The 69488-nt window shown below is 55.4% G+C and overlaps 2 protein-coding genes across 4 annotated transcripts in view; one reads left to right on the top strand and one right to left on the bottom strand.

Annotated features, from left to right (window-relative positions):
* NSF (N-ethylmaleimide sensitive factor, vesicle fusing ATPase) overlaps positions 1-6113 on the top strand; it is a 143546-nt gene extending 137433 nt beyond the window's left edge. Inside the window, exons 19-22 of one of the 2 annotated variants that reach the window (XM_060645793.2) lie at positions 430-543; positions 3956-4011; positions 4172-4271; positions 4470-6113. In XM_060645793.2, the coding sequence (XP_060501776.2) occupies positions 430-543; positions 3956-4011; positions 4172-4271; positions 4470-4472 (273 nt within the window). In that variant the 3' untranslated portion in view covers positions 4473-6113. The remainder of the gene's footprint in view (positions 1-429; positions 544-3955; positions 4012-4171; positions 4272-4469) is intronic. The other variant, XM_060645794.2, reaches the window with a different exon arrangement.
* Positions 6114-11942: 5829 nt separating this feature from the next.
* WNT3 (Wnt family member 3) lies at positions 11943-57592 on the bottom strand. 2 transcript variants are annotated; one of them, XM_060645796.2, is made up of 5 exons: positions 57389-57591; positions 20776-21017; positions 16923-17188; positions 15724-16211; positions 11943-12044 (listed from the first exon to the last, which is right to left on the bottom strand). In XM_060645796.2, the coding sequence occupies exons 1-4, from the start codon at positions 57466-57468 to the stop codon at positions 15732-15734; spliced, it is 1068 nt and encodes a 355-aa protein (XP_060501779.1). In that variant the 5' UTR covers positions 57469-57591; the 3' UTR covers positions 11943-12044; positions 15724-15731. The 2 variants fall into 2 exon arrangements, with proteins under 2 accessions (XP_060501779.1, XP_060501780.1); XM_060645797.2 differs by having other exon boundaries at positions 11955-12039; positions 57389-57592.
* Between the last annotated feature and the right edge of the window lie 11896 nt (positions 57593-69488).

Genomic DNA, 69488 nt, shown 5'->3' with positions numbered 1-69488 from the left:
ACCAGCTTTCACTTTCATAATTTTACCTAATGGGTTAGGAAGGTCAGTTTGGAGTTTAAAATATGATAAAATCCGGGGCGCCTGGGTGGCTCAGTCAGTTAAGTGTCTGACTTTGGCTCAGGTCATGATCTCACCATTCTGAGTTTGAGCCCCATGTCAGGCTCTGTGCTGACAGCTCAGAGCCTGGAGCCTGTTTCAGATTCTGTGTCTCCTTCTCTCTGTGTCCCTCCCCGCTCATGCTCTGTCTCACTCAAAAATAAATAAACATTTTAAAAAATAAATAAAATAAAATATGATAAAATCCTGTCAACTTAAACCAGTCAGGTAGCTCTTACCACTCTTCTTTTAGGGATAAATGTGACTGTTAACTAATGTTGTTATAATTAACTTACTCTCAAAGTGCTTTCGTTATTTTTATTGCTTTTGTAGCTTTTGGGCAACTTCAAAGATAAGGAACGTACCACAATTTCACAGCAAGTCAAAGGGAAGAAGGTTTGGATAGGAATCAAGAAGTTACTAATGTTGATCGAGATGTCGCTACAGGTAAGATGCTTCATTCTCTGTGTGATTCAGACACAGCTTCATGATATACCAAAAGGTTTTATATTTCCTTTACTAAGGTTTTAATTGTTTTAATGTTTATTTATTTTTGAGAGAGAGAAAGAGAGAGACAGAGCATGAGTGGGGGAGGGACAGAGAGCGAGGAAGACACAGAATCTGAAGCAGCCTCCAGGCTCTGGACTGTCTGCACAGAGCCCGATGTGGGGCTGGAACTCACAATCTGTGAGATGATGACCTGAGCTGAAGTCAGACGCTTAACTGACTGAGCCACCCAGGCACCCCACCTTTACAGGGTTTTGAATAATGTGTCATAATTCTCTTCTTTCTGAACTCAAGTTGCTATTAGTAGCCTGCTTCTGAGACCAGCAATAACTTATTGGTACTTTTCTTTCTTCTTAAAATTCAGAAATAGAAGAAAAGATTATGAAGTTACTTTCAATTTTAACTTAGGGAGTCATTAGATCTTAGAACTAGAAAGGGCTTTGAAGGGCAATTGCTTTGCTGTTCCTCCCCACCCCCCACCCCCCGTTTTAAAGATGAGGGTACTGAGTGTCCCACAGGTGGTGAGGAGTTATCCAAGATCACACAGCCGATTACTGATGGAAGGAAGATGGTGTTGTTCATCAGAGGTCCAGAAGCTACTGTGCATTACACCAAAAGGGGCCTGGGAGACTGTTTTAAGGGACATGTTAATTGAATTGTACAGAATCGACTTAGGCTCTATATATTTCCCCCTGGCTGGGCTCCTAGAAATTTCATGCAAACTACTGTAGAGTTAAAGCATCCAGGATCACATAGAAAACTGAGCCCTAGGCTAGTACCCGGACAAAGACAGATGAAATTTCTCTGGGACTTTCGCACATCTACTTTTGGGGACTCCACCCTGCATGTGCCCGTCCTGTGTCTTCTGTCCTTATCTGCCATACTGGTTAGATAATAAATGTACTTCTACAAGTTCTGTGAGTTCAGGGATCTTGGCGATCACTCACTATTTGAATCCACAGTGCCTAGAACAGAGCCGGACACACAGTAGGGCGCTCATCAAACTGTCATCAGATGGGTCCATCCCAGGTTATCGGTGGACACACCGGCTGCACTGTTGGCGTGGTTTGCCGCTGCTCAGTCCTGCCGTTCACTCGATGGGAGCAGTGGGTGGCGGGGGGGAGGTCTGAGTTTCACGGCGACACCTGAAATAGGCTCTTGGACCAATAACAAATTGAGAACATGAAGCGAAGCCTTTTTAATCTTTGCTGGCCCATCTATTTGAAAACAAAATTGTGGCTCTGAGAAACCTAAAGTTTAATCTATTGAACTTTCAGCCAGACTGAAATGTATTTATTTTCCATGGTGAGCGGTAAATTAAAGTTACAGGCTAATCACTTTGCTCAGGCTTCTTCTTGGTAAAGGTGCATATACAGATGTATTAGCTCTTTCCTTGGGTAAAGATAAATCTGTCAAGATAGTCAGCTCTACTCTTCTTCTTCTTCTTTTTTTTTTTTTTTGGTTTCAGCATAATTTTTTTCAATAATTGCAGAGAAGAAACTATGTGGGTTTTTCTCTCCAGTCCCTACCCCTTCTTCCTTTGATGCCTGCAGGTCAGTGATCACCTTAATGCCTCTATGTATGTGGGGCAGAAAGTGAGAGTGGGGCACTCGGGCCTAATCTTCAGCGACTGACACTTCAGAGGCCTCTGAGTTTGAACCCCTTCATGTCAAATGGATTTCGTGCAGCTGAGTGAATTCTCTTTAGATCTGCCTTAGAGAGACTGAGCCTAAGTGAAGAGGCATGTAGTTGAGCAGAATATAAGTCATGTTACCTCTCTGTTCACTCCACACGATTCTGTTAAAACTTGCACAGTGCTGAGTATCTGCTCTGACTGGATGTCACCTGAGGGAATAAAGTCATTTATCTAGATTACTTTTTTCCTCCCTTTCTCTTGACTTTTAATTCCATAGCTACAGGCAAGTCAGTAAGTCGTTGCTCACACATATTAAATATATTTAATGGGCAAAGACCTGCAAGTACGGACTACAGCTGAGCTCCAGCCAGTTCCATTTTTTTAAAGAACTTGACAATTGATTCATATGTAATTCTATTCCCAAAGAGGGAAAATGTTTCTTTTGTTAGTTCTTCGTTCTTTTTCTTAGTCCTTTGTAGTCTGACCTCTTAACTTTGATACATTTGAAACTTCTGTTGGATGTTTTTCTGGGGATAGAAGAGAAGACATCTTAAAAAAAGAAAAAACAAAACTGTGGTTGGAGGGATCCAATTGTACCTTTCTGCACAGCCGCACCGCCGTTTGAAAGCTACTCCTGGAGGGCAGGGAGTTCCCTCTGGGGAAACAGACGCCTGCCCGGGAGCATTTTTTAAAAGTTAGGCATGTTTCTCACAATAAAAATTCATCTTAAGGAATTAAAGATGTTTTTAATCATCATTTTTTTAGATAACATCTCTGGCTGACCACTGGGAACAAAATATATTTAAACAAATGAGTAAATATGAATATAAAAGGAAAATGAATAGAGAGCAATAGTAATAACCTAAATCTAGCCCCCGAACCAAAACTTCTGTATCTTCACCTGGACTCATGATGCCTTTTTTTTTTTTTTTTTTTTTTTTTTTTTTTTTTTTAAAGATACTATTTTTAAGTAATCTCTGCACCCAGTGCAGGGCTTGAACCCACAACCCAGAGATCAAGAGTTGTATGCTCCATTGACTGAGCCAGCCAGGCGCCCCATGCGTGGTGCTTTTCTGTCAGGGGAGACCCAGATTATCCAGGCGTCGCGTTAGAGGAGTCAGCCCCATTCTTCCTTTTTTTACTTTCAGCACAATTTTTTTTAATTAATAGCAAAGAAGAAACTGTGTGAGGGAGACCAAGGCTAAGAAAAGCTAACGTGTCAATCGTGAATAGATGGTAGGCTACTTTTTAGTCACCCTCAATTGGTTTTAAGTTTGGTCTCACCTTTTTTTTTTTTTTTTTTTTTTAATTTAATTTTGGTTTTTTTGGTCTCAGTTTTATATACCTTGCATAATAAGTTCTATGACTTGGATGCCCTTTGACCCCCAAGAGTGGCCACTGTCTGCTCTCACACGTGTCCTCTTACACAGTGCCAGCTAACGGGACACTCAGCTGAGGTGCCTGGGAATGACCAGCTGGGTCATTTGGAACCCCATGCCCAGCAATTGTCTGCTTGGAAATCCCGCTCACTCCTCTGGAATGAGGTCATCGGCTTCGCTGTGTGTCAGAATGCTGGTCAGGGAGCAGGTTAACACATTTCTGTGACTCAGCAGAGCGCTGGAGGAAGTATGAAACCACGCATTTCCTTGGCGTGAAGTGCATAGTTATTAGAAGGTACCATTAACCCATCTTCTTTATTTCTTCTGTTGTGTTTAGATGGATCCCGAATACCGTGTGAGAAAATTCTTGGCCCTCTTAAGAGAAGAAGGAGCGTAAGTACATGCAACACTTAAGACCGTCAGCCAGACTTACCACTCTGTTAAATTCCACTGCCTGTTCTAAGACTTGCTCTACAGTGCGTATAAATTTGAATTCTCAACCTTTCTTGGACAACTTTGTTTCCATTTATTAGAGTTCTTCACTGTGTTGTAGGCCTGAGAGACCAAGCAAGGAAATTGGTTGTTCTGTTGGTTTGTTCTCCTTGTCCTGCTTCGCAAAACTTCCTTGTCACAATGCAGGAAAAAACTCAATGGTACATATTTATTGGAGCCTGCTTTTAAATGCATGGGGCTATGACCGTTTTCTTTTGTGAAATGCTTATCTAATAGCAAATGCATAGTGAAAAACGTAGAAAAACCATTAAGAAGCTTTTAGTGATTTTGTGACGCATGGTTTTTTGTAGACCCTCATCTGGTTTTTTGTTTGTTTCTTTTGGGTATTTCTTTCTCAGTAGCCCCCTTGACTTTGAAAACGGACTCTTTGCACACACACAGTGACCAAAGGAAGTGACCAAGGTGAAGATGGCCTGGGATCTTCACTCAACTCAAGATCCTGGACAAAGTGAAACAGTCCCTACCTTCAACACGTGCTCACTCTGCATGATTAGTGCAATAAAACTCCCTCCCTTGTGCTTACTCAGATATTCTGCTGTTTTGTGGAAGGTACAAATTCGCTTTAGAATGCTGTGCTTACCTTTCTGTGCAAGCTAAGATGATTTCTTCTTCCTCGGTCTTTAAGTGCGGGCGATGTACTACACTTGTGAACACTACACGTTTTAAGCTCCCCACCGCCATCGCCACCCAACCCTCTCAGTAAACGTAACAATGTTCCAAGACAACACTTGGCTTCTTAGAAGGAAGACTTTCTAGATGTAAACCAGGAAGAGTGACTGGAAGTGTGGGTTCAAAGGGATTATCTTACAACTCCCCTGTGCTAACACTAAAGGTACTTGGGTATTTGGTTTAGGTTCTCCCAGAAAACTGGTGGTTATCTTTGCCTGAAGGAACAGGGCTTTGAATTTCGAAATGCTGTTCTCAATCATTTTCAGAGATGTTTCCAAGTTGCAGTCAAAAGATCTTTCTTAATAGGAAGTCTGATTATTACCGTGTTGGCCGTGGCATATCCTCAATGTTACTGACTTGCTCTGTGGTTAAGAGATCTGCTAACCGTTACCGCTGGGTAGCTTGTTGTTCAAGACTTGTTAAAGACCCATGTGGAAAAAGCGTACACCCCTAAATAGAAAGGAGTCGTTACAATAAAATCATTTATAAACTTTCAGCACGTTACTAGTGTCCAATTCTAAATGGGACAGTTCTTTGTAATATTAAAGGCTTATTAGTATCCTTAGCTTAACAACTTAGAATTTATCCTTCCTTTATTTTAAACCATCTGTACTCTCTAGCATCTGTTAAATAAAACCCTTTTCTCCAGAAGACACTGTTTTCTAGCCCTTTGCCCTCTGAGTCTTTTAACATCCATTCCAGTACATTTACCACATTTCCTTTACCCTCTACACTCTTCTTCCAAAGGGAAGGAGAGCCCGTGGTTTGTCTTATAACGGAGTCAAAAGGAATTAATTAGGTCATCATATTTGTGATGAGACTTACAGAGCAGGCCACTCTCTCCCCACTGCTGCTTAAAACGCAGGGACAGGCAATCAGAAGCCATCTGAAGGGGCTTTGTGCCGCCCAGGGACTTGTTGCCACAGTGGCACTTGGGTGTAGCTCTGTCATTTGTCCCCGTGGTAGAAGGCAAATTGTCTCCAGATCTTGCCATGTATGTATTTTTGGTTGACTTCAGTGTCATATCTATCTTGTTTTGGGTTTTCATCCCTAGCTTATTTTGTGGCTTTTTAAAAAGTGGATTGTATTGTGAAATTCTGTGATTCCCGGTGGCCAGTATCTTGGATTCCCTTATCTGTTTTACAGCTTGCCTCTTTTCTCTTCCTGTGAAAGCAGCACACATTGTATTAACTTATGTCTCTTGTTAAATGAGGTTGATTTCTTGGTGTTTTGTCCAAAACTATATTGAAAAATATAAATATATTGTTTAATGCAAATGAAGGAATGCAATAAAGAATATCTATACTTGAAAACATTCTGTAGACCAGTATTTTGTATGAAACAGTGTGTATGACTGATAGGAATGTGTGAAGAAGAGGGGGCTCAGAAGAGCCCCTCCTTGCTTTGTTACAACTAGTCTAAGGAGATGGATTGTTTTTATTTAAACATCTCTGGTTTGGGGCACCTGGGTGGGCTCAGTTGGTTAAGCGTCCGACTTCAGCTCAGGTCATGATCTCACGGTTTGTGAGTTCGAGCCCTGCCTTGGGCTCTGTCCTGACAGCTCAGAGCCTGGAGCTGCTTCCGATTCTGTGTCTCCCTCTCTCTCCGCCCTTCCCCTGCTTGCTCTCTCTCTCTCTCTCTCTCTCTTAAAAATAAACATTTAAAAAAAACTGATTTTCACTATTTAGGGAAGTATAGTCATTTAAAAAGAAAAATAGATCACTAGCATATTTTCAGATGTTAATGCGCAACAAGAACCTCCATACTTATTTTACTTATTTGCACCTTATTAAAAAACAAGTTATACCAAAGCTATAAATGGGTTAGGAATGCTCCAGAAAAGAAAATTGTTTCGCAGAATTACTCCTGCCTGTGAAATGCACAAACCAAGGGATTCAGACACTCTCAGTGGGATTTCTTCACCCGTTTCATTTTGGAATCCTGCATCCTTTTTCATTTTTCTGAGCTATAGGATCTCTTAGTCTAAAAGCCCAATCTTCAGAGGTGGACCAGGCTAGGATGAAAGGCAGCTCAGAGAATCAGCAAGGCTCAGTGGGAAGAGGTCAGTTTCAGAGCCTCTCTGACAGCAGGATCAGCTCGCCAGGAGTTGTCTATACCTCCTAGGAGGACCCTAGGCCACCCTGGTCCCTGTGTAGCCTCGAGAAGGTGGGGTCTTGAAGTTATCCCAGAACTGTGCTGGGCAGAGCAAGAGAGCGTCTGAGGTCACAGGCTTAGTGACAAAGCAAAGGAGACTGCAGCCAGCTGCTGCCTTGGGTTTCTTCACATATGGATCCACTGTGAACAGGCTAGTTTTTGTCAGAAAATGTAATTAAAACTTCAAAAAAAGGCTATCTCCTCCTTTCTGTTATTTGTACATCTTCACTCAAATACCTTTAAAAATATATAACAGAAAAACCATAATGGTGGCTGAAATCTGAAACATGGTTTGCCTTAAGGCTGTCTTTTCATGTCCCAAAACCTGCAGTGAACAGCCTCCGCTTTAAGTTTCCACAGCAAGGCATGGAGTAGATTCGAGTGTGTAAATCACGAAGTCCTGGTTAACAGACTTGTTGAAGCACTGAGTCAGCGATCAACAATCAGCCCAGCCCAAGCACAAAAGGTGAAAGCAAGATTTCATGTTCCTCGCCCGGCCGCTTGATTCAGAAGCCTCGTCAAAGGCTGGGGAAGGTGTGGATGAAAGTTCAAAAACGCATGTAAATTTCAGAAGTTGCTGCAAAATGATCTAAGTTTCTCCTCCACTGGCAAGCGGTGCTGAGACTGGGCCCTGGAGCTGCGCCCACAGAGGCCGTGTGCTGTGCGGACAATGTGGCCTTACAATGCAGCACAGAGCACCTGTGAGGGGCAAGAATCCCGAGCCGTGAAGACAGAATTTGCAAGGAGGACTCATGTTTGAAATTTTCCCAGCATACGGTCTCTCCACACAACTGACTTTGTCCCACTATTTGGGGAATTTAAGATTAATGGTAAGGTAACTCTTTGCCTCCTAGAAAGTTCTCTGTTAAGCTAAGAGAAATGATGACAGCGGAGTAACCATAAATTTTGCTGCATTAACTTCACCTGTGTGTATGTAGATCACCTACAGCTTACGTGTCCGTCCACATACCCAGGGTGGCCTGGATCTACCACTGGACCATTGGATACCATCACTGGATGCACCTAGAATAGCCTCACCACCATCTCTCCCCTGCTTTTCTCTGCCTTTCCTTTGCCTTTATTTGTTCTTCTTCCCCTCAGCCTTGAATGCGCACATTTTCTTCCCTTTTTTTGTAAAAACTGCTTTGAAAGGAATCTCATTATATTGTCTCTTTCAGATCTTTTTTTTTAAAGGTTAAAATTTTTTTTAATATTTATTTTTGAGAGAGAGAGAGAGCGAGAGAGAGAGAGCGCAAGCAGGGGAGGGGCAGAGAGAGAGAGAAATGGAGACACAAAATCTAAAGCAGGCTCCAGGCTCTGAGCTGTCAGCACAGAGCCCAACATGGGGCTTAAACCCACAAGCCGTGAGATCATGATCTGAGCTGAAGTCGGACACTCAGCTGACTGAGCCACCCAGGTGGCCCAAAGATTTTTTTTAAAGTTTATTTATTTTGAGAGAGAGCGCACGAGTGGGGGGAGGGGCAGAAAGAGAGGGCGCGAGAGAGAACCCCAAGCAGGCTCTGCACTGTCTCACAGAGCTGTGAGATCATGACCTGAGCCGAAATCAAGAGTCGGACGCTTAGCCGACTGAGCCACCCAGGCGCCCCTTGGATCTTTATTTTTTTAAAACTTCCTCTTGTTTTTAGATGTTTATTAGTATTTATACTTATGGGGAAACTGAACGTTCAAGCACTGCAATAAACTGTGTTCTCTTTAATCATAGTATATGATTAATCATAGAAAGGATTACAAATGGCCTTGGTAAGTATGAATAGGGACCATTTAAATATTTGGCAATCTTCTAGGTTAAAAAAAAAAAAAAACAACTACCCAGAATGCTGGGGTAGATGAGTATTGGCTTTCTGTCAAAGTTAAAGTACAAGATGAGCAGGGCTGTAAGATACAGAGATTTCCGTATACTTTGCACGTCCGATTTCTTGTGCCGCCGATACCACCATTTTTGTGGTTTAAGCTTTTCAGGGACTAAATAAAGACACGTAACGGGCACAGTAAAATTCATGAACTTGTAGTAGCCATTCCTAATCAAAGGTTAGAGGTCTGAATTGTAGCACGAGATAGCCCATCGCCACCACACAGGGCAGACCGCTTTATTTTTATGTTTTTCTATGCAGTGAGATGAGTAAGATTTGCTTCTAATAAAGGTAAATCAGGAGAAAGAAAAAGCAAAAGCGTTTTAGCCGTGCTGCATAAACCGAAGGTGACATTTTATGGGTAGGTCTGAAGACCAAAGGATCGTCTGTTGTCATAAAACCGAGTTATAGCCTCTCACTGTTGAGAAAGCATTGCTTGGGAGTCTCAGGTGAGTCCTTTTGAAGCAGCGTTTTGAGGAGAGAATGCCCTTCCCAGAGCGTGCCCACTGGGGAGTCCTTTCTGCCCCATCGCAAGCTGCAAATGACACCTGTTCCAGGCCACCCAGAGGCTAGGGCACACCACTTCATCTTCCTGACCCACCTACCCCTTCTGTAGATTAGCTAGCAGCGGGGGGAGCCATTTCCAGTCAAGTTTCATTTTCAATAGAGCAAATCCTATTTTCCCAATAAATGGAGTTGAAAACATGGGTGAGGAAAGGATTAACCAACCCCGTGGTCTGCTGGCCTCGAGCCACATCTCTGAGTGTCTGTGACATTAATTTGTGCAGTGGAGGTGCCTGAGTCTATGAAAAGCATTAGCGCCCAACTGCTTACTTGCAAAACTGGGAATTATCTGTTGGATGTTGACTTAGAGCAAAGTAAGCCTGTAAGAAAGCCCTGCAGTGGATCAGACCTACTGTCCCTGATGTCTCCGATGATCCCGCTTTAGAGAACAGAGGGAATGGCTTTGATTTGGGGCACTAACTTAAGGGTGCAGGTGGAGGCCAGCACATCCAGAATCGGATACTCTCGACCTCCTGAGCATTAATCTGGAAACTCCACACACGGTACAATGTATCCGTTTTAAGTTTGTTTACCTTCTCTTTAATGACTTAACAGAAAAAAACTGCATGATGAAATATATTTTCTCCAAATATATATATATTTATATAATATATAATTTTAGTTAACTCAAAGGTATATACATTGTATAATAAATAATATTTATAAAAAGAGACTTTTTGAATATAAAATCAAAAAGATCAACAACTTCTACAACTTTTTACAAAACTTTGGATACAGCAGGTTGGTAGGAAATTTCTGTTGGATACTATTACCTGACTACGGCAAGAATAATTACAATGCACTCAATGTACTATTATTAAATAATTACTTGTCAGCTACTTGAATACGCCCCAGAAACATGACTTTATCACTTTTAATATAGAATACATAGATATGAAAAGACTGTTTTTGAAAATTTGTATCCATTCTGCTGAAATAATTCTCACATAAAGCAAGCATCATCTGGTTGACATGATTTAAAACTTCAGTCTAAGGTGAGGTGGGGAGGGGCATTTCAGACTCTCTGGAGAGGGGATGGGGTGTGGATCTTTATCAGGGCTCGTTGCCAGCGGATTCAAGAGGGTGGGCATGGCTTCTAGATGGTGGCGGCAAGCCTGCCTGGGCAAGCGGGAAGACCCCGGAACCTTAGGTCAGCGTGAGGCAGACCAGAGAGAGAAGGGAGAAAAGGAAGAAACAACTTTGTTCTGGACTATTCTTCCCGATTCTCCTTAAGACACAGCTGCATCGATTCATACTGTCCGATCCGCCTGCCTCCATTCTGCTAGCCTCCTTCAGGACGCGCCAGAGGACCAGCATAGAGCGAGGGGAACTCGGCCGTGAGAGGCTTTACCCGAGGGACCGAGTGACCACTTGCCCCGCTTCGGACACCCAACCCTGATCCTTGGTAACTGCGCGGATGGGTGCGGTGTCCGCGTGCAGGCGAGGCCGGAGGGTGCGTGTTAAAGAACTCGGCGCTTCTGTTTACCCACACAGGCCAAAGAGAGAAAAGGAGGCCAGAAGACGTGTCTGCTTCAGAGAGGAGACGAAGGAGCGACTTTTAACACCCCCCCCGGCCCCCCCCCCACCTACGAGTCACCAAATTGGAACTTCGGGACCAGATCGCCACTCCCTGACCCTTTGTCTAACTTCTACCAAGGTGGCCTAGACTCCCAGCCACTCTACCTGGGCTTGTTTTTGTGGAGAATCTGTCAGTGAGCCGGGCTGGGAGGGATTGAACGGCCCCGTCTAAAGGTACCACTTGTTGCTTTAGGAAGCTACTGGAGCTGCAGAAGGCCGGCCCCCTTGAAACATAACCTATTTACATCATCCTCTGAAAACCAACAGAAACAAAACAAGCAAAACAACCCCACCGTGCCGCGTGACTGGTGGAAGCCGCAGAATGGGCAACAAGAGGGGGAGCGGCTCTGACTGCAGGTCCTAAGAGCCTCTTGTGCAGAACCGGGTTACAGAGAAAACGAGACAGAACACACAGTTGCTTTTCAAACAGCTTACCAGGCCACCCAGCGCTCCTGGTTCTTCAAAACTCAAAATCCTACTCCCACAATCGCCTTGGGCCTCCCTACCACTTTATCCTAGCTAAACCTATGGCTTTTGTCAGAATGTGGAAGGACATCAGATTTGCACAGGAGGAGACGGAGAAAAGGAGACTGCAGGGGTCTGTCCTACTTCGTAACTCCCACCTCACGGGCGTCTTGGCGCATCACCAGAAGGAGCGGTCTGGAAACAGAATCTTGCCCGTGCTGAAGTCTTCACCACCGGGCAGAGAGCTCACGGTAGCCCAGCCTGTTCTGTCGGAGTAGAATTTTTTTTTTTTTTTCCATTTTTTATTTTCTTTAACATGTGCAAAGAGAAGCCTGGGGTCCGTTCCTATCAGACCCTAGAGAACTAAAGAGAAAGCCCCTTCTTTAAAAACCACACACCATCCAGAGCAGGGTGAGAGACTTAAGAGAGAGCGCGAGGGGGGCCTCCCCGTCAGCGGGCGGCTCGGGTCCAGGTAATTTACCGCACGGGCGTCTGGCAACAGTCCGGGTTCCTTGCTGTCTGGTGCTGAGGGCTGAGCCCGGCTCCAGGTCCTGCTTCCCATGGGACTTTGGTGAATCTGCCCAGCCACACACTTCACCCGTTCCCACTGCCCTTTGGAAAACAAAGAGGAAGAATTAAGAGACGCAATGCCTTTCTCAGAGAAACCACCCGTTGGGGGGCTGAGATCCGAGGCTGATGACGGGCGATCTCGACGCTTCTCGACACTTCTCGTGTGCCCGGGGGCTAACGGGGGCACTTAAGTGGCTTTTCCATACCCCCTGCCCTCCTCTGCTTTTGGGGCCTGCCGCTGAGGAAGGGTGCGAGATTTAAACAGGAACGGTAGGGCTTTAGCCACCACCGATGTGGATCCAAATCCTACCTGCCCCACCTTCTAGCTGGGAGCTCAGGCAGCAGGGAGCCCGGGCGTGGGCAGCTGTCCTCTTGCAAGAATCTGCCCTGTGTAGACACCGGGGGAACCCTGCCAGTCTAGCCCCCCCGCCCCATTCCCACCGAGAGTGGACCCGTGCCCTGCGCTTCCCTGTCGCACCGATAGTTTGATGATGAGCCGTCCACACAGGAGCACGTCTATTTAATTAACTGTGAATAATTCCTTCTCAGGAGAACAGCAAAGTGCACATCTTACTCATTTGTGTACTTCCATCTCATAAAGGATTTGAGCCCCAAAGCACTTTCGTGGGCATCCCCGATCAACCCTCCACTCCTCAGGGAGCTGACAAGACCAAGGGAAGATTATTTTCCGGGGGCAGAAACCGAGGCTCAGCCAGATTAAAGGGACGTGTCCAAGGTTTTGCAGCAAGTTAGTGACGGATCCAGCACTTGGGGCCAGCCAGGCCACCTGACTCTTGTCCAGAGACCTGTCCAGCTTACTGGGCTCACAACATCTGAATAACAAGGAATAAACCCGGTACTTGCCAAGGGAGGAAATGAGTGGTAAAGCATGAGACCCACAAGCTACAAGCAATGGAGAAGATGTTTTCCCCACCCAGGGGGGCCCGGGAATCTCTGGCCTTCCTATGGTAGAAAGCCATTTGACTGGGGCTCGCTCCCCACCCAGTGGGTGGAGGGCACATGTCCGTGCCGGCCTGTCTTGAAAGTTCCCATCTTGCCCATGGCGTCAGTGTGGATGAAAAGACGGGCGAGATAACCAGGTCTCGGCCAATCTTGGGCCTGTGGCTTCTGATCAAGCAGCAGGCTTGGGGGAAGTCGCTCTCGGAGGTCGGCTCTGCTTAGCCTGGGAATCTTTGCCACCTCCTCGGACCATGTGCCAGGCCCTGTGTATACAGCCATACGACAACCCTGTGAGGGACTGGCTCTTGTCCCCGGTTCACAAATGAGGGAGCCAGGGCACAGAGAAGCTCAACAGCTCGTCCCAAATCACTCAACAAGTAGAGTATTTGTTCAAAGGGCACCACATTGGGAGAGAGTCCTCCACTCGTCCCAGAGCAAGGGCTCCAGAGTGACCGGAGAGGAGGGGCCTGGGGACCCGATCTACCTAGATGTGGCATCTTGAAAACGTGTCTACGTAGCACTTTTATAAGGCTGGAGAAAACACCATTCTACTTCAGAAATGGGAGAAAAGAGGGCCGAAGATGTACTGATACCTCTTAGGGTCAGTACTAACCCCAGGGGCGGAAGGCAGGGGATTTTCTGGAGCCTGAGGGTCAAGACACCTCCTTCTCTGCTTGGCAGATGGCTCTTCTTGGCTGCCCACCTGGAGGAGGGGACGTGCTGGGACGCAGCTGCGGGTCTGAACCAACGACCCCCTAGAGCCCCCTAGAGCCACTGATGGGACCTGGGCTGCTGCTGCTATGGCCTCTGCAGTTGCCACACACGAAGCTTCCTGGAGGCAGAGACCTGGGCTCAGTGTTCCGACCCCGGCAATGGGTAAGCCAGACGGATGTCCAGTGTGAGTGTTCTGAAATTCTGACTTCCCCAAAGCTCCCTGTCAGAATGGCCAGCGCCACGTCCTGCTTGATGGTGGGGACACCATGTTGCCTCTGGCCATAGTGGCCATGCTACAATGGGCCTGTGAGCTCTTTCACGGTCGCTAACTCTTCTATCATGAGAAGCAAGAAATGAAACTTGGCCAGGTGATGACACCATCTCACCGCATGAAGACACCCTCATGTCACGGCTCTCTGACGGCCTCTGTCCCTCTCTGTTAGTAGGAGATTCAGACAAACATACACCCCTGGTGGCTCATTTGAGCCTCACGACACTTATGTTAGGCTCCAACCATCACTGTACAGATGGGGACACTGGGCTTTGGGGTTCCACGGCTGGTACGTGATGGGGCTGGAGCCACCTCTGTCCTCTTTCCACTGGCCACACTGCACTTACTCAGACACCAAGAAAGTACCACCAAGTTCCAAGTGCCTCCCGCTGCCTTTCCGGGCTCCATCCCGGCCAGGTCGTAACCTGAGCTACACGGAGGGGCCTCGCAGATGGGGTGAGTGAGTCCCCTTCACCCAGAGCTCTCCCCATGACCATGACCTGGGTTCCCCCAAGCCTCAGGGAGGCCCGGCCCCGCCCCCAGGCCCACACAGCCTAGACGTGCGCCACCAGCTCTGAAGTGCCCTCTGGGGTGAATTGCATCACCTGGTGGGGTGCTCTTTCCTGCCCTGCCCCCGGGAGGGGGGTGAGGGGATGATCCAGGCAGGCAAGTTCTTTGCAGTGAACCAAGCACTGTCCCCAGTGTCCTTTCATTGGTCCCCCACAGCACATCCGGGGAGGATGGCAGATAAGGAGGCAGCTCTGTAAAAACGCTCTTGTCTTGGTCCCCCCGGCCGGCAAGCGGTGGCAGCTGGACCAGGGCTCATGACTCTATAGACTAGGCTCCCTCTCAGGGCAGAGAAGAGGGAGAAGGGGCATAGTGGCCTCAGCCCTTCCACCTCCAAGACTCTAGGACCACCCTCCATCGGTTCTGAACTATGCTGGGGACCTATGGACACAGGGGCCTGGCACCTGCGTGTCTCCCACGCAGGCCACCTCTGGGAAGCTTGGGAACATAATCCACCAGCCTTTGATCCCTTGATTACTCACCACCATCACTCTGAACTTGAATCCCTCCTCCTCCCCATCCCCTTCCATAAACTCGCTCAGAGTGCCCCCGCCCCACCCAAGCTTTAGATCTGTCAGGATATGGGCTTACATACACCGCTTCCCCCCCACCCACCTCCTCCAGGCCGGTAGGATTTATGCTTATGCAAAAACTTGCCCTCTCCGTTCAAGGTGGATGCAAAAATGACTCTGCCCCGGGGGTAAAAGAGGATCTTTGGCCTGCTATTTCAAGTATTTTAACCCCCTTGTTTTACGGTAAGGAAACGGAGACCCACGAAAGCGGAAGAACAGGAAATTAGGGAGTTCCTGGAACAGGGCAACACTGGGACCAGAAGTCAGGTGTCCTGGCTTCCAACCCCAGTGTCCCTCCTCTGGCACCACAGATGCTCAGCAATGACAGCCAGTGGCCACGCAAAAGTCTGACCTGGCTCATAAGTGACTAACTTGTATACAAATGTTAATCAATTGCTTGCCGCCTTGTGTGCACTCTCTCGCTGTTATCTGTGCTTTGGGCAATCGGCGCAGGAAAGCGGTCCAAGGATCATTGCCACCGAAGCTTGGGAAATCCTGGCTTCCTAATTTGTCCCTGGAAGCTTGTGTGCCTTGGGTGACTCAGGAATAGAAGCAGGCTGCTGGAGAAGAGGCGATGGGCAAATCCAGTTCCCTGCCCCCTGCCCTCCCTGCCCCCCTCCCCACCCCGCCACCCTACCTGGCTCCCTACTTGCAGGTGTGTACATCGTAGATGCGGATGCACTCCTGACAGCTCACGTAGCAGCACCAGTGGAAGATGCAGTGACATTTCTCCTTCCGCTTCTCCGTCCTCGTGTTGTGGCCGCGGCCACAGCAGAGCAGGTCGCAGCCATCGATGCCATGGGAGGTGACATTGCAAGTCCGGTCCCTGGTGCCAAAGGAGCCCGTCTCGGGGTTGGGCTCGCAGAAGTTGGGGGAGTTCTCGTAGTAGACCAGGTCCCTCTCGGTGGGCGGCTTGAAGAGCGCGTACTTGGCACGGAGGGTCTCCACCCAGCCGCGGGATTCGCGGTGCTTCTCCACCACCATCTCGGAGGCGCTGTCGTACTTGTCCTTGAGGAAGTCGCCGATGGCGCGGAAGTCGGGCTGGGCCCACCAGCAGGTCTTGACCTCGCAGCTGCCTGACAGCCCGTGGCACTTGCACTTGAGGTGCATGTGGTCCAGGATGGTCTGGGGAAGAGGAGTGGCAGCTGGCCCCCGGAAGGACCCCACCTGGGAGTACACCTAGGCCCTCCCACTCTGCCCCCGCCCACCCCCATCCCTGGAGCCTTCTCCCTGCCTACTGGGTGCCGGGAAGACAACGGATTGGGGACCGAGGTGCGGACCTAAAAACGATGACCATCGTCTCCCTCCCCTTCACAGCCCAAGCATTGGCAGAAATCGCAGCCATTTTTCAAAGCTGCAGGAAATAGGGATTGCGATCCCCGTTTAACAGATGGGGAAACCGAGGCTGGGAGCGTAAGTGACTCGCCCTAGGTCAAACCACCAGAGGAAGGGGTGGAGGTTGAACTCAAAGCCAAGCCCACCGGTCTTCACAGCCCTGCACAGGCTGCCCACGTGCACTGGATGGGCTGGCGGGTACCTGCGCCACGGGGCCGCCACACTCCCGAGTTGACGCACCCCTGAGGAAGGCGGGCGGGCGGGCGCGCAGGGGAACAGCCCAAGGAGAACGGAGGGTGAACAGAAGGGGTGATTGTGGGGCGTGGTGGGGGGGGGGGGTGACAGGCTCCACCAGGGGGAAAGAGGAGAGCAGGGAGCCCGCATGTACAAGAACCACCAGAAGGGTAGGGTGGGGCAGGGGTGGGGCCAGCCGGGAGGGGCAGGCACAGGGTCCGAAAAGGGGTACCGGGCAGGGTCGGGGCGAGGGCGGCCGCAGCTCACCGTGCGGCCCGCCTCGTTGTTGTGCTTGTTCATGGCCGAGCGCGCGTCCGGCCTGTTCTCGCGCGCGTCCGCGAACTCCCGGGACACGAGCACCCCGAAGTCGGCGTCCTCGCTGCAGCCGCCCCACTTCCAGCCCTCGCCTGGCGGCCCCTTGTGATGCGAGTCGCAGCCGCAGATGGTGGAGGTGCCCTCGGCACAGGAGCGCGTGACGGCGAAGGCCACGCCGGCAGAGGCGATGGCGTGCACGAAGGCCGACTCGCGGGTGGCTGCGGGGAGGGCATTGCTCAGGCCGGGTCCCGGGGGGGGGGGGGGGGGCAGCCTCTCTGCCTCGACCTCCCCAGTCGGGAAGAAGGCCCCGAGGACAGAGGGAGGAACCTAGGTGCCCTTCCGACCCCCTTTGGCCCAGTCTCTGAGGTACCCCCACTTTACAGATGAGCAAACTGAGGCTCAGGGCTGTAACTGATCAACTCGGGGCCTCAACGCCTGCTACAGGGTAAAAACAGCAGTGGGAACTATAGCTCTGGCAGGTTGCTGAAGAGATAAAGTAGTCCTGCTCTGGCCTAGCCCCAGGCCCCCTGCCTTCCATCTGCCCAAATTCCAGAGACCACAGCACACGCCTGAGCCCCCCCACTCCTGAGAGAGCCTGAGGTCTGCGGGCGGGCAGCCTGGGAACCTACCACCGAAACGTAGTCAGGATGCCCTTGGGCAGACCCTTTCCTTTTCTGAGCCTCAGTTACCCTCTCTGTAAAACGGGTATAAGTTCCCTCTGTCACCAGACTTCCTGACCAGGACGGCAGTGACCTGCATCCCGAGCCCTCTGCCCGCCACCACCAGGAGGATCAGAAAACAAGGCAGTTCCCTTGGTTCCGCCCCAGGGTCCCCTGAAGGGAAAGGAGAAATTCTTAGGGGTGTCCCCCTAGCCTCCTTATCGTGATAACCACCTTTGAGCTCTCAGTATGCACCAGATTCTGCCCTTCGTGGGCGTTAGCTCATTTAATCCTCTTAACCACGAGGCAGAAAGTCTTAACATAGGCCTGTTTTACAGATGCAGACATTGACGACCACGGGGCGAAGGCCTGGGAGACGACAGTCCAACTATCTCTCTCCCTGCGGGCGAGGCACCCAGAACCGGAGGTGACCTGCCCAAGGCCACGCGGGCGGGCTTAGGAGCCAGGCTCGCGTCCTGAGTGCGGAGGGAGATCGCGCCCGCCCCCCACCCCCCGCACACAAGCGGGGAGCCTGGTGGCCTCATGGGCCACCTGCAGAGGAGCCGCCCGTCCCGCTTCCACGGACCGCCTCGCCGGCGCAGCGAGCCCGCGCAGCCCAGGCGGACCGCGGCCGCGAGCCACCAAGGCCGGGGGCCCGAGCCCCACCGCCCCGCTCTCCGCGCCCCCCGTTCCAGCCCCCGCCCTCCCCCGCCCGGGCGGCCCGGGGACGGCGGCGCCGAGGACCCAGCGCCTCGCTTCCGGCCGGGCCCGCGGCCTCTCGCGGCGGCGGCGGCGGCGCCCGGGCCCCGGGCCGCGCTCGGTTCCCAGCCCCGGGGACGCGGGGGCGGCGGGGGCGGGGCGGGGATTAGCCTGGGAGCGGCGCTGACAGCCCCGCTGTGCCGGTCCCCGTCCGGCGGGGCCCGCTGGGCCGCTCAATCCGCCTTTGTTCGCGCGGTGTCACACCGCATTACCCGCATAATGCGGCCGCCGGGCCCGGGCCGCCGGGCCGGCCGCCACCGCGTAGCAACGGGCGGCTCCCGCGGCCGGGCCGCGCCCCCGGCCCCGGCGCCGGCCCGCGAAATCCCCATTGAAGCGGCGCCCCCCGCCCCCGCGCCGCGCCGAATGGCCAGAGGGCGTGTGAATGGCGCGGCGGCCGCAGCGGGCGCGGGGCCGGGCCGCGCGGTGGGGGGCGGCGCTCGGGCCCCTTTCAAGCCGCCTAAGCCCCTCCGGGCCGCCCGCGCCGCCCCGCCCGCGGAACGCGATCCCCGGCTTGCCAGCGCCCCGCCGTCGCGGCCCCGTCGCCTTCCGGCCGCCGACCCCCGCGGCCTCCGCCCCACGGGCGCGCGGTGCGAGTCCCCGGGCCGGCCAACCGTGGGGAGTGGGCCTCGGCCTCCGCGGAAGAGGCGCGCCCCGGGGAACCGGGCCCTGCCACCCTGGCTCTCCAAGCGGGAAGGTGGTAGAAATTAACTCTTGGCGGCCCACACGGCTTGGGGGCTGGCCAAGGGCCGCGCGCCAGCGTGGAGCCCAGGGCAGGGTTCGAACCCGGTTCACGGCCCGGGCTCTGGGCGCCAGCGCGTGCGTGGGCCCTTTTCCCAGACCCTCCTCGGCTTCATCAAATTCCTAGAGTTTCGGGCAACTTACCCAGCTCCCAGCCCCGGCCCAACACAAAACTGCCCTCTTGCAATTTAGGATGATGAAGGGGCAGGTACCGGAACCCACAACGGCGATTTAAAACGTTAAACACGGACGTGAATGGGGAATAAGCTCAAAGGGCCCGATTTTCATTGCCAAATGTCCCAAGAGGGTCAAAGCAACCAGAAGGCGAGTCTTGCTTTTGGGGAGCGCGTCTAGACGCCAGGCTGTTTGATTAAGCGCTCCCTGGCCCGAGGTGGGGCACCGGAAGGCGGTGAGACCGACACACCGGCAAGATCAGGTTTGAAATGCAAACCGCCGCCACTTGGCCCCAATTAGAGGCCAAACCTTTTATGTAAACAAGGAATAATTAGCTTTGGTAATAGAAGCGTAAACAGAACCATCATCCATTGATTCCCTAATTGCCCTTCTGTCCCTTGACAATGGCCTGTAGGTCAGACCGACTCAGCACACTTGAGACACAGGTAAAGGGGGCACGACACACTCAATGTAGGGGCCCGTCCCCCCACTTGCCACCCACTCTCTGTCAGATCCACCTGGCTCTCAGATCCCTTTTCCTTCTGGCTATGAATACAGTTTTGTAGAAGGAGGGAGGGCCAGGCTCACCAATTTGGGTGGCAAAGCCCTGGTGGTGGTCCAGAGGGTTCAAGTTGCTGCGGGGGGGGGGGGGAAGCGGTGGCTCCTTGGAGGCGAGCTGGGGTCACTACATTCCTGGACACTGCCCTTCCTCAGAGTTGCCCATCTTCAGCCCAGAACTCACAGCCCCAAAGTCCCCTTCTTGGGAGCAGTTGCCCCCCTACCGCTCGCTCTCTTTTGGTCATGTTTGAAGTCAAGTTGGGTGAACCCCATTCATTTCAGGTACAGCGGGTTAGACTCCTGGGTGGCAGGAGGGCTGGAAAGTTACCGGGACACCAGCACGCCCAGTAGCCCCTCCACAGTCCTTGGGCACGTCCAGCTTGCAGGGCACATGGCGACCAGCGGGATCTTCTCCCTGAAACCTTGGGGGCAATGCAATGCCACCAGCTCCAGGCAGTTTCCTCAACTCCAGAATTTTCTAGAAGGGAGGGACCTAGAGGTGGTGATGCCCTCATCCCACCCAAAAGCTAGATTTGCATAGCACTTAACACAGTGTTGGGAAAATGTCGCAACTGTCTGCATCAAGGCCTGCCCCCTCCACTGTGCAGCCGGGAGCGGGGAGGAAGGCCATGGCCACCTCTCCTGCCCTAGGATCTCGGGATACAGAGCATCTCCAGGCTGCTCAACCTCCAGTGGCACCTGGGAAGGTGTGGCAGCCAAGGTGACCCAACTGGATCCGTCCAGAGAGGGAGCCCGCCCACTCCTGTGGAGGCTGTGGGCCGTGACCGGCTTTATGGCCCTCTCCTGGGGACCCTGGGCTGGGAACTGAGGCCTGCTGAGGTGGAAGGCTCACGTGTCCTCATGCCCTCCCCCAATCTAGCCCCTCACCCACCTCCTACTCAGCCCAGAGACAGTACCTTTGTCTAGGACGGGCCCGAAGATGGCCAGGCTGTCGTCTATGGTGGTGCAGTTCCAGCGGCGGCCCCGGAACTGGTGCTGGCACTCCTGGATGCCCAGCTTCACGCCCTCGGCCACGCTGGGCATGATCTCGATGTAATTGCGGCAGAAGCGCAACTGCTTGGGGACCAGGCCTGGGATGGAGCCGCAGAGCAGGGGCTGCGAGCCCAGCGAGGTGTACTGCTGGCCCAGGGCCAGGGACCTGCAGGCAGACAGAGGGCAGTGGCATTGCCGGCACAGGGCACACGGAACGTCATGGGCATTGCGTCTTCCTCGTGAGCCCTCTGGGGCAGGTGGAGCGATGGAGGGCCCGTCAGCCCGAACCCATGGCCTTGAGAAACGTAGTACCTGAATGCACTGTCTTGACCTCAAGAATACACCATCCCTTGAAGGGCAGAGCTCTGACCCAGGCCAAGTCAGCCCTCTGATGTGGGCATATCTGACATGAGCACAGTGACCAGTAGGAACCTCTCGTGGGGGCCCTTGGGGGCAATGCAATACCATGAAAAGAACCCTGGACTGGAAAGATCCTATTGAGAGCCCAGGTTAAGTCCCTCCTAGGCTCTGGGCCAGTTGCCCTGACGGGCATTGAAGCAGTTGGGCTGGACAAGCTTCTAGGGAGTCTAAGTTTCTAAAGCCACATAGAGACTCCAATGACCCATGGGAAATAACCCAAACCCAAGTCAAGGAAGCTGGCAGGAGCTGGCCTGACCCCAGTCCCAACTCAGCTAAAGCAGAGAAGCCCCAGTCCCAGTGGGGAACTTGTACATGCATGTGTGTCTGAGGTTTGCGCGCGCACACACACACACACACACACACACACTGCCCATGGCAGTGCCCCTCCCCAGGATACTGCCTGCCCAGCCCAAAGCTCCCAGTGTCTCCCCAGGGAACTGATGGCTTCTACTAGGTCCTCTGTCCTTTGTCCACCAGGGCCTCCAGGACCATCTTGGCAGCTTCCTAGAAGTTTCTAGAGTGCCATCTTCCCTCTCACCAGCGATTGGAACTTGGCTTTGTTGCACGACAAGTTTAGCTCAGTGTCAGGAGGGAGAAGATGTCAGAGCATACACTCACGACCTTACTCAAGTCACCTCACCTTTTAACCTTCATTTCTCAAGCCATATCCGGTCAGACCCTCAGATTTTATTAAGAGTCAACAGAAGGAAAGGTCTTGGGGGGAGCCGGGGAAGGAGAAACAAGAGTTTAAAAAAACTAGAAAAATCAAGGTGCTGCTCGTCCACTCTCTCCCCCAGCACAGGGAGAGCAGGGATGACATTTTGTGGGAAAGACTGAGAAAATGATCTGTGGGTCTCAGTGGACCTCAAGGCCAGTCGCAATCAGCCCTGTGGTCAGGACAGTGTGAGCTGGAAGAAGGGTTGCATGGGGGCCCTTTACATCCAGCACCGACCCAAGCAAGGCTCCAGTCTGGCAGTGACCTTGGTCAAGTCTCCCACACAAAGTGATGACAGAAACCTTGGGAAGAGGGTCCAGAAGACCCCAGATTCAGATCAGGAAAAGCAAAACAAAACAAAACAAAACATGCAAAAGCTTCCTGGACTAGACACAGGGCTGAACCAAATGTCTGCCATTCATCAGCTCTTACTATGTGCTTCACTTCTGATCAGTTCTCCAGGGTGGCGACGAAGAAGCGGAGGTTTAGGAAGGATGTCAGCTTGCTCAAGGCTTTTTGGTGCCAGGTCTGCGACAGAGCAGGGCATGCTCCCCGAGCTGAGTCTTCCCCTTGGGTTTGCTTCACTGAATCCTCAGAGCAGCTATGTGACACAGAAGGGGGCATTACAGCAGCCCTGTTTCCAGATGGTGTAGACTGGTGTACTGAGTAACCAGCCCAGCCGGCAGAGCTGCTAAGAAGTTGCTCATCGGACCCCAAGACATCTGGCTCCAGAGCCTGTGGGGCAAACCACTGTGCCACCTGTCTTCTTGGCTATGCCTGCTTGGGTCCTGAAGGAGACAGGACTGGCCCATCTGTGGCCTGAGCCACACCACCGGTCCCACACCCGAGTGAGATAGAGCGGGTCAGCCCAGAGCCCCCGGATGGGCACATGGCACCCGGCACCCAATGGAGCCCTGTTCTGCCCCTGCCCTGCTTCCAGTTATAAACAGGTTATCATGATAACCGTGATATTCAAATATCCGTCACTGATTATATGCTGGGCCAGTTCTAAGCGCTCGTGTCTCTTACCTTACGTAATCCTCATAGCAAGTCTGTGAGATAGGAACTTCATTATCATCGTTATTGTCCCATTTCCTAGATGAGGAAAACTGAGGCCCGGAAGCCAAGTAACCTGTCCAAGTCTGCAGGACGGCCAAGTGTCAGCGTTGAGCCTCCCTCCCAGTTCGGGCTGCCTCCCCACCCGCTTTTAGCCGGGACCTCCAGCCCAGCCCCGCCAGCCGCCCGGACAGCACTGCCCTCACTGGAGTGGGAACCCGAGCCCGGGGCTGGGGGTAGATAGCACGGCGCCATCCTGAGAGGACGGCACGGGAGTGAGGCTCCCCTGGGAAGAAGCCCAGGCCTTTCCCACTCCCTCCTTGGACATTTAGGACCCGAAACCCCATATGAGGAGGCCAGTCGGAGACAAGAGCTGAGCCCCGTGGGGAACCTGCCACCCCACCTGGGTTTGGTCCTGAGTGTGGTGCCATGAAAACCCCTCTCCAAGGGTGTGTTGCTAAGTCCTTGCCCCCCCCCCCCCCCCACGCCTGTCCCAGTGCGGCACGGGAAGACCTGGGCCCACTTCCCAGCCTCAGCGTCCTTCCCCTTTGGCCAGGGCCAGTCTCCCCGGGGTCCCCACCACGGGCCCCCGTCCACGCCTGTGTCTGGAGGTGTGGACCGCCCCTGCAGTGGCCGTGCTTGCGGTCAGCTCGGCCTCCTGCCCCCACGGCACACACTCTTCTCACGGCCGGTCTGTCCCACAGTCACTTCTGGCACCCGGGACCCTGTCCCATGGCACCTCCCCCACTTATTGGTCTGCTCACCAGCCAAGGCCCCAAGGCCCCCAAGGCTTCAGCCTCTTTTTGCCCAGCGATGAAAGTTGGGCCGAGCCCGAATTCAACCCTGGGTTTGTCTGGCTCCAAGCGTGACACCCTCTGAAAACAACTCCCTGACTCAGAGATGAGACCTTTCCCCTTTCCCGCCAAACCCTGGCCCCTCCCTGCTGCCCGGGGGCCAACCATCTATTCACCCCAGTGCTGTTTCCTAACTACGGGTGTCAATTTCCTTAACCTTGCCGTGCCTCAGTTTCTCCACCTGTAACATAGACGTAAGAGGAGTAAATGATGGTCGTGCGGTTACCGTGGCGGGGGGTGTCCCAAGCACTCTGTCCCTGCCCTGTCAGCACCCTCAGCCTCCTGCCCTCCATCTCTGACTTGATAGAACACATCAGAATTTTCAGAACCCCTTCCCATCCATCGCTGGGAAGGATGCCTGGGCTCAGAGCAGCTCAGTGCTAACCAGGGTGGCTGGACAGACACCTGGGATCTGGCTGAGTGTTAAAGGCACCCAAAGGGCAAGGGCACAGAGACGTTTCCAGGGTGCTCCTTGCCAGGGTTCCAGCTCAGATCTGGATATCCCGCTGGCAGTGAGCAAGGCCCTCTGGGGATGAGGGCGACAGGCCAGCAATGGGGCTGACGAGGCCTCGGCCGTGGAACTGACTTCTGCGGGATGGCTGCCGTCCCCCAGACACGGCCGGGCACCCCTCCCCCCCGCTCCCCCTACCGAGCATCCTACCCGCACAGGGCTCAGGTCTGAACCTCTGCCGCCACGGATGCGTCAATTCAACTCACAGCTCCTCGTCCCCCATTAGGAGGTACACATTCCCCTGGAGGGGGTCGGTGGGGGGGGGGGCACACAGCAAGCCTCATTCTCCCTAGTTCTTCCTACCCGAGTGCAAGCGGCTCCGGGTGCTTTGCCGGGCAGCCCCCCACATCGCGCCTCTGCTGGGGCTGAGCCCTCCGCCCGGAGTGCCCGTCCCCCGCCAAGCTGCTGTCGAGCACCTTACCCATCCTTCAACACATGCGTCTTGGGTCACCTCCTTTCTAAAGACTTTCGGGGGCTCCCAGGTGAAGGTAACCTCTCCCGCCTCTGTGTCTTTGCTGTACCTTATTCCTATCTTATTACAAAGCCCTGGACTCATTTGTTTCCAGTTTGATCTGCTGTGGGAGTAAGAGTTCCCTAGGGAGAGAGGCTGTGTCTTCTCCCATCTCTCCAACACCTCGGCCTGTGACACACACACACACACACACACACACACACACACACGAGCACACTTGGTCTACTGAAAGTCCAGGCCACACGATGGGTAGTTGCTAATTCTCAAGGGAAGGATTGAAGGAGCCGCTCCTTCCCCCAAAGGCCAGTCTGGTGTCCTTGCAGTGTTTTGGCCTTACTCCCCAGGAATCCAGGCATCCGGAGGTCTCGCCTCCACACAGGACAAGACTCCTCGGTTCCGCTGAGGAAGTTCCTATGGTTAGGACCTGCGGACAACAGCCAGGCTCCCAAGGGAGGTAGGGACCCGCCTGGCATTGGCAGCTGGTGAGGGGGAGGGCGGAGGGCACTGCCGGGCCTTCCCAGCTGGGCGGGGGCTATTTATACCCAGCTCCCGGCCTTGCCCTGCCCGAGGGCCCTGCCACCCTCCCCTGAGGACAGCTCGTCCTCCACCCCAACCACCCACTGCCCAGCTGGGCTGAGGACAGACACGGGCAGCCGGGCAGACGGGCCCATAGCAGGTGCCAGCATGCAACAGGCTGCTCGTGGGGCCCTCGACGTTGACCTCTCGGGGGGAAATGCCCTGTCCGAATAGGCTGGCCTTGAATATGTGCACTGCCTTATCCGACTGCCACGGCACCCTGGTTCTCTCCTCTCCCCGACGACACTTCCCGTCTCCCGAGGCCCGAAGGCGGGCCTGTGGGGCGGGCTAGGGCAGAGATAAAACTTGTAACCGAAGAACGCAGGTTGGCCTGGATGCTGACTTGACTTACGCGCCACGGTGACACTCACAAGTGCTCTGCACAGGGAGCGTGTCCCGTCTGGTGTTGCTGGCATTGTCGGCCCCCAGATTCTACCATCCACCCATCATGGGCACCCCCCCCCCCCTGCTTCGGGCTGTCTGCGGCAGGGGGGTACAGGATGTGGATGTGCCGTCCCTGCTCTGCTTTCCTTTTAAGGCTCCGTTAGGGCTGGAGCCCTGCACCCAACCTCCGCTGCACCCAAACTTGTTTATAGTTTTTACCTTGCCCCCCCTCCGCCGCCACCACCAACATAATAGGGTTTTAGAGACGGGAGGGGCCTCAGGAGTCACAGTCTCAGTGTTTCGTATTTGTTAGCTGTTTTTTTTCCCGAGTGGAATCACAGACAGCCTTCCCCCCTACTCCGCTCTACATAAAACAGATCAAAAAGAGGGGCCCGTCCTTCGAAAAGCGAAACGTAGAATCACCACGCAATCCAGAAATGCCACTCCTAGCTACGTGCCCAAGAGAATTGAAGGCAAGAACACGGGCACGTGTATATCAGCCTCACGGCAGCGCGACAGGTAGATACCCCAAGTGTCGGTCAGATGAACGGACAACGAAATGTGGCGTGTCCACAAGGTGGAATATTGTTCAGCCACAAAAAGGAATGAAGTTCCGGCACCTGCTACAACATGGATGAAGCTGCTCAACATGATGCCAAGTGAAAAGAGCGAGTCACCAAAGGACAAATGTTGTACGCGAGGAACCTAGAGTAGGCAAATTCCTAGTGACAGAAAGGAGAGTAGAGGTTACCAGAGGCCGGCAAGCGGGAGGGAAGTTATTGCTTAATGAGTATAGTTTCTGCCCCCACCAACAGCCCCTCTGCAGGATGAAACCTGAGAACCACTGGTCTAGTCCAATCCCTTCCTTCTCTAGTTGGGAAGATGGAGGCCCAGAGAAGGTCTGTCATTTTCCCAAGTCACACAGTCACCTATGGGTGGGGCTATGGAAGATGGGGAGGGGCACAGCCCAAGGAACGTCTCCCCTTCTGCTCCCCCCTGTCTCAGGGCGAGCTCCATGGGGCCGCCTGCCGCCTGCCCTAGTCGTGTCTTTCTTGGAGTCCTCAAGCCTAACTATCTCTGCCAGCCCCAGGCAGGGCACCTGACATGGGTGCTGAGAGGGAAGGAAGGAGACAGAAAGGGGACGGAGTCAGAAGCCACTTGCTCTGCGGTCACCTGTCTCTCTCTCTCTCTCTCTCCTCCAGAGTGACCACCAGGTTTCAGGAAATCCTACAATAACCCAGTGCTTGGTGCTCCGCCTGCTGGCCCCTGGGCAGTAAAGGACAGGTGCCCTCTCCGCTCCTGGGTCCAGTGGGGCCCCACCCTGGCCTGGGACAAGACGAAAACTTCCAGAAGGAGAAGGAAAGGTTTGAAAATGGGCAGGGAGTAAAGAGCCGAGTGTTGGTTTGGGAACTCAAGGCTACTACCTTTCCATTTAGGTCAGGAGGCCCTTCGGGGCTGGCAGACGGCACGAGGGGAGCCTGACAAGTTCAGTGGCATGTAGCAGGTGGGGCAGGGCAGGGGCAGCGCCTGGGGAGCCCTGATGCACCTGACTCCTGCAACCACACGGCAAGGTAACCACTGTTCCTGATGTTGAGAGGCCTCCGGTGACTCACCGGGCGACTTAGCAGGGAGCTCGTGACAGAGCAAGAGAGACCTACCTCAAGATTCACGAGGCTCGTCTCTCCTTGCCCAGCCACGGGTCCTCCCTGGAGCACGTGCGGGCCCCGTGGGTGCTGAGCACTAACTCAACCCTGCACCCATCTCAGTGCGGGCCAAGGATAGGGAGTCGCTTCTGAGTCCCAAGGGGCTCCCGTGCTCCCATGATCCACAGAGCAGGCCTAGAGACACCCCGGTGAGGCCTTTGCTCAAAGCTGGGAGATCTCCCTGGACCTCAGGTCATTACTCAGGAGGCAAGGGTGGGCCGTATGGGTCTCACGAGTCTCCAGCAGGCTAAGTAGCACCCTTGTTTGGATGCAGGAAGGGAAGGGATGGGGAGGGTGGAAAGGGTCCACGCACTGAGCTGGGACCCAGAGGCCAGAGAGGAACCAGTGAAGGAGCAACTGTCAGAGCTTCTGAGCCCATGGGGGGCGGGGGGGGGGGGGGGGCGGTGCCAAGCCTCCGGCCGGGCTTCCCATCTTGATTTAGTCCCAGCCATCCAGACGAGGGCCCCACGAGGGCAGCAAACCTGCGGAGTGAATGGAGGTGCCTGCCCTTGGGAGAGCAGGTGAAAAGCCTTCCTTTGGTAAACAAACTCATCCCCCACCTATTCACTCCACACACATTTGAGTCATGACTTGGAATCGGGCGGAGTGCCAGGTACTGGGGGCGTGAAGCTGCGTTACACCACACCCACGGAGCACCCAGACCAGGAGGCGTATGTCAGTTACGAAGAAGCCACAGCATTCTTCCAGCAACTACTAAGTCTAGGTGCCACGGGTGCCACGAACAAGGGACAGAGGGTCCCGGGGCCCTTGTAGCTTACAACCCAAGGAACCACCGGGCCAGAGAGCCCTCGGTAGGTAGGAGCCGAGGCATCCAGGAAGGCAGAGGCGAGAGGGTCCTAGCCAGTGGCGATCACGAAGGCATGGCCGGGGCTCCCCCCGGGAGGAGCTGGGGGAGACAGGAAAGAGCCCCGGGCACGGGGTGGGAGAGGGAACCGCAGCTGTCCCACCCCAGCTGGAGCCCAGAAACCATCCAAAGGAGCAGGAGGGGAAAGGGGCCTTGGGTACCAAGCTTAACCCAGGCAACCTGGGCCGCACTGGAGGCTCCCGAACGAGGCTTTGGAATATTAATCTAGAAGACAAAGTCTAACTGCAAAATGGGCCCCGGAGGGTGGGGTCTAGTGACCCAGGGCTGGGAAAGGGAGGCTGGGGTGACATTTGTGCTAAAGAGAGTCTCAGACTTGGCCGCACGTTACGACCTCTGAGGGGCAAGATTTCCCTGGCCCGGGTGAACCCACTGTGCGGCTGGGCATCACCCATCCTTGTTAGCGGGGCCTGTGGCAGTGGGGCTCAGGACGGAGGCATTAGGAGCGGAGAGGAAGGAGCGGCCATGGAAACCAGAGGAAGGAAGAGAGCACGACCAAAGTTCTGAGCCAGGATGATCAGGGAGACGGAGATGATGTCAACGGAGAAAGGGAACTTAAGAGGTGGAGCAGGTTTGGGAACAAAGATAAATCGTCTGGGGGGCCGAGGAGACCTCCAGGGACCCGTGTCCAGACAGGGCTGGAAAAAGAGCCTGGAAATTCAGATTTGGGAATCTGTGCTGGGGCTAGGACAGCTGGATGACACCTGAGGCCTTGTCCCCCGCCCAGGAGGCACACGGTAAAGGGTGAGATGAGCAGGGAGCCACGCGGTGTGGGTGCTGGATGCCGCGGGCCAAGGCAGGAGCCCCAGGGGTGCCTCGAGGCACGCAGGGCCGTCCGGGAGGGGGGCCGGGACCTCACAGCAGACGGACTCACGCTGCAGGCTGCGAAATGGGGCGGGCTCGCCCAAACCCCCACAGGAGCCGGGTTGGCTGGGCCTCGCTCAGCCAACGCTGGCACCAAGTGCCCACATCTGGCTTCTGTTTCCCGGTCTTTCTGATGAGGTCCCCGTGGAGGCACGGCCAGCATACTTGGGCAGAGCGAGTCACCACACCCTGCCTTTGCTCTGGTCCTCATCCTCCTCCCTGGGTGAGAGCTCTGAACACGCACTAGGCCAGCAGCCCACAGCCTCATCCTCCTGCGGGGCCCCTCTCTGTGCAGGTGGGAGGCACCTCCCTGCCCGACCCTTCTCCTCCCTGGGAGGAGCCCTTCCCTCTCACCCTGGGACACAGGTTTTCGGCCTTTCCCTCGGGTTGGCTTGGTTGAAATCTGTGCCTCTGGACTTTGGGCAGCCTTTTCTGGACCTATCACCCTATACTGCGTGCCCAAAGTCACCATGAGTGTGGCACGAACGGGAAGATGGGAGGCTGGGGGTGCATGTGAGGGAGAGGAGGTATTCCGGGCCAACTGTCCACACCGCCATGGATGATAAACTCACACATCCCCCCCAACCAAAGCAAAAAGCCATTCTCTCCCATTGGGCAGCCATGGGGACTCACCACGGGAGCCTGAAAAGAACTTCCATATCTTCCTTCCTCTCCCTAAACTCTCCCACGCGACTTGCTGGCCTTAGTGGCCAAGTGGTCACTTCTACATTCTGTGAGTGACTTTGACAGCTTCCCTCTGCCTGTCACCTGCTAGAGGTCCCCTTGTAGGGCCAAGTGGGGCCCTCTGAGGAGGTGAACTCAGACCACCTGAGAGCCCAGAGGGGCCACAGCTCTGGGCAACTGTGGGAGGAAGAGAAGGGGGGCGGTGGACACACTGAGTCCCAGTCAGAGGGAGGGGCGGAGGGGCTGGCCCTGCACTCCATCCGCTCAGTCCTGTCCCAGTCCCAGGAGCCCTGTAGGGTGTTTCTCTGGGGAGAAGGAGGGAGGGGTAGGGAGGGCGGGCCAGCCTCAGCTGGAATGTTACAGCTTCTGTTCTCCAAAGCAGCTCCCAGAGCGCCTGGCCTGCGGCTCCCGGCTGATCTGATAAGATGTGACAAGGCGGCCTGAAAAATGTTGAAACCTGTAAAATGTTTAAACCTGTTTTTTGTTGTGTTGTGAGCGTGAGGGTTGTTTTTTTTTTTTTGTTTTTGTTTTTTTTTTTCCTCTCAATTTCATAGGAAAGTGGAGTTGATCAGAGTGGAGACGAAAGAAAGAGGAGGAGGGTGGGGGGACAGGGGTTGTCCCCTTCAGCCAAATTGGGAGGCAGGGCTCAGAGCGGGATGGTCAGACCTGGGGAGAAGGAAAGGAGGGTGAGGACTGGGAAGAAGTTGGGGGGGGGCGGTGGGGGAGAGGCCTGACAGAGGCTGGGGGGTAGAGCGGGGAGAAGGTGAGGAGAATGGAGGGAGGGAGTTTCTGCAGCTCTGACCTGTCGTGGGTCTCCTCAGGGCTGTGTCCTTCCTCGGCACCCTGAGAGGACAGTGAGCTGGGGGTACCCTCCTTCAGGCACGTATGGGCCCAGGAGGACTCACTGGGGGGCACGGAAGTGCCTGAGCCCAGGTGGGTGTCCAGGCCCAGGGCCTCGCCCCTCAGACTCTCCAAGGGTCTCCCAAGAGGCACTAAGACCACAGGTGGACAAATGCTTACAGGTGACCACAGAGGGGGACGCCGCTCCCAGGGCCACTTGCTTTGCCGAGCAGTTCAGGACTCACGGCTGAGCCCACACCATCTCGTACTTGTTCGACAGAGTCCTGCCTTCACAGGCAGAAGCTGCGGCCCAGCCTCTGCCCTGGGACACACAAAGGGTTTTACGCTCTCTCCAGATGAGGCGACTGAGGCCCAAAGACACGAAATGGCTAGCTTGGGGTCGCCACACTCCTGCCTCTCAGTTTGGGGCGACTCTTTGACAGCTCCCTCCCAGTGGGTCCAGTCTCTCCAAACCGAAAGAGGCAAAGCATTCTAGAAGCCGTGGTGGGACCAGGGGTCTCTGGGCGCTCACCGGTACAAGGTAGGTGTCTCATAAAAACCTGCTGAATAAAAGTGTCTGCCCGAGGAGATTCGCTGCTCGTCTCTTGTCAGTTGGAGGAGGCCCAAGTTGCCCTAGAAAGGCTTTAGAAGCATTCTGTGAACAGCCACACGTGTTAATTATTCCATCCCAGTACCAGGCCGTCGAACGTCGAAGCTGGATGGGGTCTTGGGCACCATTAGTCCACTTCCTCGGGGGAAACTGAGGCCCAGAGGGGCAGTGTGACTTGCCCGGATTTCCTCCACTGGTTGGAGGCAGCACAGGGAGTCAGCTCAGGCCTCGGGACCCTAGCCGGAACTCTGTCTCTCTTACACTGTGCGGTCCCTTCTCGAAGCCTCGGGTCCCCGGGCTGGATCCCCATTCAGTACACGCGTACCGGGCGCCCGGCGCATATAAGATGCAGCCACCGCCTTTCTCGGAGGCCCCCACCCTGGTACAGGGCAGACATCCCTGCAGGTGACCACGGTAGCAGCGGAGTGTGACAAATCTCATTCAGGCTGGAAGCCACAGGGGTGGGAAGGCTGAGGGAAAGGGGCTGTGAGCGGGGAATCCATCTTCAAAGGGGTTACCTTGGAGCTGGGCCTTGCAGATGAGTTCAGCTGGGACAACTTTGACTCCTGGATCCCGGCCACCTGTGTCTTCCGTCTCCCCCCTCCACCAATCCGATTTCCGAGGTAAACTCTTCCTAAACCACGTGGGCATCTTTAGCTCATTTCAGTCTGAGAACATTCTCCCCTTCCAGCTCCTCCAGCCCCTAAGTTATTATAGAAGACAGAAGATGGGGAAGGAGGCCCCCACAGGGCCGGGCTGCTCGTTCTGAGAAGTCGAGTCCGCTGGTTCCCAGGCCAGGATGTTGCTGGGTTCGCATATACTACCCGGCCCTCCTGTTGGCGTTGGACTCTTTTTCATCCATCGGGGTTCGTTTTTAAGACCCCCTCTTCACGGTGCAGTTTGAACTGCTCCCTCTGGGTATTTCCCAGTTCTTCTACCCACCCCGGGGGGGGAAGCTGAAACACATTCCACTGAACTGGCCACTGACTCCCTGTTTCGCCACTGAAACGAGTTTGTCAAGAGGATGAACGACGTCACTCGTTTGTGCGCGGTGGGCAGTGTGTCCACCTCACCAGAGGCCCGGCGCCCCTGCTCCTGCGGCCACACCGAGCGCTCCCCCTGACTCGCCTGGCCCTTCTCACCTCCTCAGGTCCCGCAGGCCGCCGTCAGGACGAGCTGAGGGCAGGGGACGGCCCTACCGGTTCTCTGGGCCTTCTTAGCTGCTGGCCCTACCGTCCAGAAATCCTTTGTTTGAATCTTAGGAAGAAGCCCGGGAGGGAACACGGAAAACAGAATCGCTCGGCTGAGATTCCCTCTCACGGCATCTCCCCGGGGCTCCCCTGTCAGCTTGGTGGGTGTCTTCTCTCAACGAACGCGTATGCTAGGTCAAGCCCAGTGCTGGGCGCTGGGGGCACAGACAAGTGTGGGGGGCGCCCCTCGTCTTGCCAGAACTCCCAGCGGAGCCTGGGGGCTGCCCCCAGATACCCCACGCTCCTCCGCTACGGGGACCCAGAGGCCCAGCCACCCCGCTTCACACCCAGACAGCACTGATCGCACACACTGGGGAAGGCTGGGCTCTCGAGGACTTCACCTACGTCAACCATCCCACCTCTGCTCCCTCGCCCCGCCTTTCAGAGGCCCCGAGGACGAGCATTTACCAGCTGGCTGCCGCCAGCCAGGGATACAGGCCACAGGACTGTGGCGCAGAGATCGCTCGGGGTGGTTTTGAAAAACACAGACACGTGGGATCCAAAGCCAGCCCCGCTGAATCAGACTTTCTGGGGAGGCGTCCAGAAAACTGGATCATTAAAAACCTCCCCCAGAGTGTGACAATAGCATGGTAAGAGATGACGCAAGGTGTGGTAGCCGGGCCCCCTGCAGGACGTTCTCTGTTCAAGGACGGACGTTTGACCTGAATCTCCCCAGGCTTTGAGAAGTAACTGTCACACAGTCAGGAAACAGGAAGGATAGAGGAACAAACCAAACGACACGATAGAGAAGCAGCCAGACAAATCGAGAATGTGGGGCGGCACACAGGACTAAGGCCTGAACTTTCCAGAAGTCCATGTCATTTTTGAAAAGTGTGTGTGTATGTGTGTGTGTGTGTGTGCACGCACACGTGTGTTGGGGGCACTGGGGTGGACGCTTTAGGTTAAAATAAACTTCAGAGACATAACAGTCAAATAATTGGAACCTAGTGTGAAAATCCTCACAAGGAAGGCATTTTGAGGATTACTGGGGAAATCTGAATCCTTGGGAATCATGATAAATTTTGTTAAGTGTGATATGGTATATGGCCACAGGGGTTTATCCTTACATTTTGGAAATACAGGGGTGAAGAGTCATCATGACTGTATTACTTTGAAATGGTTCAGCAAAAAAAAAAAAAAAAAACCACGCCAAACTTGGGGCAGGGGTCATTTGGGGGGGTGATGGGTGGGGCAACGGTGGCAAAACGTAAAACAGTTGAACTAGAAGGTGTGCATATGTGTGTTCCTTGTAGTATTTTTTTGTTTTCTGGATGAACAGTTTTCATCATAAAACTTTGAAGGAACGATAACAATAAAAATTCCTCCCACTGGGGACTTCTGGCCACAGCCGCATCGGGCTCGGATCCGAACCCCTAGACCTCAGGGAGCTGGGACCCACGGGGCAGGTGCGCGTGACAGGGCATGGGCGGTGGGGGCTCGCCCGAGACTCCACGAGGTCACCGAGGCTCCTGGGCTCTCTGGGCGCCGCTCACTGCCTGGCTTTCAAAGTGGGTATTTCCACCACATTCCCAGGAGCGTGTCCCCCCACGGCGCCGAGCCCGTGCAGGTGAAACAGCCCTGAGCGGCCCCTGGACTTCCCCACTCTGCTTAGGGAGGGAGGCTCCACGCAAGTTCAAAGCGGTGGCTGCCCCTCCCCCTCACCCCTTTCCCCATCTGCAGACTAAGCAGCCCGAGCGAGCCTCAACATCTTCCCCTGCGCCCCCCTCTTCCCCCTCCCCAATTCACCAGTCCTGAGTCCTGCAGCCAATTCCTCTGCGGGGGTCCTTGCGTTCATTCCCTCTGCCCTTTCTTCTCAAGGGGCTCATTGCCACGGGCGCCTCGACTGGGGTTTGCAAACATCTACTGAGCACCTGTTAGGAGCTGTGTCCCGGGTCCACCGCAGACCTCTGCAGGACCTCGTGACATGTTCCAGCACTCCGAGGGGTGGATCACTGCTTCTCAAGCCTGGCTGAGCATCAGATGGCCCCGGGGGAGCTTCCAGCTGCGGAGGCCCAGCCCCACCCCCAGAGAAACAGATGGAACAGGCCTGGGTGCCCCCTCCTCTCAGCTCGTCCTCCACCTTAAGGGGAGGAGACTGGGTGGAGGCTATCCTGGCATCCTGGGTCACAGACAAGGCTCAGACCCCGCCCAGGGTGGTGGTGGTAGGGGTGAGGGTGGGGGCCTGACTCCCTATCATCCACCTTCAGGGGCCCCACCTCTCTTGCTCCCAGGAATAGTCCATTCTTTCCAGCCACAGGTGTTTCCACCTTCCTCCCCTAAAGGAGCCCTCCCTCGACATCCCTTCTCCTGGGCTCTCGACAAATCTCCTCTTCACAGCGAGGGAGGAAGCAAAACTTTTTGACCGACCCAGCAGCAGCACACCATAAAAAGTGTTTGGGCGTGCCCTTCCAGACGTGCGCGCGCGCGCACACACACACACACACACACACCTTGGGTCTACAGCACTGGCCAGCCAGCCACCATGCTCGTATTTTGTGTGCCTTACAAAACACGCGCTAACATTCGCTGGGAAAAGACGAGATAAAAAGTCTATTTCAAGAGAGATCACTTCCCCCTGTGGCCTGACGCTTTTTCTGGTGACCCTCTTCCGAGCTTTCAGTCCTGCTGCCCTTGGATTTTTTCTGCCTTTATTTCCCCTTCTTCCTGAATCTCAGCTTGTTCTTAGCCTTGCGGCAGTGTGAATGTTGTGAGCCTGCGGAAACTCTCTTGCAGAGATGTACCACACCAACTCTCTCGGGGTTCAAGGTACCAAAGGCACCCAGGCCTTCTCCCGCTGGGGGTCCACATCTTCCTCGATTCTTGCCCACAGCTACCCCTTTGGGGTGTTTTGGCTGTTGTTGTGTTTTGTTTTTTTGTCTAGGACTTCGAGCGCCCCAGTTATCTCTCGCTGGAATGCCTTCTCTCCACAAGTCCATGGTAGAATCCCACTCACCTCCTCTGGGTCTGTCCTCACGTCCTGCCGTGTCACCTCAGCTCACTGCCTGCACCCACCCTGTCCAGGCCCACACCAGTGCTGGGGCCACGGGGCATTTCTATATTTTTAGTTCTGTGTGCTAGTCATATTCATGACAAAAAGTAGGAAGAAATTTCTTCCAGGAAGAAACACACGTGAGACAGAAGAGATAAAATCACACAACACACACACACACACACACACACACACACACACACACACAAGTAGCACACATTTAAAGCAAAACAAAGAAACATTTTCTCTACAAATAGGATGTGTGTTCAACACGAGGGCAAAATGTCAAAGCATATTAGCTCCCATCAAGGGTCCCTCGGGAGTCACCCTGGCATGAGAGGAGGCCCGAGTCACCACAGGCAAGAGGAGGTGCCCACATAGCACAGGGGAGATGAGCTAATGGGGACACTCAGAGCTATAAATGAAATAAAGAGGAATGCCTGTCCAGGTATATGCCCAATGGTGGAAAAGAGAATGTAGGGTGTATTTACTTGGGTAAAGATGTCTCATAAGGTCAGGAGGAAATAAATTACTGAATTCTGTAAGTAAGGTAGTGAGCGGACCAAGTTACTGGGGTGCTCAGACTGGTTATTATTGTGAATAATAATAGCTCACATTTATGGAGCCCTGGCTGGTGCCAGGAGCCATGTAAAGCACGTTACGTAGAATATATCGTTTAATTTGCCAAAGAACCCACTGAGGTTATAATTACCCCCATCTGACAGGGAACAACATGGGTTCAGAGAGGCTGAGCAGACTTCTCTGCGGTCACGCAGCTAGGACATGGTGGCACCGAGTGGCTCACAAAGCAACGAGGGGACACGTTTCTCAGGACAGAGTCTGTACGGAGCATGTCGATGGAGGGCTGGGAGACGAGGAGAAGGAATTTGTACTCAAGTCTGTCCTGCCACTCAGGCTGTAAACCCAACACTGGGGTCCCTGCCTATTGGTCTGCGTTCTTTTCCATGTTGTAATGGACCTTCCATTCTTGAAGTCGATTTGTCTGGATCTCACAAAGGGCCAGACCCACGCTCAAGGCATCCCCGGGTGGGAAGGAAACCTCTGTCTGAGGGCTGGAGGGATTTGTGGGTAAGACAGGACATGTGAATTCAGGATCTCTCCCAGGAGGCGTCCCAGAGGGGTCCGGGGAGATGACAAACGTTCCAGCACCTTCCACTGGGGAACGCATTTCCCCACCCAGCGCCTTGGTTAATTCCCTCAACAGCCCTGAGAGATGGATACGGTCTCCACTTTACAAATAAGGAAACTGAGCCTCAGACAGGGGGCGAGTAAGTGAAGGTGAGGTGGGGTCTTCTGAGGTGGATTTTTATGCCCTGAGAGAAAAGGAAGAGGAAGGGGACTTTTGGGACATCGATGTGACTCAGAAAGACCAAAACCCAAGGAGCAAAGAGGGAAGGAAGCAGGGACTGAGGTCCCAGCTGACGAGTTTAGACCCTGCAGGCAGTGAAGTAGGGACCAGGGCTGTTCCCCCTGAAAGAAGCCTGTCGGAGCTGGAAGGAACACTGGGGGGTGGGTAATTTGGCACAAAACCAAGGCCCAGTGGGACCCAGTGTTCACATCCTCTGGATCTGTAGCCCAGACTGGGAGTTCAGTTGGGATCCCAAGGGCTGAGGGGCCAAAGAACTCAGCCAACCGTGATAAGGGGCTCTTGCCCATCTTCACGGAATTCTGGTTCCCCTTCATTCACAGAACACACTATACCACCACGGAGAGGCGGAAATCACAAATTCACCCCCTTGGCCACTTCTCACACCAGTCAAGCTTTTGATAGACCAACCAGCCCATAGATTCCTGGGAACTCCCTCCTCTTTCGGGGCCAGACAGTTCTTAGCCTCACTTCTCTCGGTCCCTCGGCCAGACTCACTGACTGCTTCCACTCGTGGGTGCCTTTGCCTCGTGACATGTGACGGGCAACCTCATCTAATTAGCTCACCGCCATCCCTCGGAGCCACCATTTTGGCTCTCGTGGCCTCTCCTCAGGTGCTGACAGAGCAGCTGCTCCCCTGCCTGGAATGCAGCCCCCCGACCTTCTCTGCTCCAAGATAAACAGCCCGTGGCGTTGCTCGTCTTAAACCTCCTACATTCACGCCATCCCACCAGCCCTTCCCTCATGCTTACATCGCACTCATATTGTATCGCGAGACCCGGGATGATGGCCAGGCTAAAGCCCTGGCCACTCTGGAAAAAAGGAGGACCGTCAACCCCATGACTCCTGGGGTTCTCCTCTTAAGTGGAGAAGAATGGAGTCGGCCTACAGGGTCTGAGAAGGCCAGCTGGCACGTGGGGAAAGGGATTCCAGCATATTCTCCCCAGCCGTCAGGGATGGCCCCCCGGTCCTGATGCCCTCTCATAACCATCCGTCTTCCACCTGGATAACCTGCCCGGATAAAAGCGAGCACAGATGTCCTGCCTGCAAACATTTCCTGGGCACACACAGGGCCCTGGGCAAGGTGCCGGGGGCGGTGACAACCAAGTTGACTTCTGCCAGTTCTGCAGCATTGCTGATTCACAGGTGATTTTTTTTTTTCCTGTGTATTCTCCCCGTCCTGCCTCAACATCTTTGTTTTCCTGCGTCTGCCACGAAGGCGATGGCACCCCCAGGCCTCTCAAAGAACTCATTCTCGCTCGCTTACACTCGCTCTCGTCTGTGCACACGTGCACTTACAATCCGCCCATGCAGTGCCTTGGATTCCCATCTTTTGGGAAGGACGGAGGGTAAAAGAGCCCATCGGGGTCTCAGTGGGGTGATTGTAGGTGAGGAGGTAGGGGAGGTGCCCCGGGGTAACGCAGCTGATCCGGCTGCCCGGATTCCTGGTCCCTGAGATGATGCACGGAGAGCTCACATCACAGTCCCTGGTTACTGTGGTTCCCGGCGCCAGCACAGGCCAGCACTGCCCTCCGTGTCGGGCATATTTCATGTGCTTTACACACATTAACTCACATAGTCCCCCAACAACCTGGTAAGGAAGATACTGTTATCACCCCCAGCTGGCTAGGGAAACTGAAGTGCAGAGATAAGTAATTTGCCTGAGGTGACCCGGGTAGTTAGAGACTCATCCAGTCTGGCTCCAAAGCCTGCAGGCTTAACCACAGTGTTCTAGATCCCTCTGGAAGGAGTCAGAGGAGAGATGTCATTCAGCAACCAGGGACTGTGTACCCACTTGTGGGGAATACAGAGAGGTGAAGGTGATGTGGTCCCTGCCCCGCAGGGGCTCCCAGTCTCACCGGGAGAGAGACGCCTAAAAAGAAAATTACCAGAGCCTAATGCGGGAGAGTGAGTCATTCCACTGTGGAGAGGGTCTGACACTGGCCAGATAGCAGTGTGTCCCCAGGATACAATGACCCGGCAGTTTCTGACTGCTTCACAGCTGGATGACCAGCCAATTGACGGACTGTTCAATTCATTCATTCATTCATTCACTCATTCACTCATTCCCGAGTACAGGCATTCATTCAATTCAACCCCTCTGGGGTGGTTACTCTGGACCGAAGTAGTTCGCAAAGGATGATTTTTATAAGTCAGAGAGGCACCTTGTTGGCTAAGTCAGAAAAGCAGGCGACTCTTGATCTTGGGGTTGCGAATTCGAGCCCCGCGTTGGCCATAGAGATTGCTAAAGCAATTAATTAATTTAAAAAGAAAATACAAAATAAAAAGCAAGAGGAATCACAGCCTGATTGCTGAGAAGAATAAGACCACAAGGACAAACTGACACGTGAAAGGAGCAGGAGAATCTTCCAGATTGTGTTTTCCAAATGAGTAATAGTTGTTATTTGGGGAGAGAGAAGGGACTACCAAGTTCAATACTTTTGGGAAACAGACTAAACAAATGAAAGCAGGGCCTGTGTGGCTATTATGCTAATGAATGCTAATATGCTAATGAGCACCATAAACCCCAGGAGGCTGAGAGTAGCAGGTGGCACGTCCCAAGTGGGACAGGGGTAAGAGGCTCACCCACGCATGTTCGAAGCCCTGCTCTGGCCCAAATGCGTGCAGATGAGCTGGGAGCAAGGTGGCGGCAGTTAGGCTGGGAAGGTGCCCAGGAAGATAGCAGCTCTGAGCTGGATTCTGAAAAATCCTGGGAAGGTTATGGTCAGGCGAAGAAGTGATAGGGAAGAGTTTTCCAGTCGGAGAAGGGGTCCTAAGATCCCTTTATCTTTATAGTAAAGGCCTGAGGAAGTGGGGTTTCACCCCAGGCAAGGCCAAGCCGTGAGGACCGAGGTTCCAGCCAGGACGCGGCTGCCGCGTCTGGTTTCCGAGGTGGGCGGAGGTGCTCACGGCTTTGCTTTGCCGAAGGAAGGAGCCCAAGCTTTTGGATAGATTTAGGGGAAACATTCACCTTCTGATCTTCCCTGAAGTGACACCTGGGAGATGTTCTGGCTGTAACTCAGGCACAGAGAGGGCCGGGGGAAACGGACCCTAGGTCTCATGAGGCTGCCAGGGGGACTTCCTGGACGAAGCGGCATTGTTTCTGGAAAGCGAGCGGGCACGTTCACAACCCAGGAGGGCGCATTTGAGGAGCACAAGGAATGGTGAGGGGAGGCAGAGAAGAGAAGGCTGGGGCTCCATTAAGCCATGTGCCCCGTCACCGAATGCCAGTGATACCCTCTGGGCCTCAGGCAGAGAACTCGGGGGGCACGAAGGACCGAAGGGCCAAGTCGGGGATTTGCACCAGTCACACCAGACGCGGGCCGTATGTTCTTCCAAATGCGTGTCCTATGCATCGCCCCGCCCTGCCTCTGCTTCCGCCAGCTCTGGGACCTTAAAAAGGTCCCATCTCTGCACAGGAAGCCCACGGATCACGTTTGGCAGCTGCCAGATTGCCAAAAATGAAGCCATTTGATTCCGAAAGTGTCAGCGAAAATGTAGAGCAAAGGTGAGAGTTAGAAATGAGCACAACCTCTTTGAAGAGCTTGGTGTCGACTTGCAAAGGGGGACACTCGTGCATCGTGCGACAGGCACCCCCCATGGTCACCCGTCACTCGTGTGCACCCCGAGACACCCGTCCGTTGGCGGGAGATGAATCGGCCAAGTGTGGTGTCGTCGGACGATGGGCTATGACACAGCCGTGAAAGTCAAAGAGCTTCAGTAACACCCAAAACTTAGTTTGAAATTTAGAAACCTACTGTAGAGGGAGAAAAGCATACTACAAAAGACTGCAGACGGCATAACGTCCTTTTTACAATGCTTAAAAAGAAGCAAGATGAAATACATATTGTTTAGGCATTCTTAGCTGGGAAAACTATTATTTAAACAAATTTTTTAATGTTTGTTTGTTTTTGAAGGACAGAGAGTGAGCAGGGGAGGGGCAGAGAGCGAGGGAGACACAGAATCCGAAGCAGGCTCCGGGCTCCGAGCTGTCTGCACAGAGCCCGACGCGGGGCTCAAACTCACGGACCGTGAGATCGTGACCTGAGCTGAAGTCACACACTTAACTGACTGAGCCACTCAGGCGCCCCTCGTGGATATATTTTTTAAAGATGACATATATATATATTTTTTTATCAGTGTGCAATCAAAAATATTTTAAAGAACAAAAAGCATTCGGTGGCCTCTCCGTGCCTCAGTTTCTCAACATTCCTTCCCGTGGTCTGGCGGGCCTCTCTCACCTCTCACTGCTGTCCCTGGGACAGCCCGCCTCCTACCCAGGCCTCCTGGTGCCCTCAGCCTAATTGGCTCACGGCACTTGGCAAGGCTGAAACGGCCAGTGTCTACGCCAGTAACCAGAGTCGTATGAAACCCACACAGACCACTCCTTGGAACCCCAGGAAGAACTGACAGCTTCCACGTCGGATTTGCCCTTCCCTTCCCAAGAGCTGCAGGCCTCCGTGAGTATTTTGGCTCAATAGGACACCCGGACGTAAGGTCAGGCCAGAGTCCACATCGTATTGGGTCCACCGAGTCACAGACTTTGCCCCATGCCCATCACCCACTTTTCTCTTCAAACAGGTTAAATTGGTTGGGACAAAACAGCATAGAGCATACGGCTTTCCCTGAGTGTGGCCTTTTCTGTTTTGGAAGGAATTCAGGTCTTTTCGTTGCACAAATCCGATATAGTTTTATAACCCCTGCTACACTGGAATGACCTTCAGAACATCCTTGATTTAGTCACCATTTATTCCCCTTTAACTCAGCTCCTGTGTATTGTTTCATTTCATCTTGATACCTGCCCTGAGGTCAGAAATTCTACCCCCGTTGTACGGACGAACAAACCGAGACTCAGGGATTTTTTAAGAAGCCACCCAAACTTCCAGAGCGATTAAGTAGCACCTCTGAGATTCACGCTACGGCCAATTTGACCCCTCTTTCTGGAACACCAGGCTGCCTTCGAGCACCGAGGCTTTGAGGCTCAGGGCTGGACACTCTGAGGAGTCACAGAGTGGGGGGAAGCGCTGTCCCAGAGTGGGAACCAGCCGAACCCGGACGTGAGCTTGCTTGGGAAGGAGCCTCCGGCCCGTCGGCCACCAACCAGCAGAATTAGCAGCTGTGCTCCTGCATTATTCAGGGTGATGTGGGAGGCTCACTAGGGGTATGAAGACATTTCAGGGGAATCCTGCTCTCAAAGGGCTGACTCTCTAGTCGGGGAGGCCGGGCAGATGTACGTGAAGGGCTCACTGAGAATTCAAGAGAATACGTGAAAAGTGCCAGCAGGCTATCCCGGGACGGCCTCACAGAGGCTCTGAGCACCCAGCCGGGGCTGGAAGGCTGAGCCTGAGTGGCCTGTGACTCTCAGCAGTGTCCCCTTCACTCCTCGACTCGTCTCAGAGGACCCACTGCGTGCCCCCTGCCGTGCTTGGGGACGTGGGTTCAAAGGCGACCAAGAGCTGGTCCTGCCCTCAGGGGCCTCCAGTCTAGTCGATGAAAGGGCTCCAGGCAGAAGGGGGTGAGCCGGGGCCGGGGCCGAAGGAGGGCCACCCAGACACAATGTTGCCTGAACTGGGCTTTCAAAAATAAACATAAGTTTGAAGAGGTCCTTCCAAAGGAAGGCAGGGCCGGGCATAGAGGCCTGGAAGTACGAGGCAGCGTAAGGACAACACAGACAATAAAACAAGATCAAGGATAGCAAAATGCGTGGACACCAGACCCCATGCTAAGTCCCACGCGTGTTATGTCCTTTACTCCTCATTTTACGTGAGAAATGAGAGTAACCCTCATTTTGCAGAGAAAACTGAGGTTCAGAGAGTTTCGGGTCACCCGGCTACTACAGGCAGAACCATCTAGGTAGAGCTCAGGACTGCTGTCCCCCAAGCTCACACTCTTACCCATGCAAGGAAAAGTAGGTCATGGGGAGGGGGCGGGAGTGGGCCATGGGCTAGGTGGGGGGTTCGGGAGGGGCTGGAACATGCAGGGCATCACAGGCCGTGCCCGGGAGGAGGCACAACAGAACGGCCAGCTGAACGCGCTTCTGATGGGGCCGGTTAAAAAATGACAAAACCGAGCAAACATGAAGGAGGCTCCTTTGAGGCTCAGGAGGGGTTAAGACAACGTTCCAGCTTAACGAGAAGGGACTTGAAGGTGCGAGGTGACCCCAGACGCGGAGGAGCTGGAGGTGTTGCCCGCGTAGAAGGCAGTCGACCTGCTAAGGTGGAAAGGGCAGACGATGCAAAGTTGGAGGAAGCAAGCCTTCTCCCCGATTCTCAGGCTGGGGCGGCCCCCGGGCCTGCGTGAGAGCGTAAGCAGAGGCCCTTCTACCAGCGCCCAACATGTAAAGATTTCGTATCGGGTCAACAAACTGTTAAATATGATGTGTTCCCGTTCAACTCAGTGAGCTCTCCACTTTTACCTTCTGTACTTTCCCGTGTGTGTACTCCAATCGTGAGTTAAAAAGTCATTCTCGGGGCGCCTGGGTGGCTCAGTCTTAACCAACTTCGGCTCAGGTCATGAGCTCGCGGTTCGTGGGTTCGAGCCCCCCGTCAGGCTCTGTGCTGACAGCTTGGGGCCTGGAGCCTGCTCCGGATTCTGTGTCTCCCTCTCTCTCTGCCCCTAACCAATCACACTGTCTGTCTGTCTCTCCCTCTGTCTCGAAAATAAATAAACATTGAAAAAAAAAAAAAAAAAAAAGTCATTCTCTCATCCTTGTTCACCACCTGAAAGGCTGGGTTCTCCACGGAGTTTTACGCTAGAAAACATGGTGGGGGTGCGGAGGGCGCCTGGCTGGCTCAGTCCGTAGAGCATGTGACTCTTGATCTCGGGGTCGTGAGTTCGAGCCCCACGTGGGATGTAGAGATGACTTGGATAAATAAATAATGTAAATAAGAAAAAAAAGAAAAAAGTGACAAGGGGAGAGCCAGCCCCCAGCCTGCTGTCTGCCCATCTCTATTCTATCGCACACCGGACACCCCAAAAGAACCTCCAAGCCCTCATGCACCGTCCCTGCCAATGGCCTCCCCTGGTTACCGCTTGCGCCCCGGGGCACCCACACCAGCAACACCGGCAGTATGGTCTGCCTTGACAGGTTGAAATCCAAAGGTCTGCACCACCCAGAAGCAGGCTCACGGCCATTTGGGCAAGAAAGTCCAGGGGCTTGAGTACCCAGAGCATTGGTTGGGGGTCGGAGAGTGTGGGCTCTGGGTGGGTACAGCCCCTTGGGCCCCAGACCCCATGCCCGTGCGGAGGGACACGGCCTCAAGACACTTGAGCGGAGCCCTCTAAGTTGAAGGGTCTGGCAGGACCCCTTCACCCCGGTCTAAAGGCAAGTTGTGTGACTCATATAACTTGCAAAATGATGTAGAGAAGCTGGAGAGAGATTGGAAGGGGAAGAGCAAGGTGGCCAAAGGCGTGCGGGAGACCGGGCCACCCGGGAAGGGTTGTTCCGGAGAAGGGAAGACTCAGAGAGAAATGCACCCCTGTCCTGGAGGCAAACTGGAAATCTACAGTGCAGCTCAGGTTCCCAGCAGGACAAACAAGAGAATCTGGGCTTGGACTAAGCCAGGAAAGACTGCAGTGAGACCTAAGGAGGAACTTCCTGACTCTCAGGATGTGGGGTGGTGTCACTGGAAGGCCTGCGAGGCCTGGCGGGCCTGGCTACAGGCGGTTTGTGCTGTGGTTGGCGCTCCCGGGCTGGCCAGCCGTGGAGGCCGGGGCAATGGGTTGGCTCTCTTGGGACCTCAGTTTCGTCATCTGTAGCATGGGGATAACGAGAGTATCTGCCTCCTGAGATCGTGGCAGGGGATGAGTTAAAGTGTGTGCGGGGGCGCCCGGTGGCTCGGTGGGTTAAGCATTCGACTCTTGATTTCAGCTGGGGTCCTGATCTCACGGTTCATGCGTTCAAGTCCCACACGGGGCTCTGTGTTGACAACGTGGAGCCTGCACGGGATCTTTCTCTTCCCCTCTCTCTCTCCCCTTCCTCTGCTCAAGCTCGCGCTCTAAATAAATAAACAAAACAAACTTTAAAAAGTTTTAGAAAAGAGGGGCGCCTGGGTGGCTCAGTGGGTTGAGCGTCTGACTTCGGCTCAGGTCACGATGTTGCCGGTCAGAGTTCGAGCCCCGAGTCAGGCTCTGCGCTGACAGCTCAGAGCCCGGAGCCTGTTTCGGATTCTGTGTCTCCCTCTCTTTCTCTGCCCCCTCCCCCGCTTGTGCTATCTCTCCCTCTCTCTCTCTCTCAAAAATAAATAAACTTTCAATGTTTTTTAAATTTTATAAAAGAAATAAAAATGAAGTGTGTGCTCTGTTTCCTCAGCACACAGGGTCCACGATGAATTATCAGCTGACCGTGACCTGCCTCCCCTACTTGCTCCCTAGCTCCCTCCTCAGGCTCCGACAGCCTCAACTGTCTCACAGACAAAATAGGGACGAAGGTGCAGTCGGCTGCAAGGACGGTGGCAACGTCCTAGACGCCGTCCTTCCTGATAGCTGGGGCAGGCCCCGGAGTCTCTTTCTTTGCAGAAGCTTCCGTTAAAATGGAGGTCCACCCGGCCCGTGGTTAGGCGTCCTCTTTCCTAACGTCAAGGGGCTGAGCGGGGTGGTCTCCAGAGGTGCTGCCCAGGGCAGAAGCAGGGGAGGGGAGAAGTGACGCAGAGCCGAGAGGACTCCCTGCCGGCAGATGGGTGAGGCCCGCCTGGCCCCCCAGGCCAGCTCCCCTCCTTGGAGATCTGTCGGTAGGTGGGGGCTTGGCACCTTCCAAGCCAAGCCAGTGTCGCCAGTGGGAGAGGCCTGGCTGGCGGAGAAGGGCCCTGGCGTTCATGCGGCGTGACCTTGGGCCTGGCCTCCTCCCGCTCGGCCTCCCTCCCCACCGTGCCTTTTAGCGATAGCTGTTCTCCCGGTGGCTGCTGGGGAGTGGGAGCATCCCAGCTGGAGAGACGGGGTGGATGCGACCGGGGCATCCTGTCACCTGCAGAATGGCAGCAATGGCACTGGCTGGCTTCCAGGGCAAGGGGAGGTGGGAGGAACCAGATACGAAGGGAGCCAGGGCAGGGGAAAAGCAGACTCACTGGCCGGAAACAAGAGAGCTTCCCATTTCAAGTTTCGAATTAAGCAGCTCATGACAAAAGAAAAGATGGTCACTTACCCAAAGACAAGATTTTAATAGATTTCCGGTGGAGGGGGAGCCGATGATAAAGAAGAAGAGACTGATCAGAATTCTTACCACCCAACCCCCTGATAGACCAAAACTACCACCCGCCCCCCCCCCCCACCCCTCCCGGAGAGAAAGAGAGAGCATGAGCAGGGGAGGGGCAGAGGGAGAGGGAGACTGAGAATCTTAAGCAGGCTCCACTCCCAGAGCGGAGCCCAACTCGGAGTTCGATCTCACCACCGTGAGATTGTGACCTGAGCCAAAATCAAAAGTCGGAATCACTTGAGGCCGGCTGGCTCAGTCGGTTGAGCCTCCGACTTCGGCTCAGGTCACGATCGCACGGGGCGCAGGTTCCAGTCTCGTGTCGGGCTCTGTGCTGGCAACTCAGAGCCTGGAGCTGGCTCTGGATTCTGTGTCTCTGTCTCTCTCTCCAAAATAAATGAACATTAAAAAAAAAAAAAAAAAAAAAAGCCGGACGCTTAACTGACTGAGCCACCCAGGCGCTCCAGAGCAAGATTTTTAAAAAATGTATGTGTGCCTTGCCGTTTTCCAGAAAGGATTTGATAGCAACCGTTTATTCCAAAGACAACAAATGTTTATTGAGCAACTACTCTGTACTTGCCAGGCACAGAGGATACAGCCAGTGTGCAAGACGGTGCGTACCCTCAAGGAGCTTATACTACAAAACACACAGGATTAAATAATAACCTTAAAACCAGAAAATCAGGATCAAGTTGAAGAAGACAAATATGCCAAGTCAGGGCCAAGGATTGAACTCCAAGTTTGACTCTGGGTTACCTAACAGCCAGGACATAAAGGGAAATATACTTCATCTGAAAGGAGAGATCATGCTTGTCCTCAGGGAGGAATAAAGTTGAATACTGAATTGTGAAGACGGGGTGAAAAATCAGTGAGATTTTTGGGCGAGAATTGGTTTGGGCGCGAAGGATTCTGTCTGATTGCTTTCTGGGATATGTATGACAAAGGTCGGGCGCGAAGGGGCAGAAGGGACTAAACAGAAGGATGAAACTTAGAGCTGGAACTCTGTTTCACGGGTGAGAAAACGAAGGCTCAGAAAGCAGGGATTTGCCCAAGCACCCTGCGCCCATCCCAGGGGTGACAAAACGGTCGCCTGGCCTCTAATGCCCACACCCAGCTAGCCCAGCTTGAAGACATGTGGAAAATTCGCCAGTGACTAGCACACATCCCCATCTAAGGGACCTCCCAGAGCTTCAGAAATAGTATCAATAGACCCAAAGTAGCAGCTTGCCATTTGAAGGTCACATGTAATCTGGCCTCAAAGCCATCCTTTGGGGAATAAGGTAGAACATGAATAGGTAAATTCTTGCCCCAAATAAGAAGTCAGCTTTTGAGCCTGAGCGGTGGGAGAGAGAAAAAGCTTTGGGCCCGATAGGATGTGGATTCCAAATACAGGCTGCGTGACCAGAGTCCCCAACTGCAGAGTGGGGTGAGATTTTTTCTAGAAGACCATGACGTATGTATGGGAACCAGCACACAAACACCACCGACAAACACTCACCTAATCCTGGGGGGGAGAAACACGTCCCACCGAATGGGAGTTTAAAACTAAAGATTTAGGTTCCCAAGTATAGCATGAGCTGGTGAGGGTGAGGGGGGTGTGGAGGGAGAGAGATCACAGATGGACAAAGTTTTCAAAGGGACCTGGGATGGACAATCTAATCCCAGGGGAGCGGAGACTCTAGGGACAAGGCTCAGACAGCAGCCTGCTCAGGTCTGGGCTCCCACCCCGCTGTTCAGGGCTGTCGGCCACATGGCCTGAGCCAGGGGGACCTGAGCGGAGCAGGGCAGGCTGACCGCTGGTCAAGGGGAAGCAGGTCCGGCTGCCTTTCAAAGTCAGCAGAAGCCAGGTGCTCCGAGCCTCAGGTCACACCGGCAGGTGGGGTTTGTATCCGTTCGGCCCATTCAGTCTGCTCGTGACACCGTCACGAGCAGTCTGCTCGAGGCACGATGCAGCTGGCACTCTCAGAAACACCTTTTGTCCCTGTGTCTTGAGAGAGCGCATCCCACACGGCACAGAGCCGTGTTTTTGTTTACTGACCCCTACTAGATGCCGGGCACTGGTGGGGGGCAGTTACAAGGGGACTACAACACAGATTCTCCCTCGAGGGGGGCATCTGTAGGACGAAAATAAGACACCCAAAGCCCATGGCAGAAGGCAGTGGGAACGTATGGCGCGTCTGCTTGTAGGGACAGAGAGTGATGGCATTTTCCCCCGCTTAGGAGGACATCGCTTCGGAAATCTAGGAGGGCTTCCCGAAGGAAGAGGGTTTTGATCTGGGTCCAAGACAAAGTGGAATTTCAGCCATTGAGTGTGGGGAAGGGAGGCTGGGGGTGGCGAGGTATTTCCACGAACAGGCACAGAGGACCTGGCCGGGGGTGGGGGGGAGGGGGGCGTGCTCCCGGAGGCTTATGAAACTACTACGGAGTAGGTGGGCAGAAGCCAAATCCTAGGGAGCCTCCGTGCCAGACGAGAAGTGGGGAGCCACAGGAGGTGTTAGAGCAGGGGAGAGGCCCTCAGAAATGCCAGTTAGGAAGCTACGCGGCGAGGAGCTGGGCAGGAGGCAGGAGGCTGCCACAAACCCCTATTTGCATGCCTAGTGGCCCTGCGAGGAGAGAGGGGGAGAGAGAGGAGACATTGGTTTTTCTCGCTGGCCAGGCTGGCTCCGTCAGATAAGTGGGACTCCTCGCCCAGGGGCAGGTTTCACCCAACAGTCCTCCCAACAGACTGGGTGCTTGGTCCTTACCACCCCCAACACGCATGTGCGCACGCACACACGCACGCGGGCAAGCACACTCGGTCCCCGGTCTTTCCAGCCTCGCTCGAGTGAACGGCCCTTATGCAGGCGATGACCTGGTGACCACAGGCCTCAGAAGAGCCCTCTACTCTTACCCCCACTTCACTTCCACCCACGTCTCCCACTCTTGCGTGTCGCTGCTTAGAAATCCTACTCTGTGCCCGGCCGAGCCCCGGTCAGGCCTCTGGTCTCCGCATTAGGTGGGGAGGGCTCCCGTGTCCCGTACTATACGCTATGGACCCGGGCATGTCTTGCGGCCACTTGGCCTCATCCTCTGCCCCTCCCTGGGGGGCTCCTCACTGAGCTTCACGAAGCCCCCAGGAAGGAGCGGAGATGCCCGTATCCAGCCCCATTTCTTCCTCCTCTGCGGAAAATACCAACTCCTCAGGCTCAGACAGTCCTGCTGGGTTCGCGCTTAGCACCCTCTGACCAGGGGCCGCATCTTACTCCTCTTCTCTGGTAGGACCGGCAATGATGCTAACTTCTCTGGAAGGAACCTGACGCTTCTCAAAGGGCTTCGTAAAGACCACTGCTTCCGAAGCTCTTGGCAGCCCTAAAGGTAGGCGGGGCGAGTGATCGTGTTATTACCGTCACTCACTTTGCAGATGAGAAAACCGAGGCCTGGGAAGGTTCGAGACGCATCCATGACCTCACGGCTGGGTGAGTAGAAAGTTTTGTGCTCACTACTCCCCACCCTGCCCCGAGATCAACTCTCGGTGACGACCCCCGCTCCACCAGGCAGCTGGATAATGCAAATCGCTGGGTGATCAGAATCCGGGATTGAAATCTCAGAGCTGGAAGTCCAAGGCCAACAGCTCGCCCAGGTCCCCTATTTCCTGAGGTCCACAACAGTGAAGGGACTGGCCTAATGTCAGACCACAACGAGTGGCAGAGCCAGGTCTCGGGACCCCTAACTCACGGGGCCGGAAACCTCCCGCCATCCCACACTGCCCCCTCTTGTCCTCCAGCATGCTTCTGGGTCTCCATCCTTGCCCTAGATGTATGGGTGTGCCTGACATTTCTGGAATTCACTCCACACACATAATGAGGCCATTTTGAGAAGGCCCGCCTCAGGGGGAACCAGAGAGCTGTCTAGTGTCCCCATCCTGACCCCTGCCAACTCCTCCCGGCTGTACACGCCGAGCTGCAAAACAGATAAATAGACTCTATCGGTCCGGGCTACCCTCCCACCCTGCCCCCGACACACCTTTCTAGCCTCCAGAACTAGAGGTGGGGCTTGGGGGTTCGGAGCCACGATGAGACTGCACGGGAACCAAGAAGTAGCAGAGAGATGTCAGGCTGCCACACGGGTCAGCGTTCATAGAGGGAATCTAGATGTCACCATGGCAAGTAACTCAGCAGAAGGGGGGGATTGCTTGTCAACAGTGCAGAAGTAATTTTCGCTTTAGCAGTAGAAGTGTGGTGGCCCTGATACGTTGGTTTAATATGAGGATAGCAAAGTTCCTCTCCCTCTGATACAAAGCTGACCCTGCCTGGAGAACCCTCTGGATCTGAGGCAGACATTGTGCCCACATGACACAGGTTGTCGGGCACTCAAGAACTGGGTTTCAACCTGGTCCCTAGTCCCCAGCCCACGGCTCGCTGAAAAACCGAACAACCTAAAAGGAACATACTTGAAGAAAGGATCCAGAAGCAGCAGTAGGATAGGGCACCGGCGGGAAAGTGTGGGGTCGGTACCTTCAGGAAGATTCTAGAAACCCTTTGCCTCCGGCTGGGTTAGCTGTTCACCTGCCCAGAAGCAGGGGAGAGAGGAAGTGATCCTCCCCAGGGCGGTCCTCTTTCCCAGCCCCCTCTGTAGGCCAGACTCCCCTGGAGGAGTCCCAGGAGATGGGACTCTGGCCTCTTCCCTTTTCCTCCCCGTCCTCCAGCCCCAGAAGTTCTTCCTGCTCTCCTGGCCTAGGCTTGCATCGACAATAGGGAATTCCTTCTCTGGGAGCAGGAAAAAGAGGGGACACTGCTTGGACCTGGGGCAGCTATGGGGACAAGGCCTGGAGGGGGAGGAGGTAAAAGTCGATCCTCTGCTGCCGCCCCACTCATCCCCCCACCCCCCCACCCCCCCAAACCAAAGAATGTAATTAAGCAGCCGCTTCGGCCAGGAGCCAAGCTTTCTGCCTTCCGTCTATAAATCACCTTCTGAATCATCTCTCGGCTCCTGGAGGAGCAACTTCTGTGCTCCGGCTGCTCCAGGCGGCCCCGGTGCCACTCCCCCTGTGAGCCCGCCTCCCCCACCCCTCCCCAGCCCGGCCCAGGCTCGAGGTGGCTCCAGGTCCCAGCTGGAAATGGCAGTGGCTGCAAGTCCCACAGACTGTGGGGTGGGAGGAGGGCCAGGGGAGGCTTCGGTGCCCTCTCTTCCTACCCTTCCTGGGCAAGCCAAGAGCCGAGGTTAGGTCAGCCTGGCCGAACTCCATCAAGCGAAGAATAAAGCTACAGTCAGGGCGCCTGGCTGGCTCTGTCGGAAGAGCGTGTGAGCAACTCTCGGTCTCAGGGTTGTGAGTTCGAGCCCCATGTTGGTTGCAAGGATTACTAAACAAATAAAATAAATAATAATAACAATAAACCTAAAAAAGAAGAAGAAGAAAGCAACAGGCTCATGGTCACCAGTGCCAAGTATAATGGGCAAGCTGACCTCTGAAGATGAGAAAACAAAGCCAGGTGAGTCCAACCTGGGAGGGCTTCTTGGAAGAGGCAAGTTAGCTTGCAGATGGGGTGTAAGTAACTAACATTTACCGGGTACTTTCTGTATGCCAGGCATTGTTCTAAGAACTTGATATGTATCCACTCAGTTAATCTTCACAACAGCCGTGAGGTAGAAGCAATCACTATTCTCATTTTATAAATGGGGAAACTGAGGCTCGGAGAGGTTAACTTGCCCTAGGTTACCCAGGTAGTACGTGAAAAAGCCGGATGTGAAGGTGAGCAGCCTGGCCTGGCAGGAGAGGAGCTGCCCGCTTTGGGACTGAGGTCAGACGGGGCTGCAGAAGGGGCTAGGCTGCCTGAGGCAGGCTCTGAATGTCTGACTGGGCCTGGGAGGGGTGGGGGGTGAGGGTGGGGGAAGGTGGCTCTGGGGCCACCTGGGGCTGATGTTTCTCAGCAATGTAGCAGTCCCCGTCATAGCCCTGTGAACTCCGGGGTAGAACGGATCCCTCCCAGTAAGGAGCACGAAGCCCGGAGGGGAGTCAGGGACTCAAAGCACAGAGAAGAAAAGGAACTCATCCTAGGTCACACAGGAGAACTCAGAACTCAGACAAAAGTCTCCCCACTCAGCTCTAACCACTTCCTGGCACTCACGAAAACATAACGGTGTAGACGTAATTCCCGGATGGCCCTAACCTTTGAGGGAGGGGTTAGGCATACCTCCTCTCCCAGTTAGGGACAGAGGTAGAGAATGTCTCTCCCTCCTTGGCTTTAGAAGGATTCTGTGGCTTTTACAGAAGGGTGGGTGGAAAAGGCTGGAACACCAGGTCCCCCTCCCTCCCTGGGTTCACTGCCTTCTGAGGCCAGGAAGTTCTTCCTTTTCCCCACTCTCCCTGGAAGAGTCTGTTAGCTCCAACCTCCTCTGAGAAAAGTCACCTCTCCTGCCCTGACTCAAAGCTCCTAGTGTCCTGCCCAGACCTATTCAAAGTCTAGAGAAAACCCCAAGGTCAGAGCTCTCTTCCCATTCTGGAGCGTCCATATTAGTTCTCCATCCTTCACCTGCCCAAGTACCTTCAGGGTTTTTTTTTTTTAACATTAAGTTCTGCAGTGAGGTGGATTGGAGATGCTTGCTTGCCTGAATCTACCTTTGGGGACCTCCACCTAGAGCCCTCTTGCTCTGCCTCAGTTTCTCCACCTTTATCAATGATTGAGCACGTGCCCAGATGCCAGAGTGTGGGTGCCGGCGGGGTCTGGCTGGGTTTGTCACCACGGAAAGCTGCAGGGAGGGAGAGTGTCCACTAAAGAACTTCCTGCCTTTTTCGACCCCCCCCCAAAAAAGGTCTTCCTACCAGGCAGCTGTCTCAGATCTCGGGCCCCCAAGATCCCCGGGGTGGGGCTGATGCTCAGGGCCCAGCCTCCACCCATCGCTCGCCCCTTGGCCCCAGAGCTATCGAAAAATGCTCTGAGGTTCTGGGAGAACTTTCCCTGACTGCTGCCCCTTCCCCCCCCCGCCCCCACTGCAAGACTTCCCCCCCCCCCCCATGCTAACTCAGCTCCAGGCTCCTGGTGTTATTATAACATTTGACCTGTTCTTGTTTTTGTTTTAAACAAAACGTGGTCCCATCATAAGAACGCGAACGGATCGGGCCACCAATTTTGCTCCCGCTGGACAGCAAACCCCACCCACAGCGGGGGGGGTGGGGGGGTGGGCGCGAGGGCTGTAAACTCACTTCCAAAAGACCCGGATTAATTTCCCCGCCACATTCCCCCAGGGAAAGGCCTGCCCTGGAAGGGAGACCACCCGGTTCAAGCCCGGCCATCGGATCTGCCCATCTGTCTGTCTGTCTGTCTGTCTGTGGGATCAACAGCCTCCAGCCAGCTCAGCTCCTCGCCAGCCCCAGCCCCAGCCAGCTGTAATTCCTGCCTGTTACAAGTGTTAACACCTGGCCTGGGGCCTTCCTCCCCCGCAGTCTCCAGGTGCCTCCTTGGGCCCAGCCCACTGACCCCCACGGGGTTTGACTGAACATGTTCACAAGCCTCTGAAAGGCGGGTGGAGGCGGGAGCGCGGTGGGGAGGCAGCGGGACACCTGACAGGGGAAACTGAGGCAGGGACTAGGGCAGCCACTTGAGTGGGGAAGTAGGTCCCGGACGGTGGAGAGAAAACTCAGGTGTCTTATTTCCTAGCTCCCTGCCCTTGACTTCGGCAGAACGCTTCCCCCTGCCACCGCCCCCGCCCCCCAACCCCGGCTGGGAGGAGGCAGGGCAGGCTGGTGAGCCCTGAGTGAGAGATGAGGACACAGGCGCCCATATGGGTGGGTCACAAAGAGGCAGGGCGTGCACCTGACCCCCGGGTAGGGCCCCTTCCATCAGGGCCTCTGTCTCTGGAATGCAGCAGGGCCCTAGGATGGGTCCTAATAAGGGAGTTCATTTTTCCCCCAAGAGGGAGAAGAAAGACAAGTTCCTCCAGCAGGCGCTAACTGGGACGGACAAGAAGAATTCTAGAATCCAGGGCTGCTGTCACCGCTTCCTGTCCCAGCTCTACCACTACCTGGCTGTAAAGCCCCGGAGCACATCTGTTCCTTCCACGAGCCCCCGTCTGAGGCCCTCATAGCTCTACTTTCTGGTCCGCCTTTTCTCAGGGCTGGGGCCTGGGCGGCACAGGCCGCGGGGGGCTGGGGGCGCCTTCCTGGAGGGGTGGCACGGACAGGAATCCCCGCTAAACGCTTCCCCCTGCAAATCCTCCTGGGGAATGTGTGAGCTGGGTGGGCCAAAGAGGGCAGGCGATGCTGGGCTCAGACGCTCAAAGCCCTGGAATCCGACTGACCGCCCTGGAGGCAGAGTGGGAACAGGAATCTGAGGCCTGTCCACTCTATGGTCCCTGTCCCAGGCCCGGCCCCAGCTCTGAGAAGGCGACTTACCCTCCATCCCAGTCCCAAGACCAAAGACAAATGGCCTGAGAGGGGAGGGCTGCTGACCACAGTCCTCAGGCAGACAGGATGAGCTCGCGCCAGGGAGGGCCCTGTACCCTGCCCCACACCGCCCAGCCCGCGACCCTCGGTCAGCTGTGTCCCCAGCAGTTTCCTCGTCAGACCTTTGTCTCCTGCTGGACCGCCCCTCCAGGACCATGGACACCCACCAAGCACCCAAGCTCGGACGCCACTCACACCAGTAAGTCATAGGTCCGCGAACATATCCACAACCGTGGGCCCAGCCAGTGACTTGAGGGCAGGGTCACAGGCGGACCCACTCACAGCCTCACACTCATACTTACAAGCACAATCAGGTCATGGCCATGAGCACTGATATCCATGCACAAAGACAGCTGTGGGGCTTTCCCCTTACACCGTCATGAAGGCATGCGCGCACACGCACGCACACACGCGCACACACACACACACACACAACACTCGCATGCCCAGTCATGAACACAGTCATGCATAGTGTCACAAGCAGACACAGGTGCTGACCTTTACGTGAGCACAGACACTTCTAGACTTTCTCTGTCTCACACACACATACACACACACATCCTAGAATCAGCTACTTGCTGACGCTGGTCTATAGGGGCACAGCACACCCTGTCACAGCCATGGGTCCCCCCATCTCACATGAGTTCACATCCATGGTCGCCCAGCTGCAGGCACAGACTCTTCCATATACAGATACTAGTATACATTTGACACCTCTTAGGATCATAGACCTAGAACACACACACACACACACACACACACACACACACACACACCCCTCTCCTCTGCTCAGACAAAGCAGCATCCCTGTCCCCCCCAGTCCCTCCCCACTAGCCCCCAGACAAGCCGTGTGTCCAGCATTATGTCAGGGAAGATGTCCTGGCTTTCCAGGTTTTTCCAAATCTTCCTATCTAGGTGTTCCCCAACACACCATTACACATGAGACACCCCCACACACAACCCTTCCCCACAGGCACTGCCCCGGGAAGTGCCCTCCTCCAGTTAATGGGGTAGGGGACCTAGTCTCTCTTCCTCGCCCCTGCAGCCAGTGAGGCTCCAAGCATTCTCTTCCATACCCTCCCCCCCTACTAGTCCCCAGGAAGGCAAAGAACAGCATGGCCTTGGCCCAGGGATGGAAAGAGGGTCAGAAAGGGCTGGAAAGGCAGGACTGGTTTAGGCAGAGCCCCCAACCTGGAATCCCTGTCTGCCCCAGCCGCCCCTTGGACTTCTTTACGCACAGGAGGCCTCAGGCCAGCCCGAAGCTGCGGGAAGGATGGGTTGGGCAGAAGAAAGACTTTCCCTTGGGTATATGTCCTGGTAGCAACTCTCAGCACCCTCTCCACACGGACCCTTGGCCATGCCCTGCTCCTGCCCCCATCCCGGCCCCCAAATGCTACTGTCCCCAAACGACCCGGAGACAGACCCAGGGTGTGGCCCCGGAATCCTGCTGGCTCTGCTCCCCCTACCTTGGGCTGGGGAGGGGGCGGCCAGTCAGGGAAAAGGGGACACGCAGGTGGCATTCCTCTCTGGCATTCACCCCAGGGACCACGGGCCCTCTTCTCGCTCCTGGACCCCAAATTCTTCCTCCTCACCTCCCACCCCCCAGGCCAAGGCTCTCCTACGTCCAGGAGGGTAAGATTCTTTAATTAAAGTTTTCCGGAATGCAGGGGCCTGGAGACTGAGGACAGGCGGGGTATAATTTAGAGAGCTGGTTTCAGTGTGTCTTTCCCCTCTGGCCTCTGGGACCTGCCGGGGGGCGGTGGGGCTGCTTGGAAAACAAGGGGACTCCCTGGAAGTAGGGCTCCCAGAGGGCTGTTTATTCCCTGGTCAGTCCCCCCATCCACGCACACCCCCCTAAACACCGCGCCTGGTTTCCCAGCCTTATTTACTAAAAATGTCTTTTGTATCCGCATTTCTCGGGGACAGAATTCTCCTTTCCCTCTCTCCCTTTCTCCTCGGTCCTCGGTTTTCCAAAAGGAACGAATTTGACATGGAGAATTGGGGTTTTGGTGAAAGCACAAACCCACCCCCTCCCAAACCACTACATTTTCAAAGAGCTCCCCTTTTGCCAGGATGGACAAACACGAAATGTATAAAATCCGAATTCAATGGCATCTCGATCAGCAAATACCATATTCACTTCTGAGGCTCAAGATTAATCTAGAGCAGAGTGGGGAGAATCTGATGAAATCCCCCCTGCTCCCCTACCCCGGGGATCCCTGAAGCCATCGGGGTCTGAAATCTGAAGGCAAAACGGGGTTATTGTGGGGAAATCTCTTGATGGAGGCGCCGGCGGAGCGGGGGGTGGCAATGAAGAAACAGGATGATTTTGCCCATGAAGACCCCAAAATGGAGAAGAGGAGTGGCTGGGCCCCAGGGACAGCGCTGGATTTCCAGAAACCCAACTGCAAGCAAATGGAGGGTCTTCAGGCCCCCCAGATTGGGACGGGCGAAGGGTTAGGATTTAAGAATCAGAGACCTTCTGAGCCGGGGAAAGTCCTCCAGCCTCTGTAGCGAGTGGCAGGGAAAATGGTGATTATCAGAAAAGCCAGGAGTTGGATTCTGAAGGCGACACCAGCAGAAAATCCAGGAGGGGTGGGCGAGTGGGGGGCTGGAGGGAGGCAAGGAGAAAAAAGCCGCAGCCCACCCCCGGCCGGCGCGCCCCCCCCCCCCCCACCTCCCCGGGACTCGGCGGAGAAATCGGGCCGCGGGCAGACAAGAGGCGAGTCTTACCACCAAATTGGGTAGCCGGCGAGGACCCTGGTGCCACAGAGCAGGAGGCCGAGGAGCAGCCCGAGCAGGTGGGGCTCCATTAGAAGCGGCGCCGAGGAGGAAGTTTGCCCGCGACCATGAAGAGGGGGAGCGACGCCCCCAATAGTTGGAACAAAGTCCACTTGAGATTGGAAATGACTTTCGGGCTTGTCAGAAGCGCACCTCCACCCGCAGCCGCCCCCCTCCCGAGCCCAGCGCGGAGCAGCCGGGTTTGAGGATGTCAGCGAGCAGCCAATCAGCGCCCGCGGCCTAAGGTAAGAGATGAGTCTGTAGTTCAGCTTGTCAATCATGCGCCCCTCCCGCCCGGCCCACGAGTCGGGCTCCGGGAAGGGCATCGCCCAGCAAACTTGGGCGAAGCCCGCGCCCCGGACACAGTGGGAACTTGGCGGGGGGCGGGAGGGGCCGGCACGTTGGACCCTCCGCTGGCCCGGGACTGCCGCGGCCCCCCGCCAGCCAGGTTTAAGAAGCTGGGGCTTTGGCCGGGGCGTTCACGTGGTGCAGGGTTGGCGTGGGCATTGATGGGTGGCTCCTTTTCTCTCGGGGGACCGTGACCCCTCTGGACTCGGGCGTGTGAGAAATCGAGAGTAGAAAGCACAGAGATGTTTCCAGAAGCCTCGCTCGGCCAGGACGGGATCCGAGGGTCTCGGAGGGGGTTGGGAAATACAACCCCTCCCAGCCTCCAGCCTCCGGAGCCCGAGAGCCGGCCGGCCACTCGACCCCAGCCGCAGGAGGTCGCTTCCCGGGTGTCCGAGAGGCGCGCAGAAGGGTCCGCGGAGGCTCGAAGGTCTGGCTGCGGGCGGCGCCGGGGGACGGAGCTGAGTGTCATTTGAGTCTTTTGTCAGGGATCAGATCGGTATCGGGACCTCCTGCTGCCTTTGCATTTCCTGCAACTGACACCAGCGGCCAGTTGCATTTCCTGCTCGCGGAGCCGGGTCACTTTCTCCTCCACGAGGGGTTCAGGCCTGGCCTCCAGCTCGGGTCAGAAGCAGTGCCCGCAGTCCCATTTGGATCTTAGGGATGAACCATTTGGGGCCAGGGGAACGCCGCAGCCCCAGCAGGGAGCAGCTGGGCTCTTCGGAAGACCTTGCTGCCCTCCGGGGACCCTCCCCCCAACTCCCTGCCTGAGTTCCCACCTGGGGTTCGGTGGTAACCGGTCCTTTCCCTGTGCGGAAGCCAAATGTATCCCAACCCCCCAGCCCCCACCATAGGAAAAAAGTCCCACCACGGCGCCCTGGGTCCTTTCTGTCCTCTCCCTCTCCAGAGTCAAAAAATCAGGTCTCAGCCCTGAGTGGAGCCGAGATGGACGCCAGATCCTGGGGGACTTTCCCCCTGCCACCTGGGCAGCCTGCTCCCCAAGCCCCTTTCCCACCACCCGAAGCCCCAGAGGCACCTGGACCCTAGAGCAGACCCCGGCCTGGGATGAAGAAAACAAGACCAGTGGTGGGGGGCAAGGGCCACTGCTCAGGGGACTGCGGCAGAAGGGGCAGCAAAGCCGCCCCCAAGTCCCGCAGAGGCCTGGAATGGCGGGCCATCTCTCCACCAGGTGGGGGGCATGGCTGGAGGAAGTCCGGGCCAGGGGGCCAGACATTCCTGGCCTTTGATCTGGGCCACCCGTGCCCACAGCTCGAACCTGCTGCCCCTGCCCATCCCGAGAGCCCTCTCCCTAAACGGCTGCTGGGGCGCGGGGAGCTCGGGGAACTGGCCCCGGGGCACCAAGGGTCGGGAGAGCCGCCTGGGCTTGTCACGGCTCCTGCCGCGTTCCTAGCCGGGTGCTCGGCTGGAGGGGTGGGGTGGGGTGGGGGGAGAGATGAAAGAGAGGAGGGAAGGGGGGGGGAACAGGGAGAGACAGAGTGGAGAAGGGAGAGAGAGAGAGAGAGAAACTGAGAGACACCAATACACAGAGAAGAGGGCGGGAGACTAGCAGGGGGAGCCCCAGGAGAGAGAAGGGGAGGAAGGGGGAAGGAGGGAGGCTGAGAAAAGAAGGATGAGCAAGACAGCGGGCGAAAAAGCCCCAACCTGCCCAGGAACAGCGACTGGGGTGCAGGCTGCAGAGATGGGGATCCTTTAGAAATGCCCCTGTGCTGGGCTAATTCGGGGGTGCCTTGTGTCTGATTCACCTGGAAAGAGGGTCGCAGTGGCTTTGCCAGTATCGCTGACTGTCGAGCCCCAGGGCCCAGCTCTAGCGGTAGAGAGCCCTCCACACACCCGGGGGGCCTGCTAGGTCCCACGCGGTGTTCTATCCCGCCCAATAGGCTACTCCCTGTGGGTTTTCAGATCAGAGGTGCCTGCTGGATCTCACCTTCTGCCTGGCAGTTTGGGAGGCTCCAAGGGCCCCAAATCGTCATTCTGAGACTCAGCAGGACTACCTGCCCGGCCACCAAGACACGATTGTGGATTCAGTGTGGCCAGGAGGCAGGAGCTGGACTAGATGACCTCTTGGGGTCATTTTGGGGCCCTAACATTCCATAGGTGCTAGCCCAGGGAAGAGAGGGCAACAGATCCCTGAGGCTGTCGGTGGGTTGAGGGTTGGCTGAGACATGCCCAGCCAGGAGCCCTGGACAGTGTAGGCAAGACTGGCCATTCTCCAAAGGGCCACTTGTATCCAATGCCTCCTCCAGGCAGCCTGGGAGCACCGGGAGACCTAGGTCAGGAGCTTGAGGCAGGGAAGGGACTAGAGGCCAGCAAGCAAGTGGGTGGGAGGGTAGAATCCCAGACCTTCGCGGGGACAGCGGCGCACAGCCTGGGGAAGTGAAGGAGAGGCCTGGCGGGGAGGTGTGGGAACCTGCCAGTGGCCCCGCATGGCGCCCTGGAGAATGGAAGTTTGTGTGGGGATTTCCCCCCACTTGAAAGCTCCCCAGAGGAGGGGATTCCTGAGCCTTTTCCCCTCCCCTGCCAGGTGTCCTTCCTTCAACACGGGCTTAATTTCCTTCCTCCTGCCCGCCCAGCGCTGCCTGTGGAACATAGAAACCGTCCCTACCCGGGAGGGGGAGGGCGCCCCCGCGCCACGTGTCGCAAACGGAAACACCCTCTCTCTAATAGGCACCCCGAACCTCAGGGTGGGTTGCAGCCCGTGGGGAAAGGGTTAAATTCACCCCCAGGCCAGCCCGGGTGGGTGTGGTGGAGGCGTGGGTGCGGTGGACCCCGAGGCCTCCGCCCCGAATGGGAAGGTGGCCTCTAGAAAGGGGGCGCAGGAGGCGGGGAGGGCCGGGGCCCCAGAAGCCGAGGGCTGGCACGTGGGAAGCACTTGGTGCTGTGTGTGTGTGTGAATCTCGGGGACCTCGGGGACTGCCCAGCGACTGCCCGGCCCCATGCCACCCCCACCTCGCTAGCCGCCCCGAGGTCGCTTTTGATGTGCGCTCCCCCCAAGCCCGCAGTTGGCAGCTGTGTTTTCAGCGCCGCTCGCCCGGCCCCCTGCGGAGGCACCGCCGAGACAAAGAATACGGCGGCCAGGCCCCCGCCCGCCCGCAGGGGGCTACCCGTCTGTCGCCGGGAGAGAGGAGGAAATCTCCGATCGATCGAAGGCCGTGCTATTCATTTTTGCCCGGAACGTGCCCGAAAGCTGCTCGGGGCTCAGAAACCTGGCGCCCACACCAGCCTGGGGAGGGTGAAGAGAGGGGGAAATAGCAAGGGGGGGGGGGAGCAGCGAGGGGGGGGCCTCCACTGGTCTCTCCCGGGAGAGAGGGGCTTTTAACTGTCTCCTAAGAGCTATAGGAGCTTCAGAACGTTCAAGCGAGCTCCTTGGAGGCCACCAGAAGGCTGGACAACCAGAGAGGACAGCCTGGAAGCAGGCAGGCTGGAGCGTGGGTGGTGAGCACAGGAATTCGCAGAATAAGATTGCTTTAAACTGCCCAGCGTGGAGGTAGCGTCCTGGAAACGCTGGAAGCCTGCACCGGCTAAGCACCATAGGTGAGCAGAAAATGCCAGCGGAACACACACAAAAAAGCCGGGAGCCTGCCAGCCCCTGTGTCGTCCGGCCCTGGCGCGCCCCCTGGCGGCGGTGCTGATACTAAAAGGCGCAAAGTCGGCAGGCGAGAAAGGTGGCCCCGCCCCGCATCCGCACCCGCACCCGCACCCCGCGGGTGGGGGAGTCGGAGACTTTGTTGGTGAGCAGCCCGGATCTTCGGGGATCCAGGTTAAGTAGGCGTCCTCGTGAGTGAATGCCCTTAATCTACTTCGCAATCCCGAGCTTAGCTGAGGATAAGGTGTGCGTGGCTTCGGGCTCTCCTTTCCTCCACACCCAGGTGGCTCCCCCGGGAGGGCGGGCGGGCGCGAGATGCAGGACGCGGGGCGGGCCGAGGCGATGTGAGGTCTCCTGGGCACCACGAGCGGGAACCCCGCGGCTGCCTCAGCTCTGTGTCAAGATCTGCGAGGCTGCCACCCGTAGAGTGATGTCACCGAGTCCTTCCCAGCCTGGCCCACCCGCACCCTGGTTCACAGGTGCCACCTGCGGGAAAGTGAAGGTGTTGTTTCTGTTTGTTTGTTTGTTTTGTTTTCCTGTCGCAGTAACTCTTCTGGTGCTGGTCATCTCGAGGACCCCAAGGGCATTTTGGAAAGCGATTCGGGGTCAGGGTCCTTTGGAAGGGAAGGGAGCATGGAAAGAGTGGAAGGGCACCACTGGCCAGCTGCTGGTTATGGCTGTACCTCCTCTATTCTGTGGGAGGTGGAGATAATGCTTCACATCTCATAGGGAGCTGTCAGCGTTAAATGAGAACAGTGCTGACAGAATGCCAGACCGCGGCCGGGAATAATAAATATTGGGTTTCTTTCTTCTGCTCTTAGGGGCTGAGGAACATGCTACTTGCTCTCTTGGGTCGCTCCTTCTGCCTCAGCCAGACTCAGCTAAGCAGTCCCCACGCCACCCCAGGCGCCCAAGGGCCTCCCCCAGAAGGGCTTATCCAGGGAAATCGCCTCTGACATTCCAACTCGAGACCCACTTCAAAATCTCTTTTTCAGAGAGATCCCCCTTACCACTGGCTGCTCCCCGACCCTGTCCCTCTTGGCCTCTTATTCTGCTTTATTTTTCTGCACAGCCCTTAACAGTGATCTTCTGTTACATGCATTGTGTATCACATACGTCCGTTAAGTTGCTCACTGCGGGTCTACTCTAAAACCAGAACTCGGCATCCGGCTCCGTGCTGCAGCGCGGAGCCTGCTTGGGATTCTCTCCCTCTGGCTCTCTGCCCCTCCCCCACTTGCACGCTAGCTCGCTTTCTCTCTCTCAAAATAAATAACTTTAAAAAACTCTCTTTAGTGACCCCTGCTACATAAAAGCAAATCTCTGTGGGATGTCTGAAGTCCCAACACCTAGAGCAGGGGATGGCACACAGCAGGCCCCAGATAAAGGTTGTTGATGACTGGCTGAGAGAGGGAGGGGGGAGGTTGGGACCCGAGGCCTCAGATGGGAGGACTGCTCTCTCATGTCTGGGTTCCTTAGGGCCCTTGGGGATCCCCATCGTGAGCAGACCTTGACCCCTAGAGCTCCCCACCTACCCCAGCGCCTCCACTCTGTTGTTTGGCTCCTGCTTCCCTTTCGGAGGACACTGGGCTTGCCCCAAGTGGGGGGAGGTCAGAGGTTGGCATCTGGGGCTTGGGGGCCCTCATGCTGCCCTTCCCCATGCTGCCAGCACCTCCTCTCTGCTCCTCTTTCCCTCCTTCTCCTTCCCTTTCTTCCCCTTCTCCTGCCATCCCCCAGCCCCTTTATTCTGCCTTTGCCTCAGAGCCAGGAGCCCCTCACCCAGACAGGGCCGGCCCACCAGGGGAAGCGATCCTGCCCAGGGAAGTAGACCAGACCTTCCTGTGGCTGGCCGTGTATGGCTGGCACAGTTTTTCTCGGTATACGCTATGGCTCCCAGTTTCCTTTGAAACCAAGATAAGAGCCATGAACTTTCTTTCCATCTCAGGGGTCTTTTGGGGGGAAGACTTCTGTGGGGCACATCAGGGAGATGGGACAGAACAGGACTGATAGGATTCTTGGAGAGAGTGTAGAGATTTCTGGTCAAAACGTGGTTGGTACCCGCCAGAGCTCTGCCAGCTAATTAGCTTGTCCACGGACCATTGCAGCCAATAGCAGCCATCGGTGGGACCCCAGGATGGGCCCGCTGTTGGCCCCGGGTCCCGGGGGCCTGGACACATGGCTAGAGACCCAGTGGGCTGGCGACAGGGTCAGAGCTGCCTCATCTGCAGGAGCCCAGGAGCAGGTGGCTGTGGCTGGGACAGGTATGGGCAGGTCCTTGGGCAGACCGGGGGCACCTGTCTGGCATTGCCCCACACCTGGCAGGGCCCATCTCCTTTTCTGCTTCATCTTGGCTCTCTTGCCACTGCTGTAACCCAACGAATCCCAGCTCTGCCTCTTACTGTGTGACACCGGGCACAATGCCTACCCTCTCTTAAGCCTCTTTCCTCCTCTGCAAAATAACACCTGCCTCCAATGGCCGTTGCCTATTCAGTGGCGTGATGGCCGCAGTGTCTGAAATGGCACCTAGGACATGTGAAGTGATCAGTAAGTGGCCCTTCTGTACTTTTATAGCAGTCGGCTGCTCTTTCTTGAGCCTCTCGAAGGCAACGTCTTCTATGCTGGTGGCCCCTTCCTTCAGGCTGAAGGAGGCCCTCAGCCTGTTCTGCTATCTACCCCTCCCCGGCCTGGCTCAGAGATAAATCCTAATTGGTCTAAGCTGGGATCATTCCTCTTAGCAAGGATTGGTTTAGAGGGAGGCAGGTGACCCAGCTGTGGTCATTGAGACATGAGGGGAGGTCTGCCGGACGGTGCAAGAGGGCTTCTGGGAAGAGGTTTCTGGGGCTCTTTAAAATGAGACTCAGAAATGTCCCTTTTGCTGGCTTTTGGACGACGTGTCTGGGTGGGATGCCTGGAGTTGCAGCAGCCATCTTGTGACCATGAGGGAGACGGCCCGAGGCTGAGTAGTGGAGGAAGAACAGAGCAGAGAGAGAGAAAGAAGCTGGGTCTCTGACACCACTGCTGAGACATCAGCTCACCACAGCGGAGCCCTGCTTCGGAACTCCTTGTTATGTGAAAGAACACACTCTCCTCGTTGTTAGGTCACTCCAGGCTGTTACCTGCAACCACAGTCCTCCTAAGTGAAATCTGCGCCCTCCTGCCCACCGTGTGTAGTGCAGCGCGGTTAGATTCAGGGTCGCCGACTGACTTACAGTTGAGTTGCTCCCATTTAAGGGCCGGTTAGGCTTCTTTTTCTTGGCTTGGGGGTTCAGTCTGGGTGGGGGTGAGGTGGCAGTGGGAGCCCGGAGCTGGGAGACGCACTCTGGAGACAACTTGGAGGGAGAAGGGAACAACAAAAGAGAAACGGTGTAGGGTCGAGATGGGGCTTAAAATGAATCCAGCGTGTACTTCCATCTCGTGCTCCCTTTTCCTTTTACCTTAAGAAACTGCAGCTTGACTGCTCCTGGGTACGTTTGGGGGTTCGTATGAAAAGCTTTTGGAATTAGATCGTGGTGATGGTTGCACAACTTACTGAATACACTGAAAGCCACGGAACGGTAACACTTTCAAATGGCGACTCCTATGGTGTTTGAGTTATATCTCCATTTAACAAAAGAGGGGAAAAAACGCTGGAGTTCAGCTGCCTTCCTCCCACACTCTCTCCACCTGTAATCACAGCCCTCCATTCACCGGCTCCCTCAGACTCCCAGAGAAGCCCCCTCCCACACATCCACATGGCACTTCCTGAGGTTGTGCTCTCTGGGGCCGCTGGAAGGCTCCTCTGGGAACAGGGCCCCGGGGAGAGGGGAGGGGAGCTGCGTTCTGTCCTGCACCCCCTATGTTCAGGCCTCTTACCGTCAGCTTTCCCCTTTTATCAGAGGGGCCAGGATCTCCTAAGGTCTGTCCCCACTGGCCAGCTAGCCTCGGGTTGCAGGGAGGGGGTCAGAGTGATGCTGTGGGAGGAGCATGGGCTGTGGGATCAGACGGAGGCATTTCCAATCCTGGCTCCGCCACTGCTTTGCTGTGACTTTGGGTGATTTATTTGGACCTCTGTGTGCCTGTTTTCTTATCTGTCAAATGGGTATGCTAATTCCACAACTCCTAGGGCTAAATGGAATAATTTACCCAGAGAGCTTGGGGCATATAGAAGACAATGAATGCTGGTGACCTAAGACTTATTTTAAACCCCAAAATGGCAAAATCTTGAGCAGACTGTGGAATGATCAAGGGCCAGTGGTGATAGTGATGATGTTCCCAGATACCCTTTGCTGGGCCTGAGAGGCTTTTTTCCCCTCATCTGTCTCGCCTACCCTTACCTGGACCCTCCCCAGGCCCCCTCTGCCTTTTGTTCTGCACATCGAGGGGGGTGCTAAGGTGAGAAATCATTTTCTGAAGTCCAAGTCAGAGAACGTGGCGTCACCAAAATATTTTCAATTTAATTTAATTTTTTTTTTTTTTTCCTGCTCCAGAATTTAAGAAAGTCTGAAACATCGTTTGGCCAAAGGTTGGAACTTGGAGAGCATTTCCATCGCTAATGGTAACGTTTCTCAGAAGCTGGAGAGGACCATGGATGCCCCGCGAGATGAAGCGTGGTATTTAATAACTTTGAATCACACAATGAGAAAGCTCATTTATTCACATTCCCTATTCCATTCTCCTTCACTCCTTTTGAGTATTGTCAAGGAGAAAGTCTGTTTGCTGCTAATACGACACTAAGATTCCTTTCTAATAAAGAGAGACGGTCACACATTCAGAACCTTTGTGGGGGGGAGCGGCGGGGAGCACAGCGTCTGGTTAGAATGAAATCACATTGTCGAAAATCATAGTAATCTAACATTTCCTTTTTAATTGGAGTTATTAAGAACAAAGCAAAGCAATTTAAAGGAAAGTGTTAAGAAAGTAGCAGGTCAGGTAGTATGGAGTAAATGTGGGGTGGAAATGCCCGGAATCTGGAAAACACTGGATCGTGGCTGGAGCAGAGCAGAGTGCTGGCAGTCAGGGCGTCCTGCAGGTGCCAGCCAGTGTGGCCAGGGCACCTTCTTGGTGACCTGCGCCTGCTGGTTGGCCAGGGGCCCTGAGGGTGAGCCAGGCTGGAACCGGCAGAACTGGGGAAGCATCCGAGTTAGATTTGGAAGCCACTGTGGCCAAGAGCTGAGATTCACTCCCAACATCACCTCACCTTGACCGAGATAGGAAACTCGGAGCCACCCATCCAGCCTTATGGATATGTTAGATGACAGGGTGGCCCAGCACTCTGTGACCCAGACACTCACTGCTGGGGCGGACGAGGGATGGAGAAGAAAGCTCATCGATCTCCCAGTTGTGCAGAGCGGCTGGGCAACCCCCCAGCGCAGGCCTGATGGAAGTGTTTTGTGTGGACGAGGCAGAGAGCCTTGAGGCAGGCAAGTCAGAGCTCAGAAGATGCAGTGGCCTCAGAGAGCCACCTGCTTCCCTCCTGTAAGGAGTGTAAGGAGCCACAGAAGAGGGACAGCAGACACCAGGGTTCCAGCCCCATCTTCCCCCTGACTGGCTGTGTGTTCCCAGGCAAAGCACTTACCCTCTCTGGGTCTCAGTGTCCCTCTAGATTGAAGTGGCCAAGTGACGAGTCCTTCCGGTCCCGACACTCACAGTGGATGACCTGCCTCCCCATGATCCCCGTGCCCACTATCTTTTGTGTTCCTGCCTCTTTCAGGGCAGACCGGGACACTGGGCCGGAGCTGGCTGCAGGCCTCCAACTGGGGCTGTCCCCGCCTTCGGCGGAGGCTTGTCCTTCTAGGTGAGGGGTTGTTGGTGTCCAGCCCCGGGAGGCCCTAGCACGGCTGGACAGTGCCCAGGGGCACTATTGGCAGGCTCAGGGCACTAACAGAAGAGGCCGAGAGCCGAGACAGGGGAGGGGAGAAAGAAGGAAGAGGAGCGTGCAGGGCGAGGGTGGGGGTGGTTCTAGTGGCTGCCCCTCGTGAACGTGCCGAAGGTTGCCAAATTGAGTTTAAGCCTTGGTTCCAGAACACAAAGCCTCGTCTCTGGGGGCTTGACCCCTCGGAGCCCCCACCCCCAGGCCCGGCTGGCTGAGCCGCCCCAGAAGGGCCCGGTCGTTGGCTGCGAAGTGGCTGGGAGGGAAGTTTTAATGATACACAACACAAGACACAGGGGGGAAAAGAGAAAGGGGGGTGGTGGAGAAGAGAAGGGAGGTGGGGGGGGGGGGGGAGAAAGAAAGACCTCCTGCCAGGCCTGTTGCCAGGAGACGGCTAGGCAGCCAGAATCAGTCCTGCTCTTTTCACTGTTGCCTTTAAGCACCGAGAGAAAGCCCTGGCCATAAAGGGGGACATGTGTTGCTGGGTGTGTAAGGCTAGCCTCTGCAGTTAGGGGAGCCCCTGGCCCCCGCCCCCTGCCGCTGCCTGGAGAGAGCCCCTTTCGCCCCCAGCCCTGCCCCCGCTCCTGGGGGTTATGGATGAGCGAGACTGGGCTACAGAGCAATGGAAAAGGTCTCGGGGAAAGGCGGTGGCCCTGGCCACCAAAAGGCCGCAGCCACTTCTGGGGTGAAACTCACCAGCCAGGGGCGCCAGGAAACTGGCAGGGGCCGGCAGGGGCAGGGAGGCCGGGAGTATCCAATGTGGCATGTCCGCGGAAGAGTCTTCTCTTGGCTCTGGGTGGGCCGTGAGGGCACGCGGGGCGGGGGGGGGGGGGGGGGGAGGGTGTCTCGGTATCTGCAAATCCTCAACGGGGGACTGGGGAGCTGATAAGTCCCCCAGCCTGCCGTCTGGGCCCCTGGTCCTTGTCACAGACCCCATGATAGATCTGCGGGGATCCCAAGGCTGTGCCTTAGCACTTGGGGGACAGTGCCCTAGCAGCCCAGCTGCTGGGCTGGGAGTGAACACGGCCACAGGCGTAAATAGGAGGGCTGCTGGCACCACGAGGACTCTAGCGTCCCAGACCTCGGCTGTCAATTGAGAGACATCAGCCGTGGGGGTCACACACAGTGCACTTGGTACAGGGGCTGGTCAGTGAGCCAGGCTGCTGCGGCCTCTGCTGCTGGGCTCCGGAGCCCGGCTGAAGCCCCAGCGGACTTTATCCGACGTGGGTGTGATCTCCCTGGTGTCAGGGCTCCTTTCAGCCCTGAGTTCTTCTCCCCCACTGAAAAACAGGCTGTGATTTCTGTTGCTTCATGCAGCAGGCAGACTGGAGCAAGCAGTTTCTTCTGCACGGTTTCTTCCGATCCTCTGGCTTGCCACTGGGGCCCGAGTTCTAGTCCTGGGAGCGTCACCAGTTCCCCCCCACCCCCACCCCTCTGCCTCTGCAAAGCATCTGAGTCTGTGTTGGAAAGAGGCAGACAGCCCGCCCACCCCAACTTCCCAGCTGGTCGTCTGGCTTCCGTGTGCACCGGAGGGGGGGGGGCGCTGCTGGAGGCTCACCTGAGCGGGCGGGCCTGGCGGGCGGCAGCCTGCTCCCCCCTCCCCACCTCCCCACCCCCCACCCCCGTCCCCTCCCCTGGGGGCTGAGTGCAAAATAGCTCAGCAGAGACCCGCTCTGGACACAACAGAGAAATGACTGCATCTTCTGCGAAATCTCTCGCCCTGCGTATACGTGTGCCCTGAGAGGTTCTCCTGGAAGCCAGGACCCCTGCCCTTCCTCTACCCGCCCTAGTGTGTTGCCCAAGTATGTGTGTGTTTGCCAGCTCTCGAGGCTCCCCCGTCCCCATCTGGGCCAGGCCCCATCCAGGTGTCAAGGCCTGCTTCCAGAAGGGTCAAATCTCCGAAAGGTGATAACCGTGATAACTGAAGGCAGGTTTGCCAGCTCTGAGGTCGGGGGAGATGGGGTGGGGGAGGGGCGGGTGGGCAGTGACTGGCACTGATGGCTCGAGGGTCTCCGGGGGAGCTGGACAGAGGGGTCACGAAGGAATGCAGAGGAGGGAACCGGTCCGTTCCCCCGGGCCCTCTGGGGTCCAGCTGGGCTTAAAGGTGGGACAGTCCACCTTTTGTGGAAAAGCCCTTCTCCCTGGCTTGTCACTGACTTTTTCATCCCAAGAAAGGCCAAGGGCTCAAGGAAAGCAGAGACACTTGGCAGCCCCAGACCTGTACCTGTGGCCGGGCACAGGCTTAGTGCTTCCTCCCT

The sequence above is a fragment of the Panthera onca genome (assembly GCF_046562875.1).
Source record: "Panthera onca isolate mPanOnc1 chromosome E1 unlocalized genomic scaffold, mPanOnc1 haplotype 2 h2.Chr16_ul_2, whole genome shotgun sequence".
NCBI lineage: Eukaryota > Metazoa > Chordata > Mammalia > Carnivora > Felidae > Panthera > Panthera onca.
This window is presented reverse-complemented; position numbering and strand designations above follow the sequence as displayed.

What these genes read in the sequence shown, in the direction of transcription:
- WNT3 (XM_060645797.2), bottom strand. Translation starts at nt 57,468, where the DNA reads ATGGAGCCCCACCTGCTCGGGCTGCTCCTCGGCCTCCTGCTCTGTGGC. An exon ending in CGGGCCCGTCCTAGACAAAG is followed by an intron (nt 17,189 to 20,775) that starts GTACTGTCTCTG and finishes CCCTCCCCGCAG; the next exon opens with CCACCCGCGAGTCGGCCTTC. An exon ending in ACAACGAGGCGGGCCGCACG is followed by an intron (nt 16,212 to 16,922) that starts GTGAGCTGCGGC and finishes CCTCTTCCCCAG; the next exon opens with ACCATCCTGGACCACATGCA.